Source organism: Cydia fagiglandana, unplaced genomic scaffold, assembly GCF_963556715.1.
Source record: "Cydia fagiglandana unplaced genomic scaffold, ilCydFagi1.1 SCAFFOLD_32, whole genome shotgun sequence".
In the NCBI taxonomy this organism is placed as follows: domain Eukaryota; kingdom Metazoa; phylum Arthropoda; class Insecta; order Lepidoptera; family Tortricidae; genus Cydia; species Cydia fagiglandana.
Window position 1 is genome coordinate 1444 of NW_026946796.1, and position 72089 is coordinate 73532.

Sequence of the window (72089 nt, forward strand, 5' to 3'; positions counted from 1 at the left end):
AAAAAAACAACGCATGGTATTTCTAGTCCACATAGTTCAGGCAAAAATGGCAATCTCTTCTTCTCTGTCGTATCGCTCTTGACAGAGCGGTCGTGGTCACGTTGAGGCGTCCGCATCGGTAGTAGAGGTGGACACAGCTCTTCGCACGATCTCCCGCCATCTCTCCCTGTTGGCAGACTGTCTGGCACAGTCAGATACGCGGTTTCCCCAAATGGCAATATGGTACCGATTTTGTTTTGGCCATAATTATGGAACTCAGGGCGAGTATCATTCGTCGGAAGACGACTACAATTTTCGTAATGCATCTCCTTAATTTTTTCTGCCTTTGCTGTGATGAAGTGCTTTCAATAGTCAGCCTTCAAAATTTATCACATTCAAAGCTTTTTACAGCTGTAAGAAAATAGCGTCTCCGAGAAATCTGTAATTACTTTTAAAAGAACTATTTCTTGCAGAATGGTCCAAGGAAGATGTTTTCTTAATGTCTTGATTGTTTTTCTCTTTCATTCATTTCAATCCAAAGCATTAAAACTGAAGAAATTTAATTTTCTTTGTCATTCAGTAAAGAGTAAATTTTATTTATAAAGAGGGTATTTATTTATATTTAAAGTTGTACCCCCAATTTTTGTTTTAGAACTGGGAATTTACTTATTATTGTACCTACTCGATCAACAGTTATTTCCATCTTTACTAAAAAGTGTCCCAAATTTTAGGAAACCTTTGGTTATGTTTTCAATAGTTACAATCTTCTATAACGGTAACCAAATGAACAAACAAAAAATGTATGAAATGGGAATACTTTTCTTTTCTAGTGTAAGGATCGAAAAATTCGTGATATCTCGTGACTAGAGATGGGTACTTGGGTAGGGGTGAGTAAATACTGAGTATTTACTCGGTATTTACTCAAAGCACCCGATAAATACCCGTATTTACTCATTTAGGTGGGTAAAAACGATTGCTTATAAAATATTCAAAAAAGAGATTTTAGAACAAAATTGTCTTTTATTGAAGAGTGCTAACGTATATTAACAATATTTATAAAATAAAAAGCATAGAGGACGCTTAATTTAGGATAAAAAGGTAATTATTAGTGAGAGGCAAATTTTGTTAACAATTTTGTTTTAAATAAGAAAGTGTTTACTTTAAAAATATGAGTACTTAAATTCTACCGATGTTCTAGATAAGTGCATGTCGCGCAAAAGTGCGTGTTTACGCGGCACTTACGACCTTTTATTAAGGTTTTTTTAAAGAAAACTCAAAAATGGCTCAACCGATGATGTTCAAAATATTGTTTTTTGTACTCTATTATACGGCTAATCTCCCGATATGTTTTCATATTTTTTCAGAACTTTGGTTCGAAAGTTATAGGAAGATAAACATTATTTTGGCCTTTCGAAACGGTTTTTTTCCAAAACTATTCATTTTATCCAAAAATGTTCTTAGAAACATTCCAGTTATTTTTAAAGACTCATTTAATGATGTGCAACACGTTGGTGGTTTCTGAGATTTATTTTTGTGACAATTAGTTACATGTATGGAGTGCTCCTCTTAAAAATACATTTCTTACAATTTTGAGTACTTAATCCATTAGCGGCTTACAAAATACACCTATATTTCAAATTTATATGGCCCTTTCAGCACTCTAAATAGTTTATACCCACCAATTTGGGTATAAACGAGTAAATACGGGTATATTGAGTAAATACTGAGTATTTACTCGGTATTTACCCGTGAGTATTTACTCACTACCCATCTCTACTCGTGACTCTCAACGTGACTCGATGACTCGTTGGAAATAACATAAAAAAATACAAAATCTAAAATGTAATTTTTGGGTACACCTTAAATACATAAAAAAATACCCGTGAACGCGTTTATTTATAATTTTCACTGTTACCATATTGTACGAATGGTTAAGTAACAAAGTAACAATTGTATTGGACATTGGAAACATAACCGAGCAGAATAAATGGATCAAGAAACTCCAAACATATTTTTAAACCAATCGCAAACACAGGTTTCGCGTGAACCACAAAGAAAGAGCAATAAAAATAGTGAAATCCTGTGAACACAAAGCGGCAGCTCTTGTCGGACAATAATTTGTCGAAACGGGCTGTACGACGCATCGGAGACCTATTCGGTACTGCGGCCCGGCGATTGCGTTTAGGTAAATGTGAATTCCAGTAGCGATTTAGTTGTTATGGTCCTTGTAATAATGGAACGTGTTTGTATAGATAGCAGATTTGCATACACATATACCTATGTGTATATGAATGTATGTCTTTATATTGTACTAGTTACGGTATGATTTTCTAAATCGAAAGTTCAGTTTCCATACATTTTTCCACGTTTAATTTCTAAGTGGCTAATTTTATTGACGGTCGAAACATTCATAGTTTCTTTTAATATTGTAAAACGGTCAGAATAAAGCTGCATGTTAAGCCTTTGTTAGCTATCCGTGGCTGTAGCGCCAGTTTTCGTTTTGTTCCGTGGCAATTCAAAAACAATCCAGTAAAGATATTATTGTATTAAAATAACGTAAGCATTTCATATTATGCGCAGTGATGCTACTGTGGAACAAAGCGAATCCAGTGCAGTGTAGCGATAAACTAATTTTGACTGAGTGCTCGGATTTTCTTGCGGTTCTTGTTTCTTAAGTTGAACTTCGGTAAATACATTAAATCGCTTCTTTGTGTCTTAACAATCAAATATTGTATAAGGTTCTTGTGTATTTATATATTTAGAGCATGCTTGTGTAGGTTTATTATGTATGTATATTTAAGTTTATGACGCAAGAGGAAAAAAATATTACTATAAGTTAACATGGATACATTTTACCTTTTCCTTCGTTGTATGCTGGGATTGCTGGGCCAGTCATTTGTAAACCCCTGTGGAACCCTCATAGCAAAATTGACAATTCTATAAATTGGCCCAAATGATAGAGAGCAGAAATAGTGGTTAAGGTCCAGCTAGAGCTAAAATGACGCCTGACAGTGATTTGTCACGTAGGTAGCTATTACGTTTAAACGGTTAGGTATAGGTAGTAGGTACAGTCATCAGCAATAGTATCTTACACAACTAGGGCCGCAAAAATATGTGACACGTTCTTATTTGGAGCGCAATAAGAGCGTGTCATATATTTTTGCGGCCCTAGTTGTGTAAGATACTATTGCTGATGACTGTACTATTTCCCACTTATTACAACGGTTGACTCCTACAATCTACTTTGGACTGTTAATTTCGACAAGGTTTGCAAGCGATATAGTTACCTATTTTAAAAGTAAAATCACATATTATAAGATTATAACACAATACATAAGATAGTAATCAAGAAATGATAATGAACAACTGCGTGTGATTTTGTAAAACTAAAGCGGATAACTGATATAGTAGTTACTTTTTATCATTTACCGCTATCAATAGAAAAAAACGTAATCAAATTCTTGATAATAGTATAGCCTTACTAAATTCGCCTGCTGTTTCAGGCATTCTTAGAAGCAAGCGTTATTATAATCCTTAATGGAAGGCATATTTTACACCCTTATTCAGCCGCAAGCCACCGAGTCGATTTGCAACATTAACGGCAACCCTTGTAAGTTGTGACGTCGGATACAGTTTGTTAGTTCCGTGCGATTAGTCGCGACTATGTCACCGCAACGCGCCGCGTGATCTATAACCGGAGATACGGCCTTTGAGGTGGACAAAGAGTTACTAAAATTTGGATAGGTAGTTCAACAAATGTTTTTGTACAAGATGGCCAAGGGGTTAATCTTTGAAAGGGTGTGCTTTGCGATATTTTTATCTTAATTTTATTAATGTATAGTAATTAATAATTCAAGGGCTAATATTATCAACATCACATTCAGTTTTGTACATTATTTCTCTACGAAGGTACCTACTTAGGAAAGATTAAGCAGTATAATTTACCTAATTTGTTTATTAATATTTTGGTAACCCGTTTTCTAGTTTCCGAATTCCTAACTGAAATTGAGTGATAGTATTATATTATTATATTACCATTCCGAGAAAATAAAATCATATTGAATAATATTTATATAATTAGCGCTGGTGGCCTAAAAGTAACAGTGAATTTCATAAAAGTAATGTACAACATTACACTTGATATTCACAAATCGCTTTACACCATTTGTATTCACATGTTTCGTTTCGAAATACGAATATCAGTAAGTATTGTATTGCTCCCAATGCACTTTAGCGTCACTAACGTCGTACATTTTGTATGAGAACGTAAAATCGCACCTGGCTGGAAATATCAAGGGATTGAATTGGGTGGATGTTGTTTGATTGGCTATGCATTTTATATCAGGAAAATACGGACTAAATTTAGTATAAAAATACCTTTATAAATAATAATAGAATATTGCATCCAAGTAAAGGTTATTTTTAGTAGGTATAGGTAGACTAACCTTTCAATTAAGTCGCATAAGAGTTAATAAATTCTAGAAATCAAAAGGCGGAAATAATACATTTTTCCAAATAATAATCCAAATAAGTTGTCAATCAGAATCTCCACTTTCTCTTCTAAAATATGAAGCAGTAAATATAGGTAATATCACATCCATTATAGCATTACCGGTAACACCCTCTGCAAACGTTGTTTACAGTAATATTTATGGGCCTCACCGCACCACAATTGCGGTAGGGCGACGGAGACAAACGACGACCAACAAAAGATAGTTTCTAAGTTCCTTCATACTACCCCTTGCCACGACTTGCTCCGTCTAATTTAAATATTTGAAAGTAATTAATATTCAATTAGTCTATGGCTTATGGCTGGAGATTGCTGAAGTAGTAACTAAGTTGCAGTGCTGCGGAAAACGAATTCAATCAGTGCTTTTAATAAGAGACTAGCGTTGGCTAATTTATTCAGTGTCATGATAAATTTATCATTTCTTTTTGTATAAAAGTACAAAGAGTTATTTGTGAATATTTGAAAACCTGTAATGTAGAGTTTATGAGATATTTACATAAACACAGATGCTTAGTTTAATAACTTTCGGAAAACTTTAGTAATTTATGTGCAAACGTACACGTTTTTAAACAAGTTTTAACAATTTCAATTTAAAACCTTACCGTACCTACCGATTCTGGTAGGTAATGAATTAAGGAACAATTTGTGTTTCTGACGGATTTAAAGGAAATTCTTACAGGCAAAGGCTTGCTACATGCCGATCTAACTAGAAGGAGGTTCCGGACATTCCGCCTCTAATTGGTATTTACGGACTTTGCCGTAAACAACTTATAATCAAAGACCTCCCGTACATTTGACGTACATGCTCTTTCAATTGTTTCAAATCGCGTTTAATTTACATGGATAGACATCATATTGGTGACAGTATAATATTCATTGGTTTATAACTTAGAAATAAATTAAATAATAACTTAATAATAATACATTAAACTAATTCACTGTCAATGGCTTTTGAGACCGCTTTGTTTTCCTGTTTAATAGCTCAAAAAATGAAGTCCATAATTTTATCTTCGCATTAGATCTTTTACCGAAATTGGTGGCAAAGATCAGTATTCGTAAATTTTGCAAGTAAAACATCTATAAATGAATATAATCATAAATAAGTGTTCCGTAAACAAAGTTTTGTACGGAACACTAAAAACAGGTAAAGTAACTTAAGATTTCTCATGATCACCCATCAAACTGTACTTAACCTTAGCAATCGATCACCCACGAACCTTACCAACACATACTTATGGCGCAAAATAAACGACACTTTAACTCTTGTTCAAGTTCTGACATATTGTCGAGATATTGTATGGCTACTTATAAACAATACTTGTGGCAAAATGTACGGTTAACGTATGAAACATCGGCTTGAACGAACTTTTAGCGGAGGCGGAAATTGTTCCTACATTTTCAATAAGCGTTTAGCTTTATACCTGAAACCTCCGATGCAATGTGTTTCTCAACGATCAAAAAAAAGGTTTCAAAAAGATGGAGTAGGCCCCATAAAAACCTTGTGTAGTATTTGAAAATGAAAATGAAAATGAAAAATGTTTATTGTGTTAAACAGTACAATTTGAATACAATTACACTTGAGTCCTCCTTGTAAGTATTATGTATACCTGTATTAGGAGAACCCGCTCTGTATTAATGTTTGTAGGTACATAATTTTAATTCAGTTAGTTATGCTATATTTTTATTAATTATTAAATATATTTATTGTTGTTTAATATCTTCTATACGATAGTGTGTGTGGTTGTGTGTATTGTGTGTATGTGTGGGTTGTGTGTGTGTGTGTGTGTGTGTGTGTGTGTGTGTGTGTGTGTGTGTGTGTGTGTGTGTGTGTATGTGTGTGTGTGTGTGTGTGCTTCAATTTATAAGTAATTCAGTTTCATTATAATTAAGGGATACTGACCATCTTTTTACAGATACTAACCATTTATATTACATTAAAGGGTAATTCGTCAATATCTGGCCACCTGTTAGTAACTGGCCACCCTAAACTAAAAATGAATTCTGTTCACCTATAACAGAATTAATTTTAGTATACGGTGGCTACTTATGAAAGGGTTCCCAGTTATTGAAACTAAAGCTTTAGACTTTTATCCCCAACAGCTGTGAATAAACAGAAGCATTTAAGTATAGTGCTGAGTATAAACTTTTGATATAATTTATTATGCGTTATATTAAAACTTTGCTTACTTGTGGTATTCGAGCTAACTGTGCAGTTTGTAAAATTTTACACAAACTGACAAAATTTTCCTACTAGCCGTGTTAGAGTGGCGCCGTTCATTCCAACAGTTAGAAGGACTTTTTATCGCCTACACAATAATGTTTAACATATTATTAACAGATGAGTAATTAGATCATGGGCATATTTATTAAAATATTTATATTTCCAGTCTTCTACACAAAGCTTGATATGAATAGTTTCAGGGGAAAAAAGGTACTTTTTAAGTAAGAATATTTATTTAAAAACCTTTAAAAGGGATATCATTTTAGGTACTCAGGTAATTAATATCAAAATCAAAACATACGATAAATCCACTTGGAACTTAAGTAACTTCCCACCTGATACCACCAAGTTGCTACCAATGGTAACAGCTGGTATTTTATTCCCACCATTTACTACTGAAATGATGAAGTCTGTCAATACTACCCCAAACCCAGAACTCAAAAATATGAATCCTTCATACTGGCCATATTTGGGAAGTTATACTTCTAGCTATACTTATGTACTAGAATGGGAATAGCGATTTCTCTCCGTCTATCTAAACACCTATTATATGAAAAGCGGACTTTCCAAACAAAACAATAAAGCAAATATATTCTACAAATGTATAAATATTTATTGATTCAAGACTTCCCACGAATAAATATTATATCAAATTAATTAAGCTCAGTTCCGCGAATGGTAATTGTTTTGGTCTCTAGGGTTACAAATCTTGGCTCGTTCTCTGATTGAAGCAATTAATATTAGAAACGAAGATGATTGCGAAGTATCACTTTGTCCAACAAAAGCAGACATAAATATATATTTATTATAAATTTATATACAGGTTTGGTAAAAAAATTACTTGTTAGGGTTCCGTACCCAAAGGGTAAAACGGGACCCTATTACTAAGACTTCGCTGTCCGTCCGTCCGTCTGTCACCAGGCTGTGATAGCTAGACAGTTGAAATTTTCACAGATGATGTATTTCTGTTGCCGCTATAACAACAAATACTAAAAACAGAATAAAATAAAGATTTAAATGGGGCTCCCATACAACAAACGTGATTTTTGACCAAAGTTAAGCAACGTCGGGCGGGGTCAGTACTTGGATGGGTGACCGTTTTTTTTTGCTATTTTTTGTTTGTTTTTTTTGCTTTTTGGTACGGAACCCTTCGTGCGCGAGTCCGACTCGCACTTGCCCGGTTTTAATTATTTTTCATATTCACGATCAGTTTAGATAGTTTCTGATGTCAATATTTTTCAAAGCAATATTTTAATCTCAAATAATAACAGACCATCATCCAATTAATGTCAGAATTACAATCTTACAAAAGAAAATTTTCTTGTTGTGAATTCAAACATAATTGTTTATTTCAATCGATGCTCTGAAATGGAACAACAATTTGTATTGTTTAATTTTATGACCACTCGAAAGCTTTGCAAAGCCTATTGTCATGTCAATCTTCAAAATAACCGGGAAAAATAGGGTTAATACATTTTCATTGACATTTTCCTCGCCATTGTTAACAGAAAATGTTGGTGCGTTCTTAGGCTTTCTCTTATTGACGAGGGCTTTTATATTGATTAAAACTAATTTGTCGTGGAAATGTTAACACAATGTTTGTAAATGAATGATTGATTGATTGAGAGTGTTGCAGGTTTTGGTAGGATACTTGGCAGGTTGTGGCATGTAAATTAGTATATTAGGAACATCTAAATAATCGTACCTATGGGTAAGGTGCAGCGAGGTATCTTGAAAGTTAAGTCATTGTCAATAGAAGTGACAGCAAGATAACATCTAATTGGGCATGAGCATGTCGAGCACTAGTACGTTTACCTTAGTAGCCTCTGGTTATTGCTTGTATTTTTTTAAGTTTTAAGCATTTAAGAAGTAGTAGTATTACACAACATAAATTCACAAAAATAAGTTACAGTAATAGAAGTACAAAGGCGAACTTAATAGCGTGAAACGATCCTGCTCGAAAAACGCCATGTCAAGGGTTCCACAATACTTGTTTATTGCCATTGAAATGGCTGTCTTTAGCCGTTCACATCGACGGTTTTACTGCTTGCGATGTGACAGAAATGTAAATTGATCCTTGGAACGGTTATATTTACGTTAAAGGAAAATATAAAAATTGAATCGTATCGCTGAATTTATTCAGGAAATATTATTTTATTACAAATTTTAAGATCTTTGTGATTATTTTATTATTATTATATCTTTTATATTATCTTTGTTATTTTAGAGCATTTATTTTGGCTAAGGTCACGATTAATTCCGCTTAATTATATCAATGTTTCTAACTTGATATCTAAATCCAGATTAGAAGTAGCGTCCTTCTTCTTGATTTATATTTCAATCTACCTTCAGCATGTATTTTTGATATGATCGCATATTCTAAGGGCAGATAGTTGGTGCAGGCCCAAATTAACATACTTTTATAGGTTTTATTAAAAAAGTAAGTACAACTTTATTTTTTCCTTATAAGAAAATCATCAAGCAATGTAACGGTACTCTGTTATAACTCAAAACGCCGCAGATACTGATACCTAATCCTAATGTCACGACTGTTACAAGTGATGAAGATGTACGCAATATATTGCCGCTCAGAAAAAAAAAATATCAAAATTTAATTATATGCTCTACAAGAGACGTTAAGACTAAATTAGAAATTCCTTTCAGGATCGCTTCATAGCACCAAATTCTAAAATCGTTTAATTTTGCGATTATATCAAAATACATGCTGTATAAACACCCCCAGTCAATAAAACAGATCCGATCTATTCTAGTAACTGGGTGAGGGTATTTTTAGACAGATTCATTTTCTGGAAAACTATCCCACTTTGCAGTCTGTGGGCGTATGTACTCCCGTTTGTTTCTTTACCTTGGGTGAAGAATTTAGATATCGTATTGTAAATATTGTAATTGATAATTAGCGACTCTGTACCTACTAAATAAATAAATTTCTTTACCTTTATTATTTTCTGTTACTTTTAAGGTCCTTACAATTTACAACTTTTTACACTTTTTAGGGTTCCGTACCCAAAGGGTAAAACGGGACCCTCTATTACTAAGACTTCGCTGTCCGTCCGTCTGTCCGTCTGTCTGTCACCAGGCTGTATCTCACGAACCGTGATAGCTAGACAGTTGAAATTGAAAAATACTAAAAACAATAAAATAAAGATTTAAATTGGGCTCCCATACAACAAACGTGATTTTTGACCAAAGTTAAGCAACGTCGGGAGTGGTCAGTACTTGGATGGGTGACCGTTTTTTTTTGCTTTTTTTTGCATTATGGTACGGAACCCTTCGTGCGCGAGTCCGACTCGCACTTCCCCGGTTTGTTCTTGTACACAGCAAGCTATTTCGACGCAGGAGCGGAAGTTAAACTTGATTTGTTATTGATATGTCATTTCTGTCACGGATACAGATACAGATATTTGTGTTACAGATATTTGACAGACATGCACGGAGCCGAAGCCAACACGTAGAGGCCTTTTGGTACTTTAATGAAATGTAAGGGGTACACTGAGCGGATGTTGCCCTTGCCCATGCAGTCATGGGACGCACGCAAAGGCAGCATCCGCTAGGATGTAAGGATTATTGAGAGTTGATGGAATCTTAAATGACCTAGTTTATAAGTATCTATAAGTGAAAGCGATGGACTACATACTGGGCTATGGGATATAATTCGGAAACCAGCCTTATTAAATGGTACGCTCCTTATTGATATGTTATTACTTACTGCGCATCTCGTATAAGTACCAAAAATTCGTATAACTTTGAATACTTACTCGAGATGTTCCTTGTAGACGTCGAAGTCTGTAAAGACGAGTTCGACGATCTCGTGCGGCGCGGCTAGGAAGGTGTAGAGCACGCAGTCGAGGTGCGGCGGGTAGGCGCGCGGGTAGTCCGGGCTGCTGAACGTGCCGCGCTCCTTGCCGAGCGTCGACGTGAAGCGGACGCAAGTACAGCCTGGCGAGTAGGAGTAAAACGTTATTTGTAGGTATCATTGATTAGGTAGGTAATGATTAGGACCCGGGTATGTCCTTAAACTACGTCCAAGACCACCGGTGGACGGGCAGCAACGTCCCTCAAATTTGGTGTACTCGACTGCGATCGCCAACCCGCCTGCCAAGCGTGGCGAGGCGTGGATTATGGCATTCACCCCCTTTCAGCAGTGGACGTCTTATGGCTGAGATGATGATGATGATGATGATTAGGAACTAGTAGTCTAATATTACGTATAAATTACAATTGCACTGCGTGTGCTATCAAAATCGTTGCAGACTCATCTTGGTCTAACTCTACCTATTATTTTAAAGCATATATGATTGAAACGAGGCAATTACCTACATTCATAATTATATTAATGTTTCATATAAAGAATTAAGTCTAATAAAACTCATTTAAGTACAAAATATATATGCAGAGTGATTTCTAAGAGCACCTAAAGTTCGTGCCATAAATATGACAGCAACGCTGTAAGCGAATGGAAATTAAATTACCTTGATATTGGAGCTGACATTAGAAAGAGGGATAATATGATTGTAATAACATACAAAGTACCTCTACGTAATATGACATCTGAAGAATATAAGCGTAGGTGTGCACTTATGAAAGAGAACAGCAATATAAGACATATAATTTAGATACAGTGAAAACAATCGCATCATTGAAAGACGGGTCTGTGTACAATAAAGATTCTTGCAAAAAGTAATAACAGTAGATAAAAGGAAGTACCTAAACGAATGTTTATTTTAATACGTTGATACATAATTATATTTATATCATCTAAATTACGAAACGGGTATCCAATGTGTTGAATGATGTTTCCTACCTTTTTAGCGATATTAGTACTGTCAACTGCATTGGTAATAAATTTGACTTCCTACAATCAATGCTGTGGGTCAACTATCTCTGTAGCTAACTGTACCTATATCGGTTAGATTAACTAACGAAAAACGTCCAAGAGCATGATAGGCCATGCTCATTGGTCAGTGTAGGGTTCCGTAAAATAGTAACCCATCCCTGACAATAGACTACTTTGAACGGGTGCTTTAGTAAGCATCTTGTACAGCCTGTACATCAGCTGCAGAGATAAGTGCCCCCCCCCACCCCTGCATAGTAGCTTGTACCTATGCATGCGAGCCAGACAAGTCAATTTCTGACCTTTAATTACATCCCAAGTGAAGAAGAACTTGGCACTCATATGATATACATCTCAATTATTTTGCAGGCTAACTGCCCTATTCGAACTTTAAGATACGTCAGCTAATAGATCTTGAAACGATATGAATTAGATGTGTCAGTATCAAAAGTGACATTTTTCTTTGAAGAAACGTCACATTTGACAGTGACATATCTAATCCATATCGTTTCAAGATCTATTAGCTGACGTATCTTAAAGTTCGATTAGGGCCGTAAGTCAACAATGACCAATATTTTTAATGTTGAACATTTCTCTCATAATGTGGAATTTCACATTTTAGGTTTTAAATGCGATATTTATTCTAGGTATTACATTTTTACGATTAATTTCATGAAGGTAAGCAGACACCATAGCGTAGTACCAGTTGTGGGTACACAGGATATCTATTTTCGTTGTGTTATGTATATATGTTGTAAAAACGATTAGTACCTAAAACTTAATGGGCTTAGCAATAGCTTTGGACAAGTTTACCCATAAATAACGCCCATTAGGTTTTCCATAACTCTATATTATAAAACGTGTTATGACGATAAGGAAAATAACGCACGAGTATTAAACGCTGGCAAACTGGCCAAGTTCCAGAGTGGTGTGGACAATGGTTCCGTTTATCAATTTCGTTTATATTATTAATGCAGCTTGTATAAAAATATTAATTTATTTTGAGATCATTATCAATAAAAACTTTGGACCTTAAAGAATTATTTCGAAATCATATTTAGAATTGTATTTATCTCAAATGCAACCTAATATATAGGTATACGTTGTCTCCCTACCTGACACTGCTTGTATAGTCTGTAATAGACTCGAAGGCCAATGATGATATATAAGTATGTACCTACAACACGCGTGCCCGCGCAGGCTGGAGCTTCCGGCGCGTCGTTTTCAATAGAAAGCACTACGTATCAGCCGTCATAGAAAATGACATGTCGGACGCCTCGGCCCGGACACGGCCCGGTCTAGCGTATCATCCTAATTTCATGGCGATCTCCGAAATGTGGGAGATATTGCGCTCATACCGAAAATGAGTTTGTGCCGATGAATATTTAAGACTAAATCTCGTATATGAACTTTGTTTTACCTCATGTAATCTCAGTCGGTGTGAAAATGAGAAATCCAAGATGTTTTAGCTAAATTGAAAATAAACGTACGCAACGTTACGGTTTGTGTTTCTGGCAAATAGAGTTTAAATAACCTTTGCGGCATTTTCGCGAATATATGAAATGAAATGGATCACATGTTTTTCTCTCAGTTTAAATAAATACGTGAATTGGAATATATCCCTGAATAAACGTTATTCATCCAAAACGATCCCGTAGCTGATAGTTTTATTTAAAAAAGTTTTGTACATAATTTAACCTACCTACCTATATTGAATATAGTATGATGAAGTACTCTCTTCTCTATTTAGACGAATATAAACTTTACTAAATTATTTATATGCATACATATATACATGAGTTTCTATCTTTGACAAATTGTACTATTTATTATTGAGCAAACTATTTTTGTAAGGTGTTGCGTATCAAAATATCTTTATTTGTCATACATAGAAGGCTATTTAACAAAAGCGTATCGAATCGTATATATATTCCGTGACTAGCTTTTATAATAACATTAGCATACATAAATACTGACATTAAGAACCCAGTGCATTTATAGATGAAATAAAAAAATAAAAAACAAGTTATTACAATACACATACCTACCTATACTACTGATATGAGTGGCCAGGTGAAAACAGAATAACATACTCTATCAATCATTAGAGATTTGCTCGAAAATTTTGCCCGCAAAGCACTGAGAGTACCTCCCAAGTCGCTTCCATCCATTTAAGACTAAGTAAGGTTAATTAAGACCTCAACATCTTCCATTAACAAGAAGGACTATATAACCCAATTAATCAACAGGCGAAATCTAATAAGGCACCACATTTCTCCTTTCCGGTATCCTGTCTTTAGCAATTTGTTAAAACTGCCAGAGGAAATCAGGGAAAATTCAATTATATGCCGCCCGTGTCCTAGTGAGCCAGAAGCTTTTAAATTATTTATCGGTATTTATCTTTCTTCGGTTCGATGTTTCTAATAAATGGGAATCGGTTTGGGGTGACACGAGTGACTGATCGGTGCTCTGCACGGGCAAATGCATTGGTATCGAGTTTGAACGCGGGTGACGGATTGGTGATTAATGTAATGCAATCAAAATGACACAGATGCCGATTTCGGGCGCTATTGATGACGAGGGTTAATACGATTTTATTTATCATATACTTATAGGATAAGAAAAAAATATCATATTCAGTGTATGGCAGCAAGGCTGAAAAGTAAGTGTAGCATTTAATTAACACCAAAATATTACTTTGCTATTCCGCGAGAAGAATATTTTCGCGGAATAGCAAAGTAATATTTTGGTTTTTATTAATATGGTATGGTATGGTATGGTAGAGAATGCCTTAAGACATTAAGTCCGCCATTTGTACCTTCATGTATTGTGCAAATTTCCAATTTTGTTTTGGTCTTGTTTTCTCCAATTGGTGTAAACGAGATATTGTGCTGTAACTAGATACAACTTTACAAATAACGGATTTACTAAGTTCAAATGCCGCTCCTGATAATGGCTTGCGTCTTTCTCATTTGGCTCAAAGCCCTCGACTGTAATTCCACCAAAGAACATAACAAAATAACACGAAAACCTATTTTACAAAAACGTCATCAACGAGTGAAGACAAAGAAGTACTAACATATTTTTACGCGCACTGAATGGAGTAAGTGTTAATAAAATAAGGGAATTTCACACCCACCCGGATTTATAGCGAGTCCTTCATCCACCGTGTGCAGAGATAAGTGGATGAGCAGAATGAGCGCAGTTGATGTCTGAAAAAGAGAAAAATATATTTAAAATTCATTTTTAGAGAGCCGTAGCCAAAATAGCAAAAACGGAACCCTTATAGTTTCGTCATTATGACCATCTGTCCGTCCGTCTGTCATACGAGTAACACTATCTAAACGAGTTAAAGTGGAAATTTAAAACATAACAACTTAATGGAAAAGTACACGGCCTTCTTTAGAAACATACTCGTAATAAGTATTTAGAATAGAATATAATAGAATGTTTTTATTCGTGACAAAACTTATAGATAAAACAACAGGTAATACTATCATGGTCACGAAATGGTCCCGACTCAGCAGGTGCTAGCCTAAAGGCTAGCGCTGGTCTTCCGTCGGGGCCATGGACTATTACGTCTAAATTATAAAAGAACACATTATGACTATAATATTATATAATAAAACTAAAATTACAGTTAATATGACAGTTAAAATGAGTGGCGGTTGTAGAAGAGACGAAAAGCAGTTTAGGTTCCAATATGAAATAAAACGCGATTAAACTTGTACCACTGGAAAACTACACACACATCCAGTAGCTTTGTGAAATCTGATTGGAGACATAACCTCTCTACCTTTTATTGTCAAATAAAACCGAAATCATAATGCTGTTTGTGTCATTTGCTGTTTTACGACAGACTCGTAGCAATTCTATTAGATAGGTACTCAGTACATTGAATATACTCGTAGCTCATGTTATGGTTTGTAATAAAATTATTGGGGAATGTTGTAGGCATTCAGATACTTAATATACTTCTTCAAATAAATATTTAATACAACTGGTTGTTTAGTGAGAGACAATTAGGTATTACCTTGATTTTTTTAGTAAAAATAAATGACTAAGTTAAGTTATAAATAATCCGACACAGATTAATAGTTGGCTTTTATTTGAGTTTTCGCATAAATAAACAAAAACTGGATAGTGGACCTATTCCAACAAGATTGAAAGCCGTTCAGAATGAATGTAGGTAACCGGGTAGGTAGTTTTTACTAAACACAAAAACAGCGCAGCGTTGCTTTGGTGTTTGGTCCTAGTTAACCTAACACGCTCATCCTCGTTTCGCTCGTCATCGCACCTCTATATTTCGTTTTTGGCAGATTACCATGAAAGCTGATTTTAACTAGAAAAACACGTTTTCCCTAGTCAAAACTACGGGTTTACCTAGTTTTGACTGAGAAATCCCATTTACACCTAGTTTTCATCAAGCCGTTTCGAAAAACTAGTTTGAACTAGACAAAACGCGTTTTCATTGAGGCGACACGGAAAACAAACATACCTACACTCTGTTAAATACCGGGTTGTGTCCGGAAGGGAAGGCAGGAAATAGCCGGATTAGATTACATAGTTTCATTAGTAGTTAGTATTTACACACTACATCCGTAAATTAAAGGCCAATTGAATTGAACACGCAAAGTTTCGGACCTTTGCTTGAACACAAGACCTTCGAGACTTCGTGAGTCGAAGTAACTATTAAGCCACGGCTTTGATTTTCTCCGAACAAAGTTAGACGAACGTTTAAGCCTTGATTTAATACATTAAATTGGTACCTTTAACTCACAAGAAAATGTGCATCAATGAATACTGACCTGACTGACCAACTAAGATCTCATTATGATCCTCGAAGAAAAAAAATGTCAGCGGGAAGAGATACTTTTTCAACACTTGAGATATTTACATTTTTTTAATGACTTCTTTGACTTCAGATGATTTCCACTAAGAATGTACAAGGTACGAAGGTTTTCATAAAGCTGTAAATGTATTGGGAAATTTCTTAAAATTTTCGGAAAAAATTCTAATTTGGAAACAGAAAAGGTCGTACACCATACCTACATTAATGTGCAGGCAGCATATAACCAATAAACAAAAAATGCAACGTAAAGCAGTCATACTTTCTTGATGCTAACAAATATTTTCACGAAATCGTACTGAGAAGCTGATGTAAGTAAATACAGAGCGAATAGCCAGTACTTAAAGCCAAAAAGCTGTACAGATAAGCGGAGGGAATAAATAAAGGAAATGGTATCATTTAGTAAATATACGTGCAATTAAACCTTTCACGCTTCGTTTCGTCTGATATAAAAGGAGTATTGGATAAGTTTAGCTGTAGGACTCGCAGTTCAGTGTAGAAATTAGTAGGTACAGTCGCCATCAGATATATCGGAGCATTCAAAGCGCTCACAAATATCTGAACACGCGTCTATTTTCAAGGCGTTAGAGTGAGTGTTCAGATATTGTGAACACCTTGGCCGCTCCGATATATCTGATGGCGACTGTACTTAATTATGAAAGCAACTAAATCATGAAAGGAAAAGCTATTTTATTTGTTTTTCGTTCTAATATAATGTATTCGCTTTATTTACAGCGAAAAATCGAAGCGTAGACTGAGGTTGATTGAACCCCTAGGGAATATCCAGAAACCATCGACCATAATATATTTTGACGAATAGGCCGAAACGTACCTACTCGTACATGTACCTATCTAAATATTTACACGATTGTGCATACGTGTGATTGTACATGTAACTCTACGCTAGTCACCGTAATTCACTCCGTATGTACTATGAATGCGAAAGTCAATATCAGGGCTTGTAAAGTTGTAAAAGCTAAAGACCGAGAGTCGAGAGTCGAAACATGCTATAGATAAACATGGCTGTTAGCTCATTGCTGCAGGAAGATAAAAAAATTATACAACTCAATGGAATAAGGGTCCGATTCGTATTATGAAATAGACATCTATTAGACATCACCAAGATACGATAACGATAGTTATGTTTAAGATCTAACCTGTCAAATTTGACATTTGCGGGATTCTGGAGATACTCTTGAACGAAATCCACAGGATATGACTTAGAGATCTAATTCACATCTAATAGATATCTTACTCTATCTAACGTAAAAGTTACATTGGTTGCCCGAATTGCGCTGCAAAAGAGAACTAGTTGATATCTAAACTATAACGTATCTAGGATGGATCTAGTACGTCTCGTCTCTTGTGAATATCTTGAAGTTCGAATACGGCAGTAACTTCAGAGTTACAAAGTTAAAAAATGTCGATAGTTTATCGATATGACTTTATCGACATGGCTACAGCAAGGTGTTTCAACATTGTTAATCGTACACTAAACAAAAGTGGTCCCAGTGACAGTTCGCTTGGACGTAATCTCTGTATATATTTTTTTTCTATTGAATAATGGGGGACTTTATTGAGACAAAAAATACAAACTAAACAATAGAAGTTAAATGGTACAAGCTTTTATAGTTGACTGTATTTTTCTTTCCACAGGACACCAATATTCATCGAGACAATTCCAAAAACCCCAAACACAATTAGGTTGCGTTGTTTTATCACAGAGTTCCTATGGCCACCTCCTGTGTCCATCATCAAATCAGCTCGATGGTACCATAATTAAATATAGCATTGTCACCCAGCTTACATAATATTATGTATGCAAATTTTCAGCTTCATAAGAAAATCGGGAAGTGGGTCAGATTTAACTTGCAAGATTTGTACATACATACATATATAAATACGTAGTTAGTTAGGTACGTTGCAAGTTAAAAAAGCTAATAAAATATTGTTACTTATTGTAAAATTGATTTTGCGGTATCGTTTCCACTTTTATGTAAATCAGCATTGACAAAAAAGTTTAAACCTAAACATTTATACCTCAAACAAACCAGCTAATAACAAGGCACCAATATTTCAGTTTTAAATTGACTCGGGAATATAGCCAGAGATAAATTGTGGTTCCTGGCTGTTTGTTTATTTAATTATTGTTTGTTCAACCGAGCTTGTTTGTGAAAACCACTTCGTCTAATATTCGATGAGCGTTTTAGTGATTCTCAGAATTCTAAATAGCTTTTGGAATTTCGTTTCTCTCAATACGAGAGGTACTTACCTGTTAATGGTGATGCACATTTTGTATATTATGCTGATATAAGCTCGGTAAGCTATACGAGTAGGTACTGGTTGTGCACCTTAATTGCCATTTCAAATGATTTTTGGGCAATATGAAGATTTTAAGAAGGATTGTTTTATTAAAATGTCGAAACTCCGTATAGAGTACAAACATTTGTATAATAACCACTACCACCAATATCACTAGACGATATTTACGTACCCAACGTATATATCTACGATATATTGCTAACTTTCCTGTAGTTACTAACTGTCTGTTTTATTTACAGGTGCATAGATTTTAATCTCTCCCTATCTATACTTCTACAAAACTAGTCAGAGTAAAATCCACAACGCAGGATTCGTCCAAAGTAGGTACATAAAGAGCATCCGTGACGAACTTCGTCTAAAATTTCACAACAGTAGAACTCAGCCACAGCCATCGTCAAAAGTATAATCCGTAACTAGGCTAAACCAAATGCAGCAACGAAACCCCGATACGACATGCCCACGCAGCAAACGAGCCAAATATACTAACGGCATTACCCATTGCAAAGTAAAGATGTATATTTTCTGGACTATAATTCAATTGTTTATTAACAAGGTGGTCGGCTGCCTGTTTATTCTCCCTTTGTACTACTAATGGGTCAATGTTACCTGTGGTGTGGCATGTGTTTTTATACCCCAGAAAAAAAAAGATTCGCAAGCCACCAGACTCACTGCCATACTTGAGACTTGCCGCCATGCGCCAGTGCGAAAGTGGCGTTGCATAAGGACTTCGATTCCACTCACGATGACATTTAACAAAACTTCGGTATTTCGCACGCCACGCGCTCAAACCAGGTGATCTTGACGTCCTTGACCTGGCAGGGGGTTTTAACAGGGAAGTGAGTTTTATATTACGTTTTAAGCATATTTTAAGTGTTCCTCTATATAAGTTGGGACTATTTACAAGTTAGAAAGAGTTCATAAAAATTCCATTTACGCAAATAAAATTTTTATATACTCATTAAATGTACATACCGGGTGTGACCTGTAACATGAGCAAAAAATTTAACTGTAGGCTGTACTCCTCATACTGACCAACATTTGTTCAGCGACTTTTAAAAATAACTCGTTGTATGCTTTCTAATACACTTTCAAGTTTATTCTAAGACGCAATGTATTGCGAATTTTGTTATGTTTAAGGCGTGACAAGCAATTTACAAAGTTAATCACAATGATATGGCGTGGCGATGGCGTCCATTGAAGATAATATTTATTTTGTATGAAAAATAGGGAGTCTAAATACTTCATAATTTTTAAAAGTTGTTGAACAAAAATGTCACACAGTGTAGAGGAGTACAATCTATGTTTTAATTGCTTATGTTACAGGCCACACCCGGTATATGCCAGGCTACTAAAGATACTCGACATAAAGTTCAAAATATTGCAAAGTTTTTCAACAAATCTTATACTTACTCAAAGGCCAAAAACATCACGTAAATATGTTAATGTATAAAATTAAATTGTGAAGTGAGATAACCCTGTGAATTAGGCAAAGACACGTTGACAGCTTTAGGGGGAACACGTGAATTACCTACCTACGGCTTCGGGATTAGCGGTGTATGTTATGATGCGACGTAATTTGAAATTTTGGATATCGCTATTAATAACGTTGTAATATCAGTGTTGCGGGTTATCTGCGGAAACGTTCATTTCTTACCTTGTGGGAACACTAATGGCCCGATTCCAACTTTACGATACGTCAGTTAATAGATCTAGAAAAGATATGAAATAGATACGTCAGTGTCAAATGTGACGTTTCGTCAAACAAAAACACCACTTTTATTACCTATTTTATCTTAATGTTCGAATAGGGCAGTAAGAGCGTTTTCACATTGAATAGAATAAAAAACATTACATTACATTACATTGCGCGATCCGATATCGACTGTCGGATGGAACTAAAATGTAAGACATAGTTATGTGTTTTTCTGTATTTATTTATTCATCTTATAAATGATTATTACTAAAAAAACAATAGATAACGCAAAAAGGCGGACTTGATGCCAAATGGCACTCTCCTGCAGCTATTTTTCTCCATGTTGGAGCCCCCTGTCAGCTTTCGGGCCAATAATATTTGTTTGTGTGTATAGGCATGTATGCATATTATGATTGTCGTAGTGTGCGTGACCACTAAAAACCGCCGTCCGACGGCCTGACTACGCGGATGTAGAGTAGGATCCTACATCCGATATCGGATCGAACAATGTGAAAACGCTTTTACATCATTTTTGCTTATATGCAGTAGGTTTATTTGAGTATTTCTATCGTACTTAAGACTTATGAGGAACAGCCTCGTGAAACGGCTTTTCCATACAACTGATTAATTATAGAAAATATTTGTACACAATTTTCAGAGAGGAAAATGGGGACTACGTTTGTATGAAGAAGCGGTAATCCACTATCCACTTAACACGTTCTGTGATGTGGAATTCCTTCCTCGGGGTAGATATTTTACTATAAATTCGACTCAATAATAGAACTAAAACTATTTTATACTGTTTCATAATGAGCTTTAGGTACCGGTATAAATTTCACTAGGACAGGTGTTATGGAACCGGGACATATTGAGCCAGGTTTAAGCTAGGTGTCCCGTGTCCACAAACCGCAGAGAAGTGAAAATTCACTTGTCTACCCTTAATCCTTATCATGAGAACTTCACCCCATAGGTTCTAATATTTTAGCCTAGCAACGTAAAAGTGAAATAATACTTATTTCATTGCTTACGAGTTACGAATAAAAGCTATTTATTCCTAATTGTATGTTTTCTACTTCTTTAGATCTCATTTATGTTGAATTATAATTTATTTATAGGTATAGTAGGAGATCTCACATAATGGTCGACCTTCACCAATCTGTGTGACGGATGAAACTATGAAAATATGAAATAAAATGTTCCAGAACATAAATAAATGGGGTTGCCTAAAGAAATATGGTCAAGACTATTTTTAATACATTTCTGAAAAAAAAATTTTTTAGACAAATTTTACCGATTTGTCTGACGAACGAAATAAGTTTCAATGGAAAGTATACAACTTATACAACATACCTAAGCCAACTAGGTTGCCTATGTTTTTCCGGTCACTATTATGTGGTTGCCGTGTTGAAAGAGGTGATTTTATATCGATAATTGCACTCCTCTGTCTGACCCTTGAATTATACATCAAAATGATGGTAATTTTATTACAATGGTTTAGGGTTGCCTGCGAAAATCTGGTCACAAATAAGGGTTGCCAGGCTTTTAATTAAAATAACAAGGAAAGACTTCTAGCGATAACTCAAAACGGCTTAACTAATCAAGTTTGTTTTAATTTTATTTGATTGAGTTTTTTAAGCTCTATTTTCATGATTTTTTTTCCATATTTTTTGGACCGATGGTTCAAAAGTTAGAGGAACCTATTTTTTTTCTTTCTCAACGATTATTTCCGAAATGATTCACTTTATCAAGAAATGTATAGGAAAATGACATGACATTACAAAACGGACATATCAGCCCAAATTTATTTATGTGCGAGGTATTATATAATTTGACCAGCCTTTTTTCTCTAATCAAGGATTTTTCTTCGATTTTTTCAGTAATTATTACAAAGGCAAGCCCAAATAACAAATCTAACTTAGTCTCCCACTTGGAATTCATTTGTCAAGCAATTTGTATTTTACGGGTGTCTGGTCTATACAATGGGTAACAGTGAAATGAAGTCGGTCCCATTCTATTGTCATCGAGTACAAAAGTCTGAAGCTTTCTAATAATCCAAAATGATTTAAATATTCATTGATTTTGTCATATGCGAATTGACTATAGGTACTATAGCTACATGTTATAAAAAATATATTGTAGAAATAATGAGATTTTTCAAATAATACTTCAAAAAACTGTATCGTGTAAGGTACAGTCAGCAATAGGCTTAGCACCTTTGCATTGCACTTTTCTCTACAGCTGACTGTACATTAAACGGTACTACCCACCCGAATATTCAAAAATTAGCCAAGTTTCTGGATGTGACGTCGCCCAAATTTTTAAGAGAGTATTTTATTGTTAGGGAAAACATATTTTTTATAGCAATTTTATTACATTAGTTTTTTTACACATGCCAAATTGCGGTTTTTAGTAGGTCACTAAAATAGGTAACTCTAAAATGTATCAAGACCATTTATTATCATCTTTAGTACTACACGGTCATCTTCCACCGTATATTCAGATTTAAGTCACGAAAAGCATAATAAGTAAGCCATTATTCTCACCTTCTAAATCGCCTCGAGAAGATTAATTCACCAAGTGCCACCTTGAAGAATTTTGAGAGGCGCAGGTGTATAAAATACGGTCGAAATCTTGAAGCGAACATGTTGTTAAAGGGGTGCTTCCTTATTAACTAACTTTTATTATTTTCTATGAATATTATTATTATCTCTCTTTTATTTTTGCTAACTTAAATATAACTCTGATATTTCTTGACTAATTTAAACAACAGTTTTTATTTTTATTTATGCAGAGAGTATTTATATTCTCTCTCTCTCTCTCTTTATATTATACTTGCAATATAACTCCATTCTTGTTTAAATCTAGTTCTGATGGTGGGATCTACGAACATTTTAAAACACTTTTTTTTGTATAAAAATATCTGTTCGATTTCAAGTACACGTTCGTATTGGCCTGATAGTTAAATACCTACAGGAAGCCATCTAAATGTTTCCTTTTCTGCATACACAGCCTACCGTAAGAGCACTGTGAGTATGTGAGATAAGCCACTCGCAACCTTATTTGCTTGCATGTAGTGTACCAGTGTCTAGTACCTAATCGTTTTTTAATGGAATTACCTGGTCAACTGTAACAATAACGAAATACGAACTTAACCAAAAATAAGTTTTTAGTAACTGTTTTAACTATAAACCTCGAGTGAGACTCGAACATAAGTATAAACTACAAGTATTTTAAACGTGCTAGGCACGTATTATTTAGTCGATAAACGTTCCACACGTTTCGATTTCGATCCGTTTCGAGGACCTTTGACTAGGAGCACCGACTGCACCGCCTCTACTTTCCGAGCGAGCGACGTTGTTGAGGTTAGTACATCAGTGTTGGGCATAATGTACTTAATTTGTAATTGCATTACGCATTAAATTACATTTAATGCAATGACTTGTAATGCATTACGCTCGTAATTGAATTAAATTTAATTTGAATTACCTGGTAATTTTAATTGAAATTACATTAATTCGTAATTGCATTACGCAATTACGTTGTGTGAACTATTTATTACTTACACAAACAGTATCAAATTTACCCACGTGGAATGGCTAAAGAAAATATTCAGTCTAGTTTAAAACATTAAATCGAAATTCACAGCCGATTCAGTAAATGCGTCAGTCCAAACCAAAAGGGATCTTGTGGCGGAAAATGAGTTATGTACGGGATTAAAATCTAGACACAAATACCTAACTATTAATACAAGAATCAACCCACCTAAAAATACGGCCACAAGGTCCCTTTTGTTTTGGACTGACACAAATAGCGTCCAAAGTTGAATGTAAGAACTAAAACATATGTAAAATATGTAAAAAAAAAGTAGTTGAAAAATTTGAGGATAAGTTCCTTAAAATTGAGTTGCAAATATAAAACATAAACCCACAAACAAGTATTGCATGCTATATAAAAACAATCAAAATGTTTTACTAAGTGAGTGTAATTTGTAATGCATGAATAATGCATTATGAATTAAAATTACAAAATGTAATTTCTAATTGCATTGCGAATTACATTTTGTAATGCAGTGAAATATTAATGCAACTAGAAATTACATTTCCGTAATTTCAATTCATAATTCAAATTACATTTTGTAATTGCAATTCATTATTCATAATGCAATTACTTTTTGCCCAACACTGCTGGTATTTAAATAGCGTAAACGTATATTCTATTATACTCGTATTAATATCCAATGAGGGAAATAAGTTCTACGTGTGTATAGAGAGAAGCGGTCACGTGAAGTCGTCCCCTTTCATATTAATGTTCATCAGAATCAACTGTTTCATTAACTTAGCTATAACTGAGTCAAAGGAAAGATGAGTTAGATAAGTCAACTTCAACTGCAGCCCGGCCAGTGAATTAATAACTACACTCGGGACTTCAATTCTTGATATCTTTAGTATCTCTGCTAAGGTTTCTCATATTACTATATCCCTCACGTACAAATGCCAGTAAAATATTACGTTTTCTCAAAAAATGTGCAAGTAAGGCATAAAGAAGTCTTCAGCCGCATTAGAGTAAGAGGATTAGAGTGGCAAGCGCGGGGTGCCCGAATGACTTGATTTGGGCTCTTGTGGGCTTTCTTTGTCCCCTTATGATACTATCAAAACGTTGTATGACATCGTACGAGACATTCGTAAAGTATGTCAAGGGTTGAATATGAGCTAAATACTGTGCTAAATAGGGACAGCATTTAAAAATAATAATATAGCTAAGCTTTGAATTGTGCTTTGACCTGATATAAAAAAATCATTTATTTACTAATAAACTATGGTTTACATATTTACCAAGGGCCCCCGCACTAGGTGAGACCTGTATCGCGGGGAACCAGTTAGATTTGTACAGTATCTGGATTTAGTTACTTAATATCTAGGTTTTATATAATGCTATAGCATGCGAGTTATAAAATTACTAAAAATTACATTTAAATCTTTGCGTACATTATAAAATATTACTTAGTATAGCTTCTGTCTCTAGTAGTTAAGTGATTGAAGAAGAGTGTAGGTAAGCTTTTTGGCCTCAATAATCGGTCTGCCTTTGAGATGACAATGCTTTAGCATGGCATTGTAGGTTGAAGCCTTAAGGTGGTCCCCAAATTGTTTACCGAAAGCGGAGAAGACTTTCGGAACAGGTAGGTGTAAGATTCGCTTTTTGAGAAGTGAGACGTAACAAGTCATGAGTGTAGACGATTTGTGTGTAAGCAAAACGATTCTGTGCAAAAATAACTGCCGAACAGTTAGGACCTTAGCTTCAGGGTAGAGTTCAGGGCTACAACCGCGAAAATCGAAGTTCGCAAATTGCGGGGATTTTTCTCTGTCACTCTAATTACGCCTTCATTGGAGTAAAAGAGAAAGATCCCCGCAATTTGCGAATTTCGGTTTTCGCGGTAGCCGCCCAGAAGTTGGAAATCGAAAGGGTCTCTTCAACATAACTTTTAAAACAGAGCGTTGGGCCCTTTCCACTTCCAACATCGTGGTCTTATGTGCACTGTAATACAATAACCAAACACCGTATATGATATGGTAGTGGTACCAACGCAAACCATTCTTGTTACAAGATAAAACCAATTCAATATCCGATAGGCGAACATCCAGGCAGCAGAACTAAATAAACAATGTAACAATTTAAGAACTTATCCATTTTCTATTTTTCATTTCACTACTTTGCCAATTTACCACTTTTGCAAAAAGGCACAAAAAATGATGTTAAATTTATTCAAAATCCATTATTAGTACCATCAATAATTCGAAAAGGTATAACAGTCCATTAACAGCAATATTAGGGAAATTATAGCTTTGCCGTACCCGTTTCCATTACACACAGTTACCGTTAGGTCGAGTTTTCGAGGTAATTGTCTACCCTAACAGGTTAACAAAGGGTCACTTCGTTTGCTTCCCTTGAAAGTTAGCAATTTGCTATTCAATTTTCTTGTTTGATCTTATAATAGCTTTACGATTTTCTGACAATCTACACTGACTGGTATTAGAGAAACATCCTACATTTTTATTTTTAGGGTTTCGTAGCCAAAGGGTAAAAACGGGAACCCCGCTGTCCTTCTGACCGTCCGTCTGTCTGTCACTCATGGACCGTGATAGCTTGACAATAGAAATATTTAGGTAGGTACAGATGATATATTTCCGCTATAAATAACAACAAATACTAAAAACAAAACAAAATAAATATTTAGTGGGGCATACAACAAACGTGATTATTTTGCCGATTTTTGCATAAGGGTTCGGAACCCTTAGTGCGCGAGTCCGACTCGCACTTGGCCGGTTTTATTTACTCAATGCTTATGCTTCCGTCCTCTTTTGCAGCTAACGTAAAATTAAAGTTTTTATATTAAATTTTTACGCGTTTTAACCAAGTGCTATACTATATTTATTAAAGTCAAACCGTAAAAGGCAAAATTTCGTAATAAATAAATCACAAAAACATGTCTAATTTTCGTTTATTTTCAATTGGTCATCGTTACCCAGCATATCATAGCAGTATAATTTTAGTATAAAATATTTTAGCAAATAATCAAAAGTGTATTTTCAGAATTATTGAGGTAAAACGTTAAAACCCACGCAATCGTCAAATCATCTGTCTCAAGTTTCGCGCGGCACGCCTTATATTTTGTTCTTTTTTGATTTCCTGGCTTAACGCCCCCTCCTAAACAGATTGTATTAGAAATTATTCAAAAAAATATACAAATACCATATTTTTAGGACGTCTTTCATCATTAATTCCGACCTATTAATTACGTTAGGTTTTTTGTTGAATATTTCTTAATAAGATATTTTCCAGCATCGACTAAGCATAATAGTATCTAAGGTAAATGAAATATACCGAGGTGATTTTGTTTAGGTATTTATCCAGCCCGTTGCCAACCTGAGATGGACGGGCGAATAAATTGGAAACATTTTTAAGGGTTAAGTAGCCACTTTGATCGGCCAAATTACCATTACAAAGCGAAAAAGATGATATTATGTTTTTTAAATATTGTTGGTAGTCTTTATATAAAAACTCATTGATACGAACCGGGTTTGAAACCGCGACCTCTGGATTGAAAGTTTCGTGTCCGTACCGCTAGGCTGCCAACACTTTTTATACTTCAAAGGGAAAGGCAACTATTGTAGGAAAATTAATGAAGAATAGGTACCTATATTGTTTCTTCAATTTCAATTTCAACCGTTGTACCAATTTGTACGATGAGGCGACTTTATTGTTAAGAGAATAAGAGCGTGTCTAGGTAATTTTGAACACTTCGCCAGCTTAGCAACTTCTGCTGCTGACTGTACCTTGTCCTAGTTGAGTATGGAACCCTAACAAAAGGACATAAGTGCCGCGCAGATTTATGGCGCGATTCGGGAAATGAATTAAAGATTCACTAGATATGAAATAGTAAAGATATGTGACGTTCTACGGCAAAAGGTACCTTATGGCGGTTGGCGCTTACGCTATTATTAATGCCGCTCCAATATTATTGCGGCCGCCATAAGGTACCTTTTGCCGTGGAACGTCACATATCTTTACAATTTCATATCTAGTGAATCTCTAATTCATTTTCCGCCTCGCCCCGTTATGTACTACTCTCTCTCTTGCTTGTATCTACGTGTTTTTGCTGTAGGTATGTAGCTTTTTTTCGTAGATATTTTATGGAGAAATGAAATTAACCCGTCATCATACCTGGTCCGACCCAATTATCCGGTCGTAATATTATTATAGCAGTCGACATTTTAACTAACCATAAGTTCTCTATTTCATTCAATGATTTTGATTAATTCACAGAAAAAATTGGAACAAAAACGTGTTGTTTTTCCTATTGTAGCTATTGAATTGAAAACTCACGTTAATCTTATCTCAGCATGAATTTGCACAACAAGAGACCTGGATTTACCATAGGTTTCCCCATCATTTAACTCCAACGAATACCCATTTGTTAGTTTCCAACCCCTATTGTTACCGTTTCTCTACGATAAAGTGGTTGAAAGTTTCCCAGAAAGTTAACGGAGACCCAAAGTTTAATGTGTACTTGATTCTAAAGAGATTTGTTGCCGCCCGCCCGCCCTTCAGATAAGTAGTTATACCTACTGCAAAACGTAATTCAAGACCAAAAAAAGTAAGACAATGTTGCCACTGCAATAATTTGTTTGTAAAATAGTAAATTCCTTTTGATAAATAATCACGGTAATTTATTACTTAATACGATTACGATTTAATAAAGTACCTTCATTTACTTATTTTTACATAAATACAAGACGCGGCAGTAAAAAGTGGCAACATTGTCTTACTTTTTTTGGTGTTGAACGGTTTGCAATTTAGTTAAGCAAATTCCGTTTCAAAAAAACAAACATATATAAGTATAAAATAAATATTATAATAAGTATAACAGAATACCTATTAGGAATAAGTCCGAGCGCGTCTCACTCATTATATCTACGTGCAATAATAGTAAATCTGTTATTAACCAAGTAATTATTAAAATAGCAGACATTCATCGTAAATTGAAATGAACACTCCCGAAATCCCCCGAAACGAATTTTGAAGGTTTGAAAGTAAATTTCTAATTAAAAGTTAACTTATTTCTATTAAACGTTTTCTATAAAATCTGTGAATCATTGCTATTTTAAATTATGTGAAGTCAAATATTCGAAGTTAAGAAGTTGAAAGTTAATAAAACTATAGCAAATTTTTTAGAAGGTGCTTTGTATTCCGTTAATTTGTAATTTAATTGTAGGTTATATAATTCGATAGAAATGTATTTAATTTACTTGACTACTCTACTCTACTCTAATCTTAAATAATAAATAATCTGTGCTGGTGGGTAAATAATTTTTCCTACTCGTCGACTATAATTCTTGAATTAAGATTTCTTATACCAAACTTCTATTGGGTATTTTTAATGTATGGGCTCCCAACTCAACTATAATATTCATTACGATACAGTTTAGTCAACTATAATGAAATTGACCAATCACAGCTCTCCGCGATCAACAGGACGAAACAAAACCAAAGCTCAAATTAATTATTTATTTTAGGTTGTATAGTAGAAACAATTGGTTCATAAATCAGGAACGCGCATGTGACACCCTTAAAATAGCAACATCCATAGACTACGAAAACCACTTAGTGTTGCTTGTTAGTCTCCATAGGCTACGGTGGCCAAAATCGAGAAAACAACTGTCTAAAAATTTAACTTAGCGCGGAGCAAGTACCAGGGCCTCATGAGTTACGAGAAGATGTCGTTGACCAACGCGATGGCGCGGCGGCGGGGGCGCGTACCAGTATGAAGGTATCGCGGGGACTTGCGTATTTTAGCTGTGTATACTTTTGGTTTGGTTTGTTTGTATGATTCTACTAGTTTAAAGTATTATTTATGTTGGCTCGTAGAAAAAGTATTGTATACAATAGTGATATAATCAAGCTTTTCAATCTCGTACCTGACTTAGGCAACTTAGCAAGCTTCGTTGCCTAAACACGGTACTCGACTGAAAAGCTCTCTATTATATCACGATTGTATAAAATACTATTATATTCACAGCTCTCAATCAGTGTACAAAATTATTACAATTCATAATAATGTTATACAAAGGTTTATACTTATCAGTACTTAAGTATTATTTAAATATCTTAAGTAATTTTAAACCGTTAGAGAGTAAAAAAATCGTTAACTTTGCTAAAAAGATTATTTCAGGTTCTTTACTTGAAAAGTGACAAATGAAACCCATGCTAAACCTGCTTCGATTTGTCAGCCTATCACTGGGTTTTATTTCATGAACCGTAATAGATACTTAAGTGGGTTGAAATTTTCAGACAGTATTTCTATTATATCTACCTACAAAAACAAATGATAAAAAGTTATTTCAATTATATGCTTACTATTACTACGGCTACAACGAGTTGACATTTGACGTTTACTGATGTATTGGTGCGATCGAGTTATGAGTAAATGACAAAGGCCAACTCATGGCAGCCGTATAGATAGGTACTCATAATTGACCCTATAGCATAAGACCAGTGTAATCTGTGTCAAAACGTCGGAAACAAAAGGTAAATAAAATAAATTCTCGATATCCCCGCTAAAAATATTTACTGGTATTTGTATACCATACCTGATACCTATTAAGGTATCGGGTATGTGTTCAAAATTTGAAAGTTTTAAAATTTGAAAGCTCATAATTGAACTCTGTAGGTATTACAATTGACCAATATTCTCGTAAGTCCCCGTGTACTAATACAGGTACAAATTAAATTCGAGTTTTGAACTCGTATAGAAATAAAAGAAAGTTCCAAATTCAGCGCCAAAATTGCCCTGGGTCTTACGAGGCTATATATCCTACACAAGAATACTAAAACCATAGCTTCTAGATATTTTTGGCTTAGCCATATTAGGTAACAAGCGGTTATGACTTCGAAACTTTTAGCTAAGAGCGACGAGCCCTCATTTATTCGCCTCGGAATAAACTTACAACATTATTGTCATTTCGGCTTGTCCTTAGAGAAATTATACAGACTCGACAGGCTTACAGTGGGTGGTGATAAATTACCATTTAGATTCAGACACTGAATTACTTAATGAATTAAATTAGACCGGTATGTTATATTCAAACAACGTATAACACTAAACTCTTGCATTTTGTACACCTTTAATTATACGAACGGCTCTACCACGATATGGTTTCATTGTTTTTACCTTAAATTCCGATGTTCGTCCTAAATGATTCAGGTTTGGAACGTTGGTTATTTCGTAAAATCGCAGTTTTTTTTACCTACCTTCATATTTTTGTTAAAATTAATTTCCGGAATCTCGTATCTGTGAACAACAATTTACTCTGTTAAAAATAAAGTAACATGATATGAACAAATATGTGCTAATTAAATTATTACTTCCTTACAAATATTATACCTTCAAAATAATGTAAAATATCAACATTGAATGAAACTAAAAATAGGTAATGAAAAGGTATAGTAATAAAGGTATAGTTTGAACAAAAAATAAACAAACTTTTATGTCTGTGTAAAAAATGTACAAAATTGATGAGTGATATTTACGATGCACAAACTTTCAGCCACTTAGGAATTTCGTGATGAATAAATACGAGTGTCGGCTTACCGATGAATTTGCGCGGCTTGTATACTCTTCAGTGAATTTTATATTTCAATCTCTATAAAAATCTTATCTGAATAATAATATCGAATTCATTTTGGTTTTCAAAAGTCCTTAGATAGTTAGGCATAAGATATTTAATTACTTTTGAAAAACAAAATTAATTTATAACACAAAACAAATGAAATCTAGGTATACGATTACACTATTATTTGACGTGATTAGTTCCATAAATTGGTTTCTTGTATTTGGGGTATTGTTCAAAATTTTGTATATCAGTATCCGGATAGGGCCTACTAAATTAAACTATAGACAGTGGGTAAGTACTGTAGAGGTTTATTAAATTATGTATACTGGTTGTTACTTAAATACTCCTCCTATTAATTCTAAAAAGCTTCTCGTGTAGCTTAATGCTAAAAAAATTAATTATAATAGGTACTTACAACGTAAGTTTTTATTTGACTAGACTTTTACTAGAATGGAACAGGAAAACAGCTAAAGTTGAGAACAGCTCCGTGACAAATTGCCGGGCTCAAGCAACTCACATAGTTACACACAAACTGCCCCGTTTATTCTTACTCTGTACTTGGGATGTGGCGTACAATGTGTATAATGTGAATTTTCGACGAGTGTTTTTGGAAATAAATACGAAAACCTGTACTAATTCAGTATTTGTTGAGAGTAGCAAGAAAATAAACAAAAACAGTACATGTGTAAGCCTTCCTAAGCGCAACTTGCACCACCCCACTAACCCGGAGTTAACCGGTTAAACCGTTAACCAAGTGTCAAATTGTACTGCTAACCATGGTAGTGGCCGTAAGAAATTCAAGTTTACACTGCTACACAGGCAAGCCTAGTTTAAGAAAAAGGAATATACCTAACGACGTAGCAGCCGTACGTACACAATCGCTTCATAACTAATTGAATTACACCTCAGAGAGACTAACCAGGACCCAGAATTTCATAATTATTTATATCTCAAGCCATTACAAACGATGGAATACAAACATCTAAAATATTTACTCAAAATGCACAACAATAAAGTGTATAGGTACCTAAAATGTCATGTTATTAACAAACTAGTTATTTGCTCAATACGAGAAATGGTCAAAGAAACTATTCATCCGAAAATGGTCTAAGAAAGTACACTTCAAGGAAATGTACCGACTAAAACGGCTAAAATGTTCCTCTCACTCTACGAGTAAATGGGCTCCCATGCGACTACGTTTATGCTCGACGAGTTACAGTAGCAACACAAGATTTACGTACTAACTGAAGTTAGGGCATAAGACTTACTAAGCTCTGAGCACTAAACCACTTTTGATAAAAGTTAAGTTTTTATATCCCCGTAACAAGAAAAGTAGGTTTTTAGGGTTCCGTACCTCAAAAGGAAAAAACGGAACCCTTATAGGATCACTCGTGCGTCTGTCTGTCTGTCTGTCTGTCTGTCTGTCTGTCTGTCCGTCTGTCACAGCCGATTTTCTCCGGAACTACTGGACCAATCAAGTTGAAATTTGGTACACATATGTAAATTTGTGACCCAAATACGGACATGTAACGTAAACAAAAGAATTTTAAACATGGGGGCCACTTTTGAGGAGTAAATGAAAAAATTAAATTTTTCAAACTATATCATGTTACATATCAAATAAAAGAGCTTACTGTAAGGATCTCAAATATATTTTTTTTATAATTTTCAAATAAACAGTTTAGAAGTTATTCAAGAAAATAGGCAAAAAATGACCATCCCCCCCCCCTTATCTCCGAAACTACTAGGTCTAAAATTTTGAAAAAAATACATAAAATAGGTCTATACCTATAGATGACAGGAAAACCTATTAGAAATGTAGTCAAGCGTGAGTCGGACTTCATTACAGTTTTTGATCCGACCCCTACGGATTTTTTAAAGAGATTTCACTCACGTTTCACATAAAAAATACATTGTTAACAGTGCCGGATTACTTAGAGTAGTAGTTTTCTTAGAGTAATTGGTGATAATTTTCTGAAAAGATAATAATTTTAAATATTTAAATTTTGCAAAAATAATGGCGCGTAATTCTTTGGGAAACAATCGGTAGCAGTAGAAGAGTCGTGATTACATGCATAGATTCGATTTAAACCCACTCTTTTGCGGTTCGGCGTTAGGTCTTATGCGAGGCCTTCTGCCTTACGGCAAAGTTGAACTTGGGCGTGGATCCAAATCCAAGCTTTCCTCTTTCGCAGCTGGGCCTACTGCCTTTCTCACACTTCGCCAATTCAATTCCAAGCTCTGCTTTCTTGCATATTTTATGCACGAAAACAACCTCGCTGAGACCCTTAAATATCGAGCCCTATGCGAAGCTAGGCTGATAGAAAACTGTCCCATCCCTTCTCTGTATGAAATCCTGGATTCGCACCTGGTTGGGACTAAAAGTAAAATTGCGTTTTTATATCGAAAAATTTTCGCGCTCGCTTCGCTCGCGTGTTCAATATCTTTATAAGGTATGATAAAGGTGACATTCGGGTGGCGACTGCAGCAACATTACTCTGTTGCAACGTTACTGCTGCAGTACTGTCAACTTCCGTGATAAAATGATGTGACTGATTTCCATTCTCAGCTGTAATGCGGCAATGAATTTCTCTCAATTTACCAAAAAATCAATGTAACCTTGATGACCCTAGGGAGAGGGGGCATCTAGAAATGCTTAGGGCATCAAAATATTTTAATCCGGCACTGATTGTTAAAAATTGTGTAATATACAGAACCCTTGGAACGCGAGTCCGACTCGCACTTGGCCGGTTTTTTTACATAGTTGTGAATTGCAGTGGCTTAGTTGTTGGTGTAGGTACAAGTCAACTGTAAAAATATGGGTGTACAAATCATTTCAAAAATATGTCCCATAACTCGAATGTCAGTGAATTAAGAACTATGGGACATATTTTTGAGTAAGTTGTATTGTGTTTTAAAACTTAAAAACGAGACAGTCAGCAAACTACTAAATCGTTTGTGAATTTTGTGACTAATGTGTTATTTTCTTTTTCTTGTTATTCATAGTAGACAATAAACAAAAGTAAAGCAAAGTTTTCGCACCCATTTATTAGTCTGCAAACTTCTAGCGCTTCATGCGTGACTTAAATATTTTAAGTTATCCTGCTAACTATTGCCTAAGTTAACAATTCTCATATTTGGATTATACAGATGGAATAAAATAAATACTTGCTATCTTACACAACATTGTATAATGATTCCTTCACATTTTGAGCTGTTTGGCTGTGGAACGATAAGTACAAAAACTCTTCAAAGCTATCAAAACCTTAGTAGCTTTTGCGAAAACTAGTTTGGACTAAAAATCCCTGTTAAAACTAGTTTTCCGTAAAACCACGGTGAAAATAACAAAGGAAATAGCGTTTTTACTTGAAACGGGTTTTACGCTAGCATAAATATTTACATAGGTACTTAAATCCATAGATTGTGTATGCTATCAAAAATAAAAATACATTTTCATTTAAGCGTACACAATATCAACCGAGGTGCAGGTATTGCGGTGAATAGAAATAAAAAACCCGGATTGATATCTCTATCTGACAATTTTTTAAAACAACCTACTTACTTTGTGTCATACGATTGCAAATGAAATAATTAAAGTAGAGTCAGAAGAGTCGTGGAATGTATGGGGCCCAATACATTCCACGACTCTTCACTTTCTGAACAGACTCTAAAATAATTATATACCTATACTTAAAGAAACCTTGGCTCACGTCAATTCTACAAAATGATGTTATCGATGTTCTTGTATTAGATTATATGTGACAAGGACGAGTAAGGCGTTACGATCGAACATATCGAATTAGGCTGAGACGTCGCAATGTCTAGGTGTTCGGATATTATTCTCGAGAGGCGCAGATCCTATGTTGATAGAATAATTTATAGTAGACAGTTTACATACTATCCAATATCATCGGCGAAACGAAAGCCCACAGACTTCGCTGGTTCGGTCACCTACTCAGAATGAGAGAGGATCGGGCTGGGACGAGAGGGCGTTCTTGGAACGACCGACTGATACACGTCCGGTGGGCAAGGTCAGTGGCCTATTTTATAAAGCTACAAGTTACAATTTACAAGCGGAAGTCTCTTTCTAACCCTATGTGTTAGACCGAGACTTCCGCTTGTAAATTGTAACTTGTAGCTTTATAAAATAGGCCACAGGTATCGCTAGGAAGACTCATGTGTGACGGCGGATCTGCTTCAGATTTGAGCGTCAGTAACTCAGTAGTGGCAGGAAGTTGCGCAGGAGAATCCAATATGAAAACCGCCTTATACTAAAATGCCTGTTCCAAAATCCATTTCAATATTTCTCTTTACTTACTCTTTTAATTACTTCTAAAAGTAATATTTCAAGCAGAGTAATTTAATATTACTCTGTTAAGAAATATATTAATCAACCTAATATAATACGTAATCAAATCATGATGCTTTATTACGTAAATAAATCTACTTAACCTAAAAAATCCAAGGAATAAGCCCGTGAGATACAATCGCTCCCAAAATTCTGAAGTAGAATATTAAATTCGTAGGAAGCAATATCGGAAATTCATTAATAATGTTGCAAGCTGCGTCTAATTCCATGACTCGTCTACATTCTGCGAGAAGGAAATCGGCTGTGATATGAAAATAATTTGAATATGAAAAATGCTTATAATGCTTTCGGTATTAACGGGTTGCGAGTTTAACGACCGGTTTTATATTGCTGGAGCGGCATTCAAATATTAAAAATCTGATTTCGATTTGAGACCTACCAATTCTACTAAGGTCGGTGGTATCATAATATTACATTGTCACCCGGCTTACATATGCAAATTTACCCGTACAAATTTAGTTATATAGATACATTGCAAGTTCATAAAAAGCTTGTAAAAAGTTATAATTTCTGCCAAAATCACGCTTTGTAACTATAATTTTAGTCTTTATATTGAAATATTTAAAAATATAAATATCATTTGAATAGAAAATAGGAAACAATATTATTATAAAATGCCCAATTCCGCACTAACACTTTTTAGAGTCACATCGATGTTTAAGTACTTTTAAAATATAGTAAATACAATAAAACTTTTTCGTAAATCACAACGAAGGATTATTACTACTAGAATATATTTTATTAGTATAATAAACACAATATCATATTACATAATTATATCCAAAAACGGTGTTTTAACGCGGTACAGACAGTAACAATAAGAATGACATTAATAACATTGTCAATCATGCGTTCCATTTCAATATTTAATTTTTTTTTTATTACACTTACTGTTTGAATATCTTATCAAATTTTATTTCTGGTTTTGCTCATAAAAGTATCTTATTAATTAAAAGTTCACTTACCCACAATTTCAAAAACCCATTTGTTTGTTGCATTGCCATTAAAAGTCCTACACTTATAAGCATTCACAAAAAGTCAGCGTAGTTCACGTGCCGACTAAGAGAAAAAAATCTAGTCCACTGGGCTCAATCAGGCAGGCTGCCGTCGCGGTTTTTAAATTCAATTGTCTAGTGCATTATTACGTCTCTCAGCGCGCCTACGGCGTAGGCAGCGACTACGCTCGAAGGCTTGTCGACGTCCGCCCGCGAAGGCTCACGCGGTAGACTGCCCGTCACTTCAGCCTCACGCCTGGGGGTTGGTTTGTATGGAATGAAGAGAAGGTATTCGTTTTGCATTTTTTCGGATCAAGTGAGACGTTAAGGGACTATGAAAGATGGTGATTGATTTATTTTTTGCTGTGACTATTTTACGGCCAGGTGTCGTAAGTTAGTTACGTCTTAGTTTGTTATATAATCACACGCGGTTAGTTTACCCTTATGATAACTAACCGATGTAACCAATAATATAATACGAAGCACGGATTGACTAAGCGTGTTTAAGTTTAGATTCGTAAAAAAAGGTGAGTAAAATATAGTCATAGTGATATTCGTTCATTCTTTTAAAATTATGACTCCAGTCCAGTGGTGGGACCATTTCACCAGTGTCTAGGTGTTGCTACTTGATACTATATTATTTTTAAATCTACCAGAAGTAAATACCTAAAGTTAGGTAGGGTGGAACATATTAGCCAATGGTAGACTAGTTGTAATTTATTTGATTTTACTACTATTTGGGTGCCTACTAATTTTTGATTTTACTAAGCATTAAAGATAAATAAACAAGCAAAGTTACACAGCAAGAAACTAATAAAAAATACACTTTTATAAAAAAAAATCTGATCAATTGACGCTTGATTTCAAATCAAAAGATGATTCATTTGTAGCCAATAGCCCCAAGATAGTTTATTTCAAGACTAAAATATAACTTAGTTACAATCCCTTGGAAATACGATTTTGTTCTTGCTTCAGTGTGTTCTTCCTGAATAGACACAAATTCTGGATGCGACAAGCAAATGAAAACACATCGTACCGTGGGGGAATGGTTCGTATACCAAACTTTATTAATTGATTTGCTTTCGGTCCGCTGAGAGCTGCATACCAAATATTATAGTTTACTATAATGCTATAAATAGAGAAACGTCGTACCTAATTGTCGACATCACCAAGTTCATGAAATTTTTAACATAGGTTTATAATGTTCATATGCATACACAAAATACAAATAATCATATTATTTTCACACTTTTTTAAGAATGATTTGATGTTAGAATAGATGTACTAGTGACGATAAAAAATATAAATTTCCATATTTCAGCGTAGCTTTCATTTACGCTTTATGTGAAAATTAAAGGCAAATATATTTTTTAATTCGAATTTAAAATAATATTCTAAAAGGTTTCAAAGTACCCAAGCGTTATATGAATAGATATAAAAATAAGGTAGGTACCTGCGCCAAAAAAATCCCCGTTCTTAAGCTTGCCTAATAACTGTACTTTCTAAATTTCATACGTTAGTGTGCATGGGTTAAAATTTTGCGTCCTTGTTCGCTAGTACAGTCACCCGCAATAATATGTTACTCTTCGAAGGCCGCAAAAATATGTGACACGCTCTTATGGCTCCACAAATAAGATCGTATCAGATATGTTTGCGGACTTCCTTGTGTAACATATTATTGCAGGTGACTGTACCACAGACAAAACTGCAAGTTCATAAGTAGTAAAATTAATATTTAAATATATTTAAAATATTTAAAATAAATATTATTATTTGTCCGCAAACTTAAAACCGTCCTACTAGAAATGGCTTGCTATACCATTGACGAGTTCTTCCATGGCCACGGGTCATTGGCTCAATCGCTTACCTACTGAATTATGTAGGAATATATTTAATAAAATGTTATTATTAATTGTAATGTTTTGTAATGTTTTATGTAAGATAATTGTAAATAAATAAGATAAATTGTAATAAAAAAGGGGCTTCTTAGGCGCAAAAGTAGGTACTTACCTTAGCATCAGTTTTCTATAGTTCTACTTTCAGGAGCAACTTATTTATTTTGATTATTGTACTCTTTAACTTTTTTTTTAATTACTTTTTATTTATTTGGTTTATACTTAACTTTAATATAGTAACAGCACCAGTCATGGGACATTTAAGAGGAAATTTGGAGTATTTATGATATTTCCCGTATACATGTAAATGGTCTACCGCTTAGCGTGTTAAAAGATGAAAGTCCTATCCGTCTTTCATGTTTTAGGCGTGTTGTATCAAAGATACAACAATTAGTTTCCACATATTTAACAAATTAAAACTATGCTTTTTTTCTCCAGTCATGGACACCAATGCTCCAGTAATGGGCCCCCGGTAATGGACGTGGATCCAGTAATGGGCCCCCTATAATGGACATTGCTATATCAGTATAAAATATTGAAATGGGGAATAAGTTAGGGAAAAAAAATCAATTTTTGGTATAAGCTTTATTGCTGAATGTATTTTTCTTTCCACAGCCAATTATTATTGTATTAGATCCATCGAGACAATTCTAATATACCCAAACACAATTAGTAAGGGTTTATTGCGATAAAGTTCCCATGGCCACCTCCTGTCTCCATCATCAGATTAGGTCCATGTTATCATAATATTGCATTATCATCCGATTTACATACTTAATTACGTACTTACACAAAATTTCAACTGAATCGGAAATCGAAAAGCGGCTCAAATTCAGCTACCAAGATTGGACCCACACTAACTAACAGGGCAAGTTAAATAAAAGTTTGGAAAAAGGATATTAATCTATCCGAAGTCCGAGAATACCTCCTGATTGACATATTTCGTAACTACATTTTACTTCTGTATTGTTTAAACATGAAATTATGGCATGGCAAGTATCATTCTGTCAATTGTCCCATCATAGGAGGTACGCAGTTTTACAGCTCCTATAATGGGATTGGGCCAAATACCACTATTTTTTTACATCTGTGGAGTCACAACATAGTGTGTTGTATACCTTATCTCATGGTAAATGCAATTAACAAAACACATTCTAGTTTTCATCAAGTATTAATTAATTGAAATTTAATAAATTAACTCACCTCTCTTAGCGAAGTTGTTAAGAATTCGTAGTGGTATTTTTTTTTCAGTGACACGATAACTTTTGGGTTGACGCCAATTTCTTAAAAAGCAACCAAATTTAATGAAACTTCAAACTGAAACAGCTCTAGGACTCTTATTTATGATAATATACAGCCAGTGTTTATAAACTACTTTTAGATACTTATTTTAGAGGAATTATGTTCTTTTGTCCCATTACTGGTTCCACGTCCATTATAGGGTATAATACTACCCTACTACTATAATACTATAATATATACTACTATAATAGTTTATAAGTTTTGTTAAAAAATATATATTGATTATTCTTAGATCTTTATTTATGACGTAAACACTTAATAGGTAGTGACAACTTTAATAATGAATATATGAATATCATTTAGTTCGGTTTCTCCAAAATTCCACTTCGTAAATTAGGGCAGTGTACGTACAACGCCATATATTTCTGCAAACATTCACATAAATTGGAGAACATCGCGCGTTGCATGTCAACGAGCTGACACAACATGGGACAATATGTTGTTATACTTACATTGTACGATCGGCTAAAGAAAGCATAACTTCCAACATCATGGCAAGTTATCACAAATAAATATAGGTATTAAAATGATACAAAGGTGGATGTTAGACTAAGAAGCAGCTTTAGTAACTTGCCCACATCATATTTTCAATAATTGCGATGAATTGTTTTTAAATAGTCATTCCAGAACGAGGTACAATATTATCAATGACTATACGTATATAACGTAACGTGGGATTCATCTGATTTTTCGCATTTGATTAGTACTTTTGTGATATGTTTCAAAGAGGGCGATTATTTATTACGACGAACGAATGGTATTAGTGAATGTAGCCTAAATGTAGAAATGCTCATGATTATACGGCCGTGGTAATCTCACATCCCGTAATAAAACATCTTCTAGACAACAAATGTCTCCATCTTTCCAGTTTTTTAAGTATTGAAAAAAAGTTCGTATGGGCGAATTCTCACCAGATATATGATGTCAATATTTAGGATGGGAATCTCACTTTTCTTGTGCTCTTAGACTTAAGTAGTGCCTTATATAATACTGTAGATTTTGATATATCCCATACTAACTACATACCTATACTTAACACGCTTAACCTTTCTCAAGCTGCTCTATCTTGGTTTCGAAGCGCCAACTTGTAAAGGTCGCCGACAAGGTTTCCGGATGGTGTTACCAAGGTCACCCCCTGCTATACAGTTAGTGTATTATAACAAATGTTATGCTCGGAGTTTCTCTGCGCGATCGAATCAGAAATGAGGAGATCGACGAACGACAAACGAACTAAAGTGACCGACATAGCCCACCGGATTAGCAAGCTGAAGTGGCAATGGGCAGGCCACATTGCGCGCAGAGAAGATGGCCGATGGGGTCGAAAAGTGCTCGAGTGGAGACCATGGACTAGCAAGCGCAGCGTAGGATGTCCACCCACAAGATGGACGGACGACCTTGTTAAGGCTGCAGGTCACTTCCAACCGGTACGAATGGAGGTCCAAAGGGGAGGCCTATGTTCAGCAGTGGACGTCGTATGGCTGAAATGATGATGATGATGATGAACAAATGTTATTAGGTCATTAGTTCATAAAAGCTCTTGAAATTATATTGTTATAGACCATAGATAACTGGACTAGCCTTTCAGTAACTCACCCCTATGTCAAAAACCTTGCACAATGTGCAAAAAAGTCGTGTAAAGAAATATCCATGCGTTATAATTTTCACAAATATTTTTTGGGTTAAAATAAGAATATTTCAATTTTTATTATAATTTCCATGTGTCGCTTTTGGTTTCGAAGTAGATCTTTTTTGCATGTTACTTCTTCACCTTCCCGCAAAATTCGGCAGACATTTGTACGGAAATGCAACATAAGGCTTTTCTAGTTGTTGTTTGTTCTAAGTAGACAACATATTACCGTAATTGCTCCACAGATAGGACATTGTCTCCTGGGAACTCCGGTTCATAAGTGCAGACCCACGGTGCACTTAGTCCATGACAAGCTTATTGAGTGCTTGCCTTTGTTGGCGAATACGTATCTCAACAGAAAGTGCCACAAGTTGGTACTTTAATTTCCTCGAACAATTCTCTCAGAATTGACATCTTACTGTAACAAATGTAATATGTTGGTATTTATATCAATAGACAGACAAATAAAATCAATACTTTGATGTTTATTTTATTCATTGTTTCAAATGTAACATATCAACTTAAACTAAAAAAGGGGTTAAGAATGACTCACGCTAGACCGGGCCGGGGCCGGACCGGAGCTTCCGGCGCTTCGTTTTCTATAGAAAACACCACGTGATTACCTGATCAAAATGACATGTTGACGCCTCGGCCCGGGCACGGCCCGGTTTAACGTGAGTCATCCTTTAACTCGTAAACTATACCAACCCCGGACAGCCTGATAATAATGGATACAGCAAGACAGGTCACTTGAATCAGATCATCATCAATCACCTAAACATGACTTGTAATTACCGGTATCACATGACGATACGTCAATGCTCTGTCTACGAAGTTCTATTAGTGAACATTGATTCGGTCAAGTTATGTTCTAATGTATGGGGAAGACAAACAAATTATAGTTAGCATTCAATTAATATACTACGATACCTTTGGGTATGGTGTTTTACGCATACAATATTCACATCCTCTTCCCCTGACGAAACCCATCCTTTTAACATGAAATATGTCCCGGTCACCCATTTTTTTTTAATTTGTGCGAAAAATATTAGAGTTACGAAAAAAGTGTCAACGTAAGAAATAATTCCTAAAAATTTTTAAACAAAAAAGGTTATATTATATATTATGCAACTTTTTGGTAAGACTCACCATAGTTATTCATGTATTACCTTGTTAATAAGTGATAGTGCTGAAAGAAATCGTATGGGGAAAACCAGCTTGTTCAACAGTTAAATTTTGTTGAAGTTTATCTAGCTATAAATAAACTTATTTGTTATTTGTGTTTTGAGGAGATGGTAGACTAGTGTGTGTAAAGCACCATACCTAGTACTACATTCATTGAAGGCTAGCTATAATTTGTTTTTCAAAAAACGCAAGTTGACCGAGAACATAATGTACCGAACGCGATACATACCTAATAGTGTCTAATATTATCTAGAAATTTATTTAAATGTTTACCAATTGTTTTTTATAAAATTCAACTTTTTATTATTTTAATGCATGACTTAAAATCTTTATCTTACAAGTTAATAACGAAATAGTTTATTTATTCGAATAAAACCATACCCAAAAGTGTGTCATAAATCTGATTGTACCGCAGATACTGAATAATAAATGACAGTCGTAAATCTCGTATGAAAACCCTATAAATCTAAACGGGTAGTTCTGTACAGGTTTACCACAAACGGACGGAGTGGCAGAAAATTTAACCATACCCTGCCATCGGTACGAGCAGGTAATGTAGGTTTTTCATTACCTCGATATATTATTCATTGAGGGATAGTGGAATGATGGAAGGATTCCAAATAGATTTAGATATATAGATAAGAATCTTATAGGATAGATATATTTTGCGCCTCATAATTTCGTCATTCAATGATGTTTTTACACATTAATAATGACAGTAGGTATATGGATGCTGATAAGCAATAATGTGTTAACCCACATTCATTTTTCAATAGGATGTCAACTCTTAAAATTGACGCTTAAAGTTGAAATTTTATTACAAAATGGATGTGGGATGACTCATTTTTGCTAAACACCATCCATATATGGATGCTGTTAAGTAATAATGTGTTAACCCACATTAATTTTTCAATAGGATGTCAACTCTTAAAATTGACGCTTAAAGTTGAAATTTTATTACAAAATGGATGTGGGATGACTCATTTTTGCTAAACACCATCCATATATGGATGCTGTTAAGTAATAATGTGTCAACCCACATTAATTTTTCAATAAGATGTCAACTCAAAAACTTTACGCTTAAAGTTGACATTTTATTGCAAAATGAATGTGGGATGACTCATTTTTGCTAAACACCATCCATATACGAATTATAGTGTGGCAAACCAGTTCTGTCAGTAACACTTGAATAATCGTATTTTTATTCAAGTGTATTGAAAGTGTATTGTATTGAATAATCGTATTTTTATTCAAGTGTTACTGACAAAACTGGTTTGTGCGCCGCGAACAGTTTTGTGCGGTGCTCTAAAAACTATTCTCATCCCTCTTTTTGGGGTTATACCTACTCGTAATACAAGCATTAGAAATAAACAGTATGATTCTCCTAGCCTTTATGTCTACCTACTACTACGAGTACATACTAATGTTGTTCTCTTCGTTTACAAATTGTTTTCGGAGTAATTAGCTATGTCTTTTACACGTGTCAAGTCAGCGACAGCGAGAAAATAGGAGTCTAACATTATTTTTTAGCAAAACAAAGGCTGTCACATTCAAAATTTAATTAAGTACCTAGTTACTCTCGGAGCAAATTGTGTTTCGGCAGAAAATAAGTGAACCGTGTATGTATAAAACGATATATTTAGTAGTTAAAAATGTTTTCCTAATTCATAATCCGAAAACGAGGCTATCCATAATTAAATCTAATTAGGTACCTAAAGAAAGAAAATCACGTTACTAAGAAAATTATTCGGAACGACAATTTTTGCCACAAAAATCTGAATCCACTCAAATTAGGTACAACATTTTCAGAAGCATCACTTCAAACTGATTCATTGTAAAAGTTGAACGAATGTAATGAAAAGAGATGTTTCAGAGTGCTCAATGGTGTCTCTTTTGAATCATCAATTAGTCTAAGTGAAAATTGAAAAGTAGCTACTTACATTTTCAATTATATTTTCCTGGACAGTTTGCAAAAGTTATGTTGGCAACTTACTTCTTATCAAAATTAGCTTATCACTTCCTTGTTTTTTGCGTTACTGACGTTAATGAGATTATCGGATGCTCTTAATTCGAATCGTTGTTCTGATTTCCTAATAGGATGGAAATAAGAAAGTTGAGAATTACCTACTTTCCTTCTCGGAAATTTAAGAGAAAAATTACATTATTAATATCAAAGTTTTCGATGTATATTTCATTGTTTGTAATTGTACACAAATATGATAATGTTTTTGCCAGTGCAAACTAAGTTACTAAGTGGTTTATTTGCGCGCTAAATAAGATAATTACCATACTAAGAAATGAATGACGATAGACTGCGAAACTTGGTAATTGTATGAAAACTTTGTGAAGGAAATTTGTCGCGTATTATTCCAACTTTCACACCATTTGGACTAGCAAGGTACAATTGTAATGCGACAGCGGATAAACTTTCATAAATAAATAAATACTATAGGCATAAGTATTTGATTCGAACATTAGGTAATGCATTTTTTAACCGGATGATATTCCGGACCAAGGCTAGTGTACAGTCAGAAGTAAAGAGTATCAAATGGATATTGGCAGCTAAAGTGGCCAAAATTAATGCAACACAACTTTCAGAATATCTTGCGATATTGCTAACATTGGAAAATATATAACGTGTTACTGCTATTTCAAAATATCTAACATTAATCCTTTAATTTTTTTTTACTTTCTACTCTTTACTTCCCTTAAGTAAAATAAAGTAAAGTGATATGTATGGTATAGGTATACATACACAAACTTCAAATACGTTTTTCATACCGTTATATTACATCGAAACATCTCATTTTAAATTTATTTGTGAAACATAATATTTTTTTAGGTTATGTACAGTCAAGGAATTTAAATTCCGACCCATTTCGTACTTTGTCACAGTGACAACCGTATGAGGTCTCTAGCGGCTTTCATATTGATTGTCACTGTGACAAAGTACGGAATGGGTCGGAATTTAAATTCCTTGACTGTACATACACAGAAAAGTCCCTTGGCCTCCACTATGATAATATTTAATCTAAACGATAAACTAGCTGGGTCCATCCACAACGCTGCTCAACTGTTCTTGAGAGAAGTACTTACAGGCACAAAGAACTACTTGTAGTTGCATTAGACTTGTCCCTTGCACCACATGTGTGTCTTCGCTCGGGCGTTAGATGCATGCAACGCTTCCCTCCCACGAGGAAATCGAACAAAGTTTGCCATGTGCATGAAAATAATCTTTTATATAACATACTTTGCCGCAACTTCTATTGTTAAGTGCTATTCCTGCGCTCCAAGTTCCGGAGCATATATTATAACAATAGTGCCGTGAAATTTCCGTTGTAAATACATTATTAAACATGGTGGAACGTGTTCTTACGAGTTAGGTAACCATCAGGGGATACATTTTTTAAAGATTCGTATAGTTCGTATACATTAGGTACTTATATAAGATTGCATGATTATAGTTTTTTAGCTTCAATAGTTAGGTATGCGTTAGTCAATATTTATAGAAGTAAAAAAATAATTCAAAACAGTCGATTGTTTGTGAATACTTAGGGTAGGTAGGTACCTATTGTTTTTCTTAATGGGTTGCTAATGATTATGGCGTTATGCTTTGGCCCGGCAGCCGTTGAGTTCCATTGCTAATTGGCAAGTTGGTTCGAGCCAGAATTTGAATTAATCGAACGAACTTCATTAACTATAAGTCCTTAGCAATTACACAACGCTATTCATTAAGAGCTAATATTACGGGGAGTGGTTTAGTGTAAACACGAACTAAGTACGGAATCTAAACACAAAAGCAGCGAACTTGTTATGAAACCAAATATTCTATGTAGTTGGTTCATTATATGTATCTATCTATAATACTCGTTAACATTGTGACTATTACGAGCAATAACAATACTTAGGTATTTAATTTACAACAAGTTATGCTTTTGAACCGGGTACCCTAGTAGTTTCCTTACTAAAAATTTGGGATGTGATTTTGTAGTAGGTACAGTAGTAGGTAAATGGTGTATTTATTCCAAACAGGATTTTTCATTTTCGAAAAGTTTATTTCCAGCTAATTTATGCAAAACTCTTTTCCCCTTGCAGAGCAGATAAATTATTTGCAAACACGGACTTTTTTAGGACATTCATTCTCTACTTAAATTTATACCCAATCTGGAGGGGAGAATGCGCACTTAGCTGATTTTATTAAAAAAGTTTAACCGTCCTTTGCACACGGTCACCTCTAATGATCCGGGATCATGAGGAGTTCAAAGGAGTTTTTATTCTGTCAACGTTACTTTACATTTATATCTAATACGAACCGCGCTTGAAGGATTACCAGGATAACTGGGGCACTGAATATAAATACGTCTCGTAATGACTTCATTAACCCCAGCATTCGGTCATTAAATTGGCATACTGAAAGACGTCATTTCGTTCCGCTTCATATTTTTCACATTTACATCATCTTAGTAGACTGGGTTTATTACGTAATAGTTCTTGTGGTGTATTATTACATTCCTTCTAATATTCTTGACTACTACATGGGTTTTGAAGATTGAGATGTATCCTACCGACATTTTTTGAGTGATTATGAGTAAGTAGGGATTGTTTAAGCATATGACCTACAAATTGACAGATGTCGGAAAATTAATAATGGTAAAGAAAAAAATACGCGTACAATTATAGGTATTTTGTTTTATAAAGAGTCACCGAATACCTACAGAACTTTTAAATAAAGTTATATTACTTTAGCCACTTTCTTTCTTTAGTCATCTTGACTTTTGTCGATAATCATTTGCTCTGAGGAGAGTTTCCAGTCGGCATTTATATTTAACCAAGATAGTACGTGCTTAGTATAAATATTCTCAAGTATTATGATTTTTCGTAACAGTATATTTATTATCTAATGATACTGTAACCCAACATTTTAATAACTACGACTATGTATACCTACCTACACAGTCCATCGAGTCCATCTTGCACCCTTTGCATATATTCATTGCAACTATCTGTGACACTACAACGCCATAAGATGGCGTAATAAATCGTAACGACATATTTATTTGAGTGATCGCTATCAATTTGTCGTGGTGATGTCACAGACCTCTGCGTTCATTATGTTTATGGTTTTCCATTTCCTTCGCTCACAAGACAAACAAGGGGTACCTACTCGACTAGTGATGCACATTAGCTAAAATCTTTATCATGTGTTTATCGATATTAATATGTAAAATTGATGCAATTAACTTAAAGTTCAGATCTTTTAAGCCAATTAAGAATAACAAGACACAAATAATGAATGAAGTTTGTTAAGTGGGTAAAAAAGTTTCTAGCCAAGTTTATAAATGACGTCGGCTCTATGTTATTGACTACGATTTGACACTGATTAGGTTCATACCTATTTTTTTTAAGTTGGTCATAATTATTTTATGTTCGTATGAAAACTTAAATGAAATAAAACAAATATTGAACTTGTACATAATACATTTAAAAATATAAACTACCTAAGCAATTTTCCATTAAATTAAATAAAAGGTCAAATACAACTTATGTAAACCATAAGTACATAAAATACATTAATTGTTTTTATACTGTACGCTAAGATTATAGAGTTCACCTCTTAATTTATGTTATAAATAAAAAAAAACATTAGTTTAAAAATGAACTTTAATAGCTATCCATAGCATCTGTGCATGCGGTAAAAGGTTACGTAGATAAGTTTAAATAATCAACTACCTGGCTTACATAGACCCATAGGAGCCTCATCTGCCAACAACCCACTCTGTGAAAGAAGAATAATTATATGTATTTAGTTGTAAGTAATATTTATGAATAAACGCTTTATTTTTTTGCCATATTTTCGTGTAATTTTTGTTGCATTTAATCAAAGATTAATTTAGTATCAATCAAAGACTGCCTATTGAATTCGAATGTGAAGGAGCTAATGGCAGATGATCGTGCTTCGTTTCGTCAAAAAGGTTTAGCAGGATAAATCCGCTTATATATCGAGGGGCTGAAAGACACGGATGTAGATTTGCTTGAGCTGGTGACTGGTGAGAATTCGCACGAAATAGGGATCAAAAGCGGCATTCAAGCTATAACATTTCGTTCTTAGGTACTATACTAGCTAAATTAAGGAACCCTTAAACTTATGGGAATTTAGACATAGTTGGCGTTTTGTTAATTGTCACAGTAAAGTCGTTGAGCTTTCTCTTCTCACGTAGCCAAAGGAAATAATAGTTTAATATTAATTGTGGGAATGAAGTTTATGGCCAAACAAAAACTTATAAATCCACTAATAATTAAAAAAAAAGTACTTACCTATGCTTTTATTCCTCACCTGAAATTAGCATATTACATGTGTTATTATCACTTGTGATTTCTAATGATATTTAAATACATATCTTAGGAATGAAAATTGTAGAGAGTTGACGACTTATTCAGATTGGAAAATGACTATCGATAATTTGCCAGTCCTCCCTTAGACCCATTATCTGTCCATACAAACACTCGATCACGAGTAGACAATAAAAGTTGCATTTTGCCCTATAAAACCCATTGCGAGGCCTGTACGGAACTTTATGGCAGCCCTTGGGCTTGGAATGGGTTTATATCGCGTTTGATTAAGATCTGTTCATTATTTGAGCCCTTTTATCTGTGTGTTGGAAGTGTTGGTTTGTTTGTATCACTGTTGCTTTTGACTTTGTAAAATTACTTTATGGAATCTATATTTATCATATTATTATTATTTATTTTCTAATCATATCAGTAAGTAGTTTATGTGTAAAGGAGGTATCCAATTTTCATATTACGGCATAATCCGGTATTTAGGTACTAATCAAAGTATACTTTTACTTTAGAAAGTTAAAAGATAGCATATTAGTAAAACCACAAAAGTAACTGCTCTAAAGTCCTTTGCATTTTTTTGTGAAATCAGAAATATACGTAATTAAGATTTCTTTTGTTTTAGTTTTGAAAAAAAAGTGCCTAATCATTTAATTCCTCAATCCTATACCATCTCACCTTGATGGTAAGTGCCGATACAGTCTAGGATCATGAGCGGCGTAATAACCTGCAGGTTTATTCTTGTATAAGCAGTCTAGTCTATACATTGATAAACATAAAATGTACTTTAGGTAGAAGAACACGCTAACACTAATATAAAACCAAATGTTTCTTAGGACTCTCTGATCAATAAATTAATCGGACATCGGATTCCTAACAAAAAAAAGCTAGGAAGAGTACGAGTAACAATCCCTACCTGACATTTATTTATGCCCCCTAAAATCAATTATCTAAGTGTTTGAATCAAATTGTTTTAAATTGGTGTCGCTGAACAGAGCGTCGGTGCGAATAAAAAAATCGCTATGTGTTTTTTTACGATTTTTTGATTTTGGCATATTTGAATTCCTTTTTAAATTTCCCGTCGACCCACATAAATATTTTTGTTATATCTTTATTAGTTTTGAAAATAAAAATTCCGCTATGTGAACACAGAACAACATTTGTCCAAAAAAATAACAGAACTAAACAAAAAAATAGCTTTGTGATTTTTAGCACATAACGATATTAAATGCCTTGTTTTTCGTCGAGGGTGATGGCGATAATGTTGCGTTGTAAGTAATATTTATGAATAAACGCTTTATTTTTTTGCCATATTTTCGTGTAATTTTTGTTGCATTTAATTAAAGATTAATTTAGTATCAATCAAAGACTGCCTATTGAATTCGAATGTGAAGGAGCTAATGGCAGATGATCGTGCTTCGTTTCGTCAAAAAGGTTTAGCAGGATAAATCCGCTTATATATCGAGGGGCTGAAAGACACGGATGTAGATTTGCTTGAGCTGGTGACTGGTGAGAATTCGCACGAAATAGGGATCAAAAGCGGCATTCAAGCTATAACATTTCGTTCTTAGGTACTATACTAGCTAAATTAAGGAACCCTTAAACTTATGGGAATTTAGACATAGTTGGCGTTTTGTTAATTGTCACAGTAAAGTCGTTGAGCTTTCTCTTCTCACGTAGCCAAAGGAAATAATAGTTTAATATTAATTGTGGGAATGAAGTTTATGGCCAAACAAAAACTTATAAATCCACTAATAATTAAAAAAAAAGTACTTACCTATGCTTTTATTCCTCACCTGAAATTAGCATATTACATGTGTTATTATCACTTGTGATTTCTAATGATATTTAAATACATATCTTAGGAATGAAAATTGTAGAGAGTTGACGACTTATTCAGATTGGAAAATGACTATCGATAATTTGCCAGTCCTCCCTTAGACCCATTATCTGTCCATACAAACACTCGATCACGAGTAGACAATAAAAGTTGCATTTTGCCCTATAAAACCCATTGCGAGGCCTGTACGGAACTTTATGGCAGCCCTTGGGCTTGGAATGGGTTTATATCGCGTTTGATTAAGATCTGTTCATTATTTGAGCCCTTTTATCTGTGTGTTGGAAGTGTTGGTTTGTATCACTGTTGCTTTTGACTTTGTAAAATTACTTTATGGAATCTATATTTATCATATTATTATTATTTATTTTCTAATCATATCAGTAAGTAGTTTATGTGTAAAGGAGGTATCCAATTTTCATATTACGGCATAATCCGGTATTTAGGTACTAATCAAAGTATACTTTTACTTTAGAAAGTTAAAAGATAGCATATTAGTAAAACCACAAAAGTAACTGCTCTAAAGTCCTTTGCATTTTTTTGTGAAATCAGAAATATACGTAATTAAGATTTCTTTTGTTTTAGTTTTGAAAAAAAAGTGCCTAATCATTTAATTCCTCAATCCTATACCATCTCACCTTGATGGTAAGTGCCGATACAGTCTAGGATCATGAGCGGCGTAATAACCTGCAGGTTTATTCTTGTATAAGCAGTCTAGTCTATACATTGATAAACATAAAATGTACTTTAGGTAGAAGAACACGCTAACACTAATATAAAACCAAATGTTTCTTAGGACTCTCTGATCAATAAATTAATCGGACATCGGATTCCTAACAAAAAAAAGCTAGGAAGAGTACGAGTAACAATCCCTACCTGACATTTATTTATGCCCCCTAAAATCAATTATCTAAGTGTTTGAATCAAATTGTTTTAAATTGGTGTCGCTGAACAGAGCGTCGGTGCGAATAAAAAAATCGCTATGTGTTTTTTTACGATTTTTTGATTTTGGCATATTTGAATTCCTTTTTAAATTTCCCGTCGACCCACATAAATATTTTTGTTATATCTTTATTAGTTTTGAAAATAAAAATTCCGCTATGTGAACACAGAACAACATTTGTCCAAAAAAATAACAGAACTAAACAAAAAAATAGCTTTGTGATTTTTAGCACATAACGATATTAAATGCCTTGTTTTTCGTCGAGGGTGATGGCGATAATGTTGCACATGGCGATTTATTGTAGAGTGGATTACCCGACATAGACCCTAAAATCCGCTATGTATCATCTCTCGTACTATGTTACTTAGGCAACAAATCGCTATGTGTACAAATTTCACACATGATGATTTTAATGAACCAAATTTAAATCGCTATGTAGCAAAATTTGGTTAAAATAATAATATTGTAAAAAATTACATATAAATCTGTTTATTTTCTTCATGAGTAATATCATGTAAAAATCATTGATCTATCAGAAAAAAAATACAGGCGCAACAAATATATTACAAACAGGAAAATAAACAGTTATTTTTGTGTCCTGAAAAGTAGCTTAAAAATACATGGCGATTTTTTTATTCGCACCGACGAGAGGTCATGTTAGTGCAAAATACATGACTAATGACTAAGAGCTTCGAACTTGTGTTTGAAATCCGAGAATGTTTGTAGGTTTGTCTTTAGAAATACGTACACCTCTGACTCTGAGAAGTTCTTGGTGCCGTGTTAAGTCTTAAGCCAAGTTTGGTACCTAAACTTAAGTACAGTCAACACACTCGTTCAGTGAAATTAAAAGTAGTTTTTTCTTCGTTATGTGTAGCACAATAAAATAAATTATTTTATATGCGAAAATTGTTTGTAGCAGATTGAATCTTATACCTTTAAACGAGCAATTCTTGTATATTTATTTATTTACATATATGTATATTTCGGGGATGTCGGAAACGACTCTAACGATTTCGATGAAATTTGCTATATGGGGGTTTTCGAGGGCGAAAAATCGACCTAGGTAGATCTTATCTCTAAGATAACGCGCATTTTTGAGTTTTTATATGTTTTAGATATTATTCTTTATACCACACCTCAAAAAAATCAGTTGAAAAATATTTATACCCAGGTATGCCCGCGCGTATTTGAAATTAATTATAGAGGTATGTTCGAAAACAATATCTGCAATTTAATATTAGACTTTTACGCCTAAAATTTGTATAACACTTTGACGTGCGTATGTAAGTTTTTATCCGGATAAAACTGCAGTAGCACACTATTCCTTTTATTCAAAACTTCACCCGGTCCGCCAGAGCAGCGATCACCCCGTAACTGGTAAGCCGCTTATCCTGTAGAGATAGCATTTTAATATAAGTAACCTATATTTTTATTATTTATCTGCTTCATAATCTTAATAAGTTACATAGCTTAATAATTATTCCATCATTTGTACATTACTTCTTACTTGATACATTTTTTTCTTGAAAATCCAATACCTAATTTGATTTTTTTTTCTTGGATTGTCACGTTGCGCACTATGTCTTTTTTTTTTATAGGACTGAATTTTTTGTGGGTACTTGACATGTCGTCTGCTTGCTATAATTCAGTGTAAATGTTTGCAAGTTACGCCTAGATGAGATAAAGTAATTAATAGCTGTCCAACATAACCAAGACGTGTCCAGAAGAGATCGCTCTTTAACTAAAAGACCGCCTGTTGTCTACAATAGTAAATTTATTTGCTTAGTGTTTCTTTCAATATTTGCTTATGAGCTATAGAGAATATTTGTATAACTTTAGTTATTTATAACGAACGTCCATGAACGTTCATGAACGTCCTTTCTAGAACTTTTATAAATTGAATAAATTCAATAAACGTCAATACAACAATATAATGAAACACAAACTTAAGACTAGGCCTAGGACTAGGTCTTTCTAGGAATATTTATCTGTTTGAGACAGAGATATTGTCGTGTGTCCTTTACGTTTGTCCTTGTCCTTTGTATCCGTAAAAAAAAGATACTGGTGATAACTCACACTCTTATTAAGTTTCATGAACACGGGGTAAATAGTCAAAGTACCTATATAGTGATTTGTCTATCTGGATGTTTGCGTCGTATATTCCACCGTAGATTCAAAGTAATGAAACCAATTCTGGTGAATGGGGTTTGATTTGATTCATTTCTATGGCGAGGGTTACACAGGCTGCATAATATGATTAAATGTGGATTAGATTAACTGATTTTGAAGAAGAAAGGTTTTTAGCACAAAAACCTAGTCTTGATTTAAATTTTTCAATTGAATTTGAAACTGTGTTAAATCAATTCGTTTTATAGATGGTTTTATAAACTCGTCATAATATTTACTTTATAAGTAAGAAGTGAATAAATTAATTAACCTTTTGAACGCCAAACGGCGCATCCATTTGCCGTGCCACTGACGCCACGGAGGTAAAATTTAGTTTTGTGAAGAAATATCGCCAACCTAAATTAAAAGTGGGGTGTTATTCAGTAGATTTTGATCAAAAAACGATCGACGTCAAATGCCGTCTTTGGCGTCGGTGTCACGATTTTGCGTTGACGTCAATTGCCGTCTGTGGCGTTCAAAAGGTTAATTACATTACCTAGCCACATTTTAAAACTGTACCGAGCCCGGCAATTAAATTTGGCGAGCAGTAATTCTGAACTCGGTTTTCCTGTTGGCCCTACACTGTAAGTTTCCAACAAATGTCAAACTACATTTTAGTAGTTTCAGTTCTGAACGAGGCGGGTAAATAATTACACTCCACTGTACTACCCTAATAGAGGCACACTTCCTCTCGGGATTTATTTCACGCTAGCTTATGCCCGCTTCTTCGTTGGCGTGAAATTTTGTCTTGGCTCTGATAATTTTATAACAAATTGAATGAATGAATGAAAGATGCTTTTATTCGAAACACACAAACACAACAACATTAAAATAGGCTTAAATCTAGGTAAATTTAAAGTGACAGTGTTGCGAGTGGTTCCAAAAAAGGATAACACTCAGCATGTGTTGCAGCACATGGGTAGTGTTACGACGCTGATTTTCATTCATTAATCCTCTTTTTAACGTATTTAAAATAATTTCGACACTTAGTAGGTAATTAAAATAGGTAGGTACGATAAACTACTTTCGATTTTCACTTAAGACTGCGTAGAGCAAAATGAGCGAAAAGGGCAGTCACCGTTCAGTCGCCAGCCTTCATATTTCTTGATAAAAATAAATGTTATTTCAAAAGTGTGTTTACAATAAAAGACTTTTGAAAATCTTAAATCTTTTACAACATAGTCACTTATGCAAAGTTGTACCTAAAATGAGATGAACGACTGTCAGAATTAAGTAAAAGTTTAAAAAAGATATGCTTAAGTTATAAAATTGTGTGATTTTGAAAGCCCGATAACTGGAATATTTGCAATTTCTTACAATTACTTGCATTTCATTTTCATTTTCTTTTTTATTGTTTAAAAAGAGTATTTGGCTGTATTTATGAATGAATATAACTTGATTGTATTTTCATAAAACAGTTTTACCACAAATACTGAAATCAAGCTCATATAAAATAATGAATGTATTGATAAATGTAGGTACCTACTTATGCGTAGTAAATCCACTTAGACAAATAGAAACCTAAATAGGTTTAGGTTTAAATAAACCTAGTACAAATATTAAACAAAACAAATTAAATTGTCAAAGCAAGAGGCAGACGTTTAGCATTTGTTATGTACAAATAGCTACATATTGGTATCCGGACGAATGATAATTGCAATACAATTAGTAATTAACCAACTATTATTAAAATTAATACTGTTACGACTCGTTTATGATAATCAGTATCAGTTGTTGTTTGTTGTTAATAAACTATTATGTAATTAATCACTTCGACTGGAAAAACGTAATTGATGGCGCGCGGAAATTGATAATTGGATGCACTATGATGGAAAATCGAGTTTATTGAAAATGATTAAAATGTGTTTTAATCAACTGTTTATAAATTCGAAGCTAAACCGTAATCGTTGTGTATTAACTTTCAATTTGTTATAAACGAAACTTTTAATATAGATCTATCTATGTCGTTAAAATACGAATACAATATTGTGCAGGACAACGAGATAAATGGGATTATTGCGGTAATTAGGTATTTAGTTTACATTGAATAAGCAACTTCTATATTAAAATAAAATGTGGCTATTTCTAGATAGACTTTTTTAACCTTTTTAATATTTATAACGATTAATAACGCATTATAATCCCTCATGCGTTGCACCACATGGCCAGTATTTTCATATTACCCGCGAGATGTTATGGACGTGGTTAGGCAACAAATTGCCTGATAGATGACACAAATACATGCAAATTACTTTGAAATACATTTATTTGATAATTAAATGTAATTAGATGATTTTAGTCGTGTTGGATAATGTCGGTCGTTAGTTTTATACCCTTGGTTCATTTGTATATTAAAATTTATTTCACTTTCGCATTCGAACAATTGTGGTTCTTAAGAGTCCTTACTCCTACAGACGAGCTTATTTTGCAAAATGCTTCCTTTTTCATTCAAGATTACGACGTAACTATTAGTATTTATTCAAAAACTGATAACGTACTTAAATAATCATTTCTTAAACTAGGGGCTGCAAACGTTCTAATTTTCATTTTCTCTTTTTGAACCTAAAATAAATGAGTTTTCTTAGAAGTCTTTTTCAAAATTTGCAGTGAGAAGGGTCGTTTCGGCTCTCAATTTTGCAGTAAAAAAGAATTATTTGGTATATGAATGATTACAATTCAACTCATCATATGTTGTACGAGGGGCTTACATGCTTGAAAATCGAACTTTCATTTAAAAAACATGATAAAACACCTTCCGAGTTTTCTTCATTTTTTTGGTGAAAACAGGGTTACATTACATTTTTTTATCGCTAATTGGACTTATATTTTGCCACAAAAAAAATATTTTAACAAACTGTAACTTTATGTTTACTCATTAAAAAAAAATCATAACTATAGGACCTACCTTGCCGTAAATATATATTTTTTTAAAAGACCTATAAATCACGCTGCAGCGACGCCGCGCGCTCATTCTCCGCCGAGCGCGCTTAGGGAACGGACCTGCGCTCGATCGTCAGGCGCTCATTGCTTCGTAAACATTGAGCGAGTTCCGAGAACTGTTGTATACTATGATTAGAAAATCTTGATCCAAGGGAGAGTACATTTTTCACACCATATTAAATTTTAACAACCGACTCTCGCTTATGTGATAGTTTTTTAGTGTTACTTGAATTCTGGTTAGGGTTTGCATTTTAATTATACCCGGACGACCTGGATGATGTCCAGGTTCTCTTGATGGAGTCAGGAATTGGCCACCGAACTCCTAATCTACTCATCTTAACTCCATCGTGTTTGGGCTCCATGGATTTGCCTTGACGAACACCACGGATCTAGATGAGGTCCAGGTTCTCATGATGGACTCAGGAGTTGGTCACCAGAACTCCTAATCTACTTATTATCACTCCATCGTGTTTGGGTTCATTAGATTTGCCCGGACGAGCATCATCTATCTAGATGAGGTCCAGGGTCATGAGACCCTTCTGGTGACCAACTCCTGACTCCATGATGAGATGGTCACCAGAAGTCCTAATCTACTCATCATAAGTCCATCGTGTTTGAGCTCAATAGATTTGCCCCGACGAGCACCATTGATCTAGATGAAGTCCAGGTTCTCATGATGGAGTCAGGAGTTGGTCACCAGAAATCCTCATCTACTCATTATAACTCCATGGTGTTTGGGCTCACTAGATTTGCCCTGACGAGCACCATCTATCTAGATGATGTCCAGAGTCACGAGCCCCTTCTGGTGACCAACTCCTGACTCCATTAATGAGATGGAGTTAGGAGTTGGTCGCCAGAAGTCCTAATCTACTCATCATAACTCCATCGTGTTTGGGATCAATAGATTTGCCCCGACAAGCACCATCGATCTAGATGAAGTCCAGGTTCTCATGATGGAGTCAGGAGTTGGTCACCAGAACTCCGAATCTACTCATCATAACTCCATCGTATTTGGGCTCAATAGATTTGCCTTGACGAGCACTATCGATCTAGATGCGGTTGATAGATTATTAATATTATTTTATTTTATATACTTACAAATAAAGCTTCATTTGCTTCCTCCCTTTTCACATCCTTAAGGGATAATTTTTGAGATTAAAAGTTTGCTATGTTATTCCCTGGGACTCAAACTATCTCTGTACCTACCAAATATGAACTAAATTGAATATTTTAAACTTTCGCGTTTTGAACACATATTAACTCACATACCCGCGTTAGACCCGTCTATAATGTGGGTTTAACTAAATTGGTTCAGCAGTTTAAGTGTGAAGAGGAATTATAAAAAGTATTTTTTTTCTTCATATTTTATGTGTTTTTACTTCGGAATGGTGTCATTATGATGACACCTGATGATGATGATGATGATGACAATGAATTCGGCACCCCCGATTTATACGAAAACGATACCAAACTTGGCCTAGTGGCTTAAATGATACATATATCAAGATCAAGTTGTGAGTTTAATTAGTGAGACAGTGAGTCAAAGTATATGGAAGCTATTTACATGTAATTCAATACTAGGTATAGTCAATATATTTTAATTTTTATTCCATTTTAGGAGTGCGCACTGCTGAATGAATATTTAGAACGCCTAAAACACGCATAATAAGCTTTAAAAAAATAGTGGTATTATTTTATGTTAAACTGCACATTAATACACCCTGATCCTGACCCGTTGATTCATATAAAAAAAAAAAACAAGAAAAAAGACTAAAAAAAATAATCTTGTATGGAGGGTGCAAATTTTCAAAATTCGGTAGCGACCCCTAAAACATAATTGAAAATTCTGAAAAAATACACATTTGTTTTTTAGTGAAAGAGAACAATTTAAGGGGGTGAGACATAGACAATTTCAATTTCGACGAAATAAGCAACACCGTATGTATATATACTATAATTTAGTAGGTATAATCTTATCTTTCAAACATTTAATTATTCAACTTCCTTGGTGAACTGACTTGATCCTTGACTTCATGGATGAACTTGTCGCAATAATTCCATGACATAGGTAAACAATCATTATTATTTATTCGTCGTTGGTTATATATTTTCTCAACACATACACTCTATTCACTACTATCATGCTTATAAAAGAGTGCCAATATAACGTTAAAATAAATTTACTTGCAAATTAAATTGAAAAGTATCAATATTATTCTCGTCTGCGTTGAAACGCGCATAGCTTTGCCGGCGCTCGCGTATCAAGCGCCAGCGCCATCTATCGAGTGTTATTTCGCAAAACCGGCGAACGCTCTAAGGAATAAGGGCTCTTAAAGTATGAGAGATTAATTTTATTCCTATTTACATTACAATATGAATTATATGAAACTATTGCAAATTTTTAGTTAAAAATTAAGTAAATATTTTATTGCGAATATAGGTAGTTTAGGGTTGCTTGCGAAAATCTGGTCGTAAATAATGATTGCTAGGTTTAAAATAAAATAATAAGGGAAAACTTTTTGTGATAACTCATAATAGTTATGAGTTATGAGAGAGACCATGGGTGTAATATGAAAAAAAATTGAAAGTCGTGCTTAATAATTATTATTAAGCTCGACTTTCATGATTTTTTTTTCATATTTGTTGGACCCATGGTTCAAAAGTTGTTTTTTTCTTTCTAATGACAATATTTAATTATCTTATAAACAAAGTATTTGTTTATAACAATTATTAAAAAAACAAAGCAAGTAAAAACATTAAAAAATATATTTTTAGGCGCGATTTTATAATACAAGATAAGCGCCAATGTTTTTAAAGATTTAACTTTTCCTTTTCCTTGTTTCATAATATTTATGACAGAGCTATTCCAAGTAAAAAAATAACGTTATTCTTAATACAGAGATGTTTCTATAAAAAAAAAACGTAATCCTAGCAAGCAAAATTAATAATCGTTTCTCTAATATTCTCTCGAAATTAGTTCCGTCCCAAAATTGGACAGTCGTTGACACAAGTCCTTAATAAAACTGTCAATGTTCCCAAAGTAGACACCCACTGCGTTCCCCGCAATTATGTTGACTCAGATCAATTTATTGAGGTCGAGGGCCTTTATATATTTGATGTCCTTTAAAATTGTCTTACCCTATTCAAGAGGATTTTGGCTTCCTGCAACGCTTTAATTTAAAACAATGTTACTTCTGAAATCATAATACAAATCAATGAAAATTTAAGACACTTTTGTTTTCCATACATTTGATGGCTCTTAAAAAAAATTTACCCAAAACATAGCCCATTCGGAAGTTATGTTCCGAAGTCTTTCATGCACAATATGTATTAACAGAAAACCTGATAAATATACATTACGTTAATGTTTTTTAATTACAAGAAAAGTGATTTCAGCATTTTTGATAACTCACCCCCACAAAAGAATTAAATAGGGATTAAAGTTTGTATTAACTTTTTTTTATGTGAGAAATGTGAAACTTAGTAGATAAACACAAATAACACAATATTAGAAAACAAGAAAAATAGTACATATCAGCATTTTTTTTAATTTATCTACAGGAGGATTAATAGGGGTGAAAGTTTTTATCGGATACGATATTATATTTTTTCAAGCAAGGAACTTGAAACTTCGTAAAGTTTCTCATCAATCAATTTTGTGCATTTATGAAAATTCATTTCCTATGGAGATAAAAACGGATTGAAAACTTTGTATCTGGCACGAACACTTTTTTGAACTAAGGACTTGATACTTCTTAGTATTAGAAAACAAGAAAAGATATTTCAGAGTTTTTGAACATTCACTCCTGAATTTACGAATATCTTTAAAGAAAATGCGTATGAAAATATTTTTGATCAAGATTAATAACTTCATTTAAAGGTAATAAATATTATATTGGAGAGCAATAAAATAATTTCAGCGTTTTGGTAAGTTTTTCTAAAGGGTTGACAAGGTTTGTATCGAGAACATTTTTTTTATTGGGGAAATTATAACTTCGCAGAAAGACATACCTAGTGACATACATAATACATATGGGGCGTTATCTATGAAAAGGGACCTTAATGTCGATGGCGCTTACGCCGCTCAGCGTCGCGCGGCATTGTATTTATATCGGAGCATCGTTAATAATGGCGTAAGCGCCATCGACAATAAGGTCCCTTTTCATAGATAACGTCACATATACTACCTATCTACTACTTAGAGCATTTAATAATTGGAGTTGCCTTTAAGAGCTTACACCTCTGCCGAAAAACTTGCACAATTGTGCAAACTTTTGTATGGACTGACATGGCTATATGTACGTTACGTACAAATCATGTGGAAATAGCAATACGTTTGACGTCCCTTCCCCCGCAAAAATCGGCAGATTATTTTGTCAAGGCCCCTACGTTTTCTGTTCTCTTTGACGGCGCAGCAACTAGTATCATTTCTCTCTCCTCGCTCTTTTAAAATGCCATTTGTCAAAAAAGGACAACCATACTGTTGACAAGGTGAACTTCAAATCAAGTGTTGCCTTTTTTGATGCATCCAGGCTGTGTATGTGTGCGTAAAAAAAAACGTGTATGTGTGCTCTTTTAGGGATGTGAAAAGTCGATTTTAATCATGTTATATATCGATAAACGCTACACAGCGGAACGAAATAGCTATTAATTGAAGCTTCAATATCTTCGTTAAACATATACATAATTGAAATGCTAATGAATAATAAATATATCAGAATATAATAAAATATTTCAATTATTGCGGAACACATATCTTAGTAGGTATTTATGTATTTTAATTAAATATCTGAACTTTCCCTTGGTTCCCTGCTGGGGCGTGACGATAAAATTGTGATCTGATAACCACAATAAAGAATAAAAGCGTTTTTGTTCATTTTAGACATCGTCAAACCTTTGAAGTAAAATTAAAATTGTAAGAAATGTCGATAGTTTATCGATATGACTTTATCGACATAGCTACAGCAAGGTGGTGTTAAATTGTTAATCGTACACTAAACAAAACTGGCAACAGTGACAGCTCGCTGAGACACCGTCTCTATATATTATAAGTATATGTATTTTGTACAGAAAATGACAGCCATGACGTCTCCACTGTCTCCAGTTACTAAATGCTCTAATATAAAGCCGGATACTAATTAGCGAGCCGTAACCATAACCGTTGCATGTACAGTAACCAAAAAACATAGTGTGTACGTACTGCGAACCACGTACACAGTACCACAGTAGGTATGTTTTTTTGGTTACAGTACATGCAACGGTTACGGTTACGGTTCGCTAATGAGTATCCGGCTTAAGACCTACTACTACCAGTACGAAGTTGCAAGCAACAAAGTACAGACTAGACTGTAGTGTGTAAATATATCAAATGTTTTTGATATTGCCTATAAAGGCAATCTACTTTGTGAAAGTTCAGCTATCAAAAGGCTAGACTTCTAAAAAGTTCCAACAGTTGATAAGTACTTATTTACTTAGTTAAGTAAGAAGTCTATACTGTTCTAAGTCCTTCCAGATTCGTCGACCACACACTTTTGTAGAAAGCGTAAACTTCGGTTTACTTGAAAAGATAAGTTGCTGCCGACGTAGTACCAATTAATTCAAATAGGTGCGAATGAATGCATGAGGAAGGATATACGTATGAGTGCTGAGTGGTTTTATGTGCTTGAATTAGTATTTTGCACAGAAAAAACATTGTTTTTTACATGGCCAAATTTGAAGGGTTATAAACTATCATTGAAAAGAAACAATGTTCTCTACATGTTCAATAGTTATTTGTCTATTTTTCAGTAACCTGACTAAACATTCCTGCTAGTATACATTATATATTCATATTAAATGATAGTCAATGTGCCTGCCCTAAAGGTGCGCAATATAACCGATATATTTTAAATGAATTGCCAGCCCTGTCCTATATTTCAAAGGTCCGAAATTATCTGCTAAAGAAGTATTCATTCACATTTCCGACCTTTGACCGTCATTTGTTACCCGCAAACTGTTATAAAGACGCCGTCCTTTACCGAGGTCACTTAATTGATTCTTTCTTCAGGACTGATATTTCAATCACTTAACGAGCGCTCGTCTCAGACAAACTTATAAAAGTATGACCTATTTTTATAGACTTATAAAAGTCCGCTATCATTCATTTTATGTTTAGGTTTAGCTTTAGTTTTATTTAATTATAACATAATATTATACTTAGTACGTTTCAATTCGGCTAGTATTATCATATATTATGTAATTTTTTTATGTCGTTTAATAATGATGAAATAAAAGTGCAATACATCAGTATGACCTCCAGATTCCTAAAACTTTGTGGACAGAAAAATTATAATGATACGTCTGCGCGCATGTAAATGCTATTAATGGAATTAACATCTTATTATGTATTTAAATAAATAAAAAATACAGAATTCTATTATTGCTCCACGTCTTCGTCTTACAGAACTTTTGATTTAAAGATTGTAAGTATTTGCATGTCTTCATTACATGCAAATACTTACAATTTTTACGAAGTATTGAAAAATATTAACGCATTTTGTGGGCATATATATATGTTGGCGGCAGATCGTAAAATCGGGCATATCGAGATATTCCTAGGCATATCATGAAACGCCGCCATTTCATGTATATATATATATATATATATTACTTATATATATATATATATATATATATATATAAGTTTTATATTCCACACCTACATACAAAAATTGAATTTAAAAAAATATAAATTTTATTTGTGATATCTTAGGAAACCCACCAAAAATACCTACTGAAATATATATCAACAATGTTTTATTGCAAAACAAACTGTAGGGGTGTGCTTGTATTTTTCTTTCATATGTCAGTTTCACTAACTGGTTTAAATCCAATAACTTGTTTAATTGCTCCAAGAATAGTACATTTTTTGACAACAAAGTGAACACTTTTGCTTTTTTTTTTATACATTTAATAAATTTTAAAAGCAATAGTACGATATTACTACAGGCAGTAAAAGTTATCTCGAATTGCTCCACTCAAAATAACTTTCTGGGTAGGTCGTTACAATTATTCATCTCGCTTTAAAAAAAGTTTATATTTAAAACTGAGTAATATTGTGCAACTTTTGGAATTTTAACCCTATTCAAGTCCGGATAAATGACTTGAATAGGGTTCTTGTTTCGAAATTAGGTAATCCATTTATTTTAGGAATAATCATAGTTTTTCTCAGTTTAACAGACTCATAAATGAATAAATATTTATTGAAAAATCTTACATAAATCAACCTAGTCCTACAGTATTCTCAGTAAGGCTTGTGGTAGGTACTTTAGATGTATAATTCCAGAAGGTTTGTTTTTATAAAATCTTATGGAGAATCTTTTATTGAACTCATCGATTTTTGGCTACTTAGAATTATTTTGACAAGTCTATTGCGTTGGTGTGTAAAATACAGCCCAAATATAAAACCGAAATTTTAAAAGTTGTGTTAATATCACGGAGGCCTTGTAAAATTCGTCACTGTCGTGGGAGGGTGCTATCAAAAGTCGTACATTTATAATCAGTAAGGCTGTTGTGAAACTTCTTAGACGAGTCGATAATCGATAAATTGATGAGAATTGTAATAAGTTCGCCTTATGTCTAAGAACGTCATGACAAAATATTAAATTACATAAATTACTATAAGACATAAATAGGAATATAAAACTAAAACTAACTACAATTAAAATAACTAAAACTAAAAATTAAAAATACCTATCATAATTTGGTGCCCTCGGGAGGGTGCCCAATACGCAGGCAGCGTTCCCGCGCTGGATTGCGATGGCATGGCGTAGATAGATCGATTCCATTACTGCAGTGTTGTACCTACAACACCGGTTTATCTGTAATGTGCTGCAGGCTGCTTTTATTTAGCTGTCAGTAGTTGTACAGTCACCCGTAATAATATGTTACTCTTCGAAGGCCGCAAAAATATGTGACAGGCTCTTAATGGCTCTATAAATAAGATCGTGTCAGATATTTATGCGGCCTTCGTTGTATAACATATTATTGCAGGTGACTGTACCTAACTATCAACCTCTACGGCATACTAGTATATATTTTTTCGTCCTTGTGACAAATTAGGAATCCTGTTTTCCGCACTTGCAAATATACACGAGCCGCAATCCCGACGTAGACAAATGCAAGGCGCCTGACGCGATGACAACAACAGTCTCTGTTTACACTGCCAAAATATTACCATCCACAGACGTATTTTATCGTATTTACATTCTAGTGAACAAAAAAATATTTAATTCTATTTATTATTCCATTCTTTCATTCATTGTAGGTCTAGTCAACAAAAGATATAAACTTAAATAATTTCATTAATTATTTTTACTATATATTATAAAAGGTAGGTGTACATTTACATATTGGTTATTAGTCGATATATATGTACGACTATAGTTAGACAAGACTACACTACACAACAACAACAAGACTATAGTTAGTGTTTTGTTAGTGGAGTAGTATAAGCAGAGAAAATCATACTCTCTTTGTTGTCCTGGTATTAAAACCCATTGGGGTGCTAAAAAAAACTAAATACTTAATCCTTTATATTGCTTGACATTGATTAAATAAGGGATGTTGCAATACGTACCCATATATGAATATTGTATATTCATCTATATGAATCTCCTCAAACACGTTAGAGGTATCAATTGTTCATTGATTGCCTATTATTATCGTCAGAACACAATCTACGTAACATTCTATATAGATGAATCCTCATAAAGCCTGACACGTGTAAGGAAGTCAAGAGCAGACATAGGCCTAAGATACACTTGTAATTTTTACTTACGTAAGTAGGGACACAGCTATACTACCGAATGAGAGATGCAATCATTATCTCATTCTAACAAATAGCTTTGTTCCTACTTATGTACGTTACAAGTGTATCTTAGGCCGAACAACTCCGAAGCCACACCCAAAAACTATGGCCTCAACGCTTTCAATCCGAATAATAGCTCCGTACGACAAGCGGCGAAGCTTGTGATCTTTTAAGTCTATAACGTGTAGAAATTAGGAAGCATATTGTAATTACCACGTAAACTGTGCGGCCTATTGTACATACAAGCATTGTTCCCTTATTTCACCTTTGTCTATGTAAATGAGCTTGAGCACACTAAAGTCGCTCGCTCAGTTCGTTCAACAATGGGCCTAGTGAAGATTTAAATGTTAACAAACTTGTCGTGCCTCGGCCGTATTCTAGAGAGACAATTAATTTGGTATGTGGAATTATACTCACTTGTAGAAGCTAATACTTTAAAAACTCAAACATTTCAAAAATTTACGTTCTTTGATGTTTGTACAGATGTCGGCGGCTGATCGTAAGATCAGGCATATCGCGAAATTCCTAGTCATATCGTGAAACGTGAAAATCTTTGACTCGTTCCCTGAGTCGACGGACATATTTCTGGGCAGTTTGCCCTTCGTGCATCTGAAGCAACCTAACGAACCTATCCTACCTATATATTGGTTTAATGTGACTATCGTCAAAACATTACACAGGAACATTACGATCTGCCTGATCTTACCATCGGCCGCTGACACATAACCTTTGGCAGCAGGCAGCATTAAGGTACAGTTGCTCTTATTGACCGTGACATAAGGTAAACATACTAGTGCTCGACATGCTAATGCCCAATAGATGACACCATGCTGTCACCTCTATTAACAATGACTTAAGTTTCAAGATGACGTGTACTGGGACGGCGTCGAATACCAGTTCGTTTACCTTAATAGCTACATATTTGTATGAGATGAGCGCCATGTTATGCGGTACAAGCGCCATTCAAAATAATATAATTTACCTACAGACGCATTCCACTAAGTTGTCGAATCTGAAATGTATTTTAAAATTCTAAGCTATGTTACTAGAGTTAGACCAAGAAACGAAAGCGATAATAATAGCATACGCAGTGCAAGTATTATTTAATACGTCATCATTTGATAGTAGTAGGTATTCTTAGTCTAACTTTACCTAGAATGTAATTGCCAAAATTTAGAACGCAAACGTAGAATAGGTCTCTCGCACAAACTTCCCTCTGTATTCATGAAGCAATTAAAATAGCTCGTCGTTACAGCAGTCAATTTATGAAATTCTGCAAATATTCAAAAGGCCAACGCATGGTACGAGTAGAAGAAATGTAACAATTTTGTGTTTCAGAATATACGGTTTGTTTTCCTTCATGAGTACGAGCAAAGAGTAGTATAATATAAAGGACAAAGAGAGCCCTCTCCTGCAACTTGTTTAAAACCATTTTTGAAACGCCATCTACAATTCTGAACCAGAACTATCGCTGTCTAGGTATATATACAGTGTGGAAAGATAAGTCGGGCCCTGGAGGGAAACTACCTGAAATCCTTAAGCTGGCTCAATTTACTTAAAGGAGACATTCCTTAATTTTTAAAAAGAAACAAAACTGCATTCAAAGATTTTCTAAAACTCGCTTGCCTCGCCCGGGACTCGAACCGAGTAAAAATTCCAAAAAATAAAAACTCGCAATTTTATTGTACTAGTCGATACAGTTAATGTTAATGATAATATTTCTCCAAGAAACATTAGGTCTTACACTCGTCTGTCGTACAAAATATCCATAAAATCTAATATTTAATACTCAAGATTTTTTAGACAAGCAAATTTTAAGAAAAAAAGAAAAATTCTTTGAATGCAGTTTTGTTTATTTAAAAAAATAAAGGAATGTCTCCTTTATGTAAAATGAGACAGCTTAAGGATTTAAGGTAATTTCCCTCCAGGGCCCGACTTATCTTTCCACCCTGTATACATACTTACCAATAGACCCGATTTACACATTGATTAGTGTTAACTGCGAGTTTGTAAATTTGCTACTAAACGCAAATACCTGATGTATGAACTTGCACTTAACATAAATCAAATGTGTAATTCGGGCCATACATAGATCCAAGTGATCTATCTCACGCGTGAATCACTGTCGCGCCCTTCGGCTAGGTTCACACGGCGTTAATTTTCCCCGTATACCGTATACGGGATTTTATCGAATACCGTAGTGACAGCAAAATTTGTAATTGTATAGAGACGTTCAAAATCGTTCAGACGGCTAGACGGCTTTCCCGCATAGACGCCGTGTGAACGACTTTGAACGTTTCCTTACAAATTTGTCTGTCACTACAAAATTACGCCATGTGAACCTAGCCTTCCTGTGCCAGATCTAAAGTATTAACTAGCAACTTCATTATATTATTCACTTGTTGTAACCTATATTTGGCAATTTATTACAAAAAATCTCACAGTTTATACAAATCATGATTTTAATTATCATATATTTATTTACCTAATTAAATACACTCAGTGGCGTAGTTAGGCGTGGGCGATCTCATAATTATTTCTGAAAAAAAAAAAATATTAGATGTGTGGCCAAACTTAATAAATGGGTCTTATAAAAAGAAAACGCTTGAACCGAAAGATGATCTTGCATATTTGTAAAAGTTTGCGATAAAAGGCCCAAAAGTATTGATCAGCTCAAAAGTTTGGTTAAAAAGGTTTTTCAACATCACTGTACGAGAAATTTCAAAGCAGAGATTAATTTAAAGTGCCTTATGATTATGTTTATCTTAAGTTCTTGTAGGTATTGCTATATTGCCAACTGTTTGAAAATATTAAAATATAAATTAACTATAATATTGTTTTCGGTTAGGGAAACGGATTATACCCATCCCGTATTATGAAAACTCGTTTTTCCTAGTCCGTAATTTTAACCAAAATTAATTTTGAATAATTATTGAAAGCTAGTTTTTACCAAGGCACTTTGTGAAAACAAGTTATGATTGAAAAATCCAAGTTAACTAGCTTTCCGAAACGCTTTGGCGAAAGTTGGTTTTAACTAGGATTTTTTAGTTAAAACTAGTTTATTATTAAGGTGACAGTCCATTTTCAACGACAGCTGCACTACTGTTGCGACGTTACTGTCATTTATTGTTTTGACATTCATTTTACTATGAAAGACATGACAATAACTTCGACGTGTCGGAGCAGTAGGTCAGCTGCGGTCAGAAATGGAATGTTACCTTGAAAAAGATGAAACTTCTGTTAAAAGGATGACTCACGCTAGACCGGGCCAGGGCCGGGCCGGTGCTTATCTGGCGCTCCGCTTTCTATGGAAAGCACCACGTGATCACCGATCAGCCGTCATAGAAAATGACCCGTCGGACACCTAGGCCCGGGTAGGTTTTTACGGTAGCATAAATAAACACAGCTATGGGATAGTTTGATTTTTTCAATATCAAAGACAAATGTGACGGTTTCAACTAAAAGTTAGAGTACAGTCGCCATCAGATATATCGGAGCGGCCGAGGTGTTCAAAAATATCTGAACACGCACTCTAAAGCCTTGACATTGACAATAGAGTCTTGTTCAGATATTTGTGAACACTTTGTCCGCTCCGATATATCTGATGGCGACTGTACCATTTTTTCTTATGTAGTAAATTGATTCAAGAACATGTTAAGCGTTTTTATATGAGAAGAAAGACAGGATAAAGGTTCTTATCTTTTAGATGTGGAACTCTAAAACCATTAAAATGTATACAAGATGATTATTTAAGGACTTTAAGGACACGCACTTACAGTGGCGGCGCGTCAGACATATTCATAGGCAAGCCGGGGCTAATTTGGCTTACTATTTCCTTTACAGCTCAAACGTCCAAAAACAGGCAAGCCGGTAGGAATCGACTTTTAAGGTGACATTCCATTTCCAACGACAGCTGCACTACTGTTCATTTTACTATGGAAATTGACAATAACAGCGACGCGTTCAGTACTAGTAATGCAGCTGCGGTAGAAATGGAATGTTACGCTTATGGACGCACCGCCACTGCGAACTTACAGCATTGTTCGAGCGGAACGCATTGTCTGTCCTTCCTCCTGAGCAGTCCTTCGCGACACTTGCAGCCAGGCAGGCAGTTGGCGGTGCAGAACCGGTTGGCGTCGTGTGACTCACAAGTGGGCTCGCAGTGGGCGCTGCAAGCGTCAGGAACTTCATCGGAAGAGCACCCGTCGGCTGCTATAATAGGATGGCACGGACTTTAAGGATACGAACTTACACCATTGTTCGAGCGGAACGCATTGTCTGTCCTTCCTCCTGAGCAGTCCTTCGCGACACTTGCAGCCAGGCAGGCAGTTGGCGGTGCAGAACCGGTTGGCGTCGTGTGACTCACAAGTGGGCTCGCAGTGGGCGCTGCAAGCGTCAGGAACTTCATCGGAAGAGCACCCGTCGGCTGCTATAATAGGATGGCACGGACTTTAAGGATACGAACTTACACCATTGTTCGAGCGGAACGCATTGTCTGTCCTTCCTCCTGAGCAGTCCTTCGCGACACTTGCAGCCAGGCAGGCAGTTGGCGGTGCAGAACCGGTTGGTGTTGTGTGACTCACAAGTGGGCTCGCAGTGGGCGCTGCAAGCGTCGGGAACTTCATCGGCAGAGCACCCGTCGGCTGCTATAATAGGATGGCACGGACTTTAAGGATACGAACTTACAGCATTGTTCGAGCAGAACGCATTGTCTGTCCTTCCTCCTGAGCAGTCCTTCGCGACACTTGCAGCCAGGCAGGCAGTTGGCGGTGCAGAACCGGTTGGTGTCGTGTGACTCACAAGTGGGCTCGCAGTGGGCGCTGCAAGCGTCGGGAACTTCATCGGCAGAGCACCCGTCGGCTGCTATAATAGGATGGCACGGACTTTAAGGATACGAACTTACAGCATTGTTCGAGCAGAACGCATTGTCTGTCCTTCCTCCTGAGCAGTCCTTCGCGACACTTGCAGCCAGGCAGGCAGTTGGCGGTGCAGAACCGGTTGGTGTCGTGTGACTCACAAGTGGGCTCGCAGTGGGCGCTGCAAGCGTCGGGAACTTCATCGGCAGAGCACCCGTCGGCTGCTATAATAGGATGGCACGGACTTTAAGGATACGAACTTACAGCATTGTTCGAGCGGAACGCATTGTCTGTCCTGCCTCCTGAGCAGTCCTTCGCGACACTTGCAGCCAGGCAGGCAGTTGGCGGTGCAGAACCGGTTGGCGTCGTGTGACTCACAAGTGGGCTCGCAGTGGGCGCTGCAAGCGTCGGGAACTTCATCGGAAGAGCACCCGTCGGCTGCTATAATAGGATGGCACGGACTTTAAGGATACGAACTTACAGCATTGTTCGAGCGGAACGCATTGTCTGTCCTTCCTCCTGAGCAGTCCTTCGCGACACTTGCAGCCAGGCAGGCAGTTGGCGGTGCAGAACCGGTTGGCGTCGTGTGACTCACAAGTGGGCTCGCAGTGGGCGCTGCAAGCGTCGGGAACTTCATCGGCAGAGCACCCGTCGGCTGCTATAATAGGATGGCATGGGTATACACTCTAACACGAGTTTATAAACGTTCCTCGCTGAATAAACTTCTTATATTTACCTAACTACAGCTTTCTAGTACTAAAGTCACGTATTCACTATAACAATTTTGTTTTTAAACAGTGTTGGTATGGTAAACAAAGTTTCTCAGTAAATGTATGGTACTCATTATAAAACATTGTTTATAAATTATAAATCTGGTTTAAACAAAAATGTTTATAGTAATTACGTGTCTCAAGGGTCACTAAACTAAGGACGGAAAAACAAACGACTAAGGCGGTTCATTTTACATACGGAACTCTAAAAAAACAAATTTTTAATCAAAAACGCTACTTCGTGCAGCAAACATGCAACAAATATTAATAGGTAGTTGTTCTGTGATCTGTACCAAAAACAAAATCGACAAAAGATATATCCATATAATTATCGAACCTTATTTCATGAGAATCTGTTGAAGAATATGGTCTGTTTGTAGATTAAAATAACGCCAGACATATAACAGCAAAGTGTTACGATTG

The 72089-nt window shown here is 34.7% G+C and overlaps 2 protein-coding genes across 2 annotated transcripts; both read right to left on the minus strand.

Moving 5' to 3' along the window:
* Nucleotides 1-10486: 10486 nt before the first annotated feature.
* LOC134679523 (uncharacterized) lies at nt 10487-37177 on the minus strand (the record flags this gene model as incomplete). The annotated part of the gene is made up of 4 exons (XM_063538475.1): nt 36933-37177; nt 31233-31272; nt 14702-14774; nt 10487-10667 (listed from the first exon to the last, which is right to left on the minus strand). Coding segments are annotated over exons 1-4 (353 nt in total), but the record flags the coding sequence as incomplete, so codon positions are not given.
* A 32869-nt stretch (nt 37178-70046) lies between these two features.
* Nucleotides 70047-71316, minus strand: LOC134679522 (mucin-6-like). Its single transcript, XM_063538474.1, has 5 exons — nt 71253-71316; nt 70944-71120; nt 70727-70900; nt 70293-70469; nt 70047-70249 (listed from the first exon to the last, which is right to left on the minus strand). Exons 1-5 carry the CDS (start codon nt 71314-71316, stop codon nt 70047-70049), a joined length of 795 nt encoding a protein of 264 aa, XP_063394544.1.
* Nucleotides 71317-72089: the final 773 nt, after the last annotated feature.

What these genes read in the sequence shown, in the direction of transcription:
- LOC134679522 (XM_063538474.1), bottom strand. Translation starts at nt 71,316, where the DNA reads ATGAAGTTCCCGACGCTTGCAGCGCCCACTGCGAGCCCACTTGTGAGT. An exon ending in CGTTCTGCTCGAACAATGCT is followed by an intron (nt 70,470 to 70,726) that starts GTAAGTTCGTAT and finishes ATCCTATTATAG; the next exon opens with CAGCCGACGGGTGCTCTTCC. An exon ending in CGTTCCGCTCGAACAATGGT is followed by an intron (nt 70,250 to 70,292) that starts GTAAGTTCGTAT and finishes CTATTATAGCAG; the next exon opens with CCGACGGGTGCTCTTCCGAT.